The following is a 72,089-nucleotide window of genomic DNA, read 5'->3' on the forward strand; positions in this document are numbered from 1 at the left end:
TGTATAATTGATGCATTGAAAGGATGAACATTGTTGTTATGTGATATATATACATGTCTAGTACTGTAAATGGAGGAATCCATTATTCATGTTTGTCTAAGACGAGATGCTTTGTAATATATGTAATTATCATGGCTATAAGGGGCCTAAAGGCCTTTGTATTAATTTAATACATTTATGAAGCGCAGAGTTGTTCACATGGTCCTGTGTGACTACGGAATGTGGACAACTAAGATGTTACAGCGTATGAATTCCATTGATTGCTAATCTAGTTGACAAAAAGGCCAAGTCGACGTTTGGTCAAGAGTCAACCAAAGGGTATTCAAATTTTATGCTAGGTTGAGGTTGGAGTTGAGCCGATGAGTTGTTCCTTGTGCATAGTTACAAAGGTGTCGAATTTCCACGATGAGCAATTAGTAGCCAGTGTGGGGCCATTACGGGAGGAGCCAAATTGTTGGGCACCTAATTCATCTGAGGGATTACCAACCAATGAGGTAATGGCATGTTTTTACTTATGTGTATAAATTTGTTTGTGTAGGGCAGAGGTCCCTGACTCAACATGGGACATATTCAATGTTTTCAGCCTAAATGAAGTTTTAACTAACTGTCAACATTGAGTTTCCATCAGTCCAAATTAGGGTTTTATATAGTCAAGGTAAGTCGATTGGTTAGGTCATTTTGAATGATCTTGTCTAGTTGAGGTAAGTCAAATGGTTGGGTCATTTTGATTGATCTTTTCTAGTTGAGGTAAGTTGATTGGTTGGGTCATTTTGACTATTTTGTCTAGTCAAGGTAAGTCGACTGGTTGGGTCATTCTGACTGATCTTGTATAGGCTTGCTAAGTTGACTAGTTGGGTCATTTCAATTAATCTTGTATAATCGTGCTAATTCGACTGCTTGTGGTAAGTCAGCTTGTTGTGTTAAGTTGATGGGTTGGATTGTCTCCACCAGTTCTGTCATGTTACCTGATCGAGTTTGGTGAACCAGTTGGATTGTGTCGAAAAGCACTCAACTAATTGAGTAGAGTGGTGTATTCCAAAGTTAATTCCACAAAATTTGAAGTAGAAATTTTGTAACCCCGTTTCCATAATGAGACCATGGAGGTTGGGTTAAATGAAAGTAACACTTTCCACTGAGTTGGTTTAGCCTAAGTGGTGGAAGGCACTGTTACAAGTGTGACCAAGATCATAGTGTGTTAAGAGATGATTATGTCAGAGGTAATAACGGTCAAGGGTTATAGTATGTTTGTATTCATGATGATTATGGATCAAAGTGTTTTAAGAAGATAGTGTGCTAGGGGTGATAATGTTTTTGGGGGTGATGTTATCATCAACCATAACCAACTAGTCAACCATTGTCAATTATAATAAAGTATATTCAACAACAATCAACTATGATCAAATGTGTATTATTATTGTCAATCATAGTTAAACATAGTCAAATGAAGTTAACTATGATCAGCCATGGTTGATCATAGTGAATCATACACAACTATATTCAAACATAGTTAAATATAGTCAACCATGATCAACTATTCAAGTAGAGCTAAATATAGTCAACCATGATCAAGTAATCAAGCGTAATCAACTATCAAAAATTGTGTCCACCAACTCTTGACTAGAAAATGTTCATATCATTGTTCAAACAAAAGTGGATACAATCTTATAGTCTGATTGCAATACCCAATGCTAATTGGTATGTTGCTTTGTATGTCATTATCGACATTGTTTTCAACACAACGATGTTAGTGTTGGATGATAATGTCACAATATCAAGTGATAACAAATGTTAATATAAGTGACTATTGGATGTAAGAGAGAATTTTATGGAACCATGGGGGGAAAGATAAACATTTTTTTGGTAGCAAACTAGTGAGAAACCTATTGCATGACAACAAAGTGGACAGGTGCAATGAAATAGTAGTTAAGTTAGATATAGATGGTGCTCCTAATAGAGCCAAACATGCCTTTGTGGTACAAAATTTGATTTCACAAAGGAATGGATCTATCAAGCAAGGTTTGCATTTATAAAGCTTAAATTGCTTGGGCCATGGTTTATGGCATGCCTTCTTATTTCTTTCCAAAATTAAGAGGAATTAGATAAAAACTCCTCATGTTCCCAATCTATATATATTAAAGAACCCAGGACTTCCTTAGCATCAACTTAATAAGTAGAAGAAATATTTAATCCACACCTAATTTGCATGACATGTTATTCCTTGGATATTCAAATAGAAGTACAAAGACCTTGGAGATTCAACCAAACTATATTAATTCTAAAGGGTTGCAAACTCCTTTATAGTATACATAATGAAATTGAATATATAAAATGGTTTTGGAAATATGTTTGGACAAAATTCTACATTGTAAAGGTTAATGAGGTGAATGTCTTTTACTAGATTTGGCTTATTAGAATGTGCTCCTCGTGACGGAAAACCATAAAAGAAAGGCACCTACGAGCCTTTGTTGTGGGGCTATGAATTAGCAAGTGAATTTTGTGTGCATTGTTTTCTCCATTTTCACATGACCATAAAGAATGGAAGATTTTGTTGGTGGAATCAAGCATATGAGACCTAGTTCGTGCTTTGGAGTGGCCCCCTTCTTCAAAGTTTGGCAATGTACTTACCTAGTTTCTTTGAACTTAAATACCATCATTTTCAAACTTCTGAACTTTCTTTCCATATATGTGTTTCAAGAGTTGCACAATTACAAACCCAACCTCACTCCCCTACATCATAAACATAGTGGTATTTGTCATGTTTTTCTCCATTGTGCCAACTTTTATTCCAAAGAAAACCCCTTTGTGAAAGACCCATAGATGAACACCTATTTACATAGACTTACTTTACTGGTCAATGAAAATCAAGGAGGTCTAAGTAGTTGATGATAATATAAATAAATTTAAAGATAGATCATTAAATAAAAGAACCACTAATGGGAGAACAGATGTTCAAATGATAGCATAATTAAAATGGAATGTAAAAAAGACCAAAAAATGAAAAGAGAAGATCAATTGAACAAGACATTGTCAAGCATTCAAGGGAAGACTCGGTGAAGTGGAATCAAATTGGAAGATCTAGGTGATTGAATGGCTCCATGTCACATCTTAGTGGAATGACTTTATTATGTCAAATATGGTCTTCCATAGTGTACCAACCTTGAGGAGAAAGTCCAAAAGATGCAATAACTTTAGCACTAGGTAGAATGCCTTGATGGGGATGACAAAACTATGGCCTTCCTCCTATGAATGAACAAGACATTGTCAAGCATTCAAGGGAAAATTCGGTGAAGTGGAATCAAATTGGAAGATCTAGGTGATTGAATGGCTCCATGTCACATCTTAGTGGAATGACTTTATTATGTCAAAGATGGTCTTCCATAGTGTACCAACCTTGAGGAGAAAGTCCAAAATATGCAATAACTTTAGCACTAGGTAGAACGCCTTGATGGGATGACAAAACTATGGCCTTCCTCCTATGAAACTTCCAAATAAAAGGGGAATCCTCACCAGTGATGAGGCCTCAAGTTGATAAAATCTCAATTTATGAGAACTATGTCCCTTGTAAATGCTCATTTGATAAGTGTGTTTTTCTTCATTAACAAATTTGTTTTGTTACACTATTGGAAGATAAGATTTAGAATTTAAGTCTAATTTTTGTTTCTTAGATAAATCTTGTAGCTCCATGAACTCCCTTACATAAATGCATACCTTCAACCCCTTACCACCCACGCCTCTTAGAGGGTGAAGGTGCCCATTTGTGTGTTGTGCATTTCCTAGGAGGTGTGGGTGGTAGGTGGTTGAGTATGGGAAATGGAAAATTGCATTGCGCATACAATGCACACAAATGTATTTTATCAATATCTACATCAAGAAAAGCACATTGCTATTATAAGAATGTTGAAAATATATGTTATGCCAAATGGAAAAGATGATGTGTTAATTTGTTGTATATTTGTACTAACCTTGGATGCCAAGGATAGGTGTGCACCTAGTCACTTTTTTATTGCAATTGGTACTTGAGAAATATCAAGTTAAAATGAATTTATGGTATTTGATATAGAACCACATATGTTTTGTTTGAAAAATGAACTTTATTTGTATTATAACTTTCATTTAATCAAAAAACTAATTATAATGTTATTGAACCACAAATTTCTATTTTCCGAGGCATTGCCTCATTCATCACATTGTAGAACCATTGATATTCTAGTGCTCCATCATTGGTAGTATGCATAAGGGATCCCTATTTTATGTATGTGTACATCAACATAATATCATGATTCCATCCATACAAATAATGCCAATTCAAGTGTCATACCACCCTAATAACCCTAATACCATGCTTGCTTAAAAACCCCATTGCTCAAAGCAAAAGTAGACACTATTCAACTATTTCCTTTTGTTTTGGAGGTGTTTAGCATTGAATTACAAACAGCCTCATGAAAAATCATTTTTTTTCTAATTGCATTAGCATGATAAAGCATATATATTTCTTATATTAAGTTGATTTTAATTTTAGTATTTTCCATATAGCCAATAGGATATCTTAACTATTATTGAAATCCATTTAATATTGATCCCATTGGAAAAATAGATAGTGTTTCATTGAAAACTAAAAATGTCAACTTATTGAATGCAAGTAGTTTAGAATATGTCCAAATATGAATAGTTTGAAAAATGTCTATGTTCATTTTTTCAAGTTTGTGCCAAATGATTTTAAATTTGAATCTGTAACATGTTATGTGAGATTCTTTTGAGTTGTTAAACATTTTTTCCAAGTTACAAAACACAAAGAAAACCCCAAGTACTTCCCCTCATTTCAAGAATGGTATCTAGAGTAAACCTTAGATTCCTCAAGATACAAAGGCCAATCAACAACTAGGCTAGAAGCCATTACAATAATATATGTATTATAAGCTCAACATGTCACCTGTGAAATTTAACCTGAGTGGGTAGGATAACAATCACTCCTAACGCCCCGGATGCGGGTGATCGCTAGCCATGTGACACACAAGGCTCGTCCAAAGGGCATGTGTCCGCCCGGACGAGCCAAGCATGACAGAAGGACACGCACACATTCTACCACCCTTCAGCATTTAAGGAGGGGAATTAAGAAGGTTGACAGAGAAGTCCTGTCGACCATCAAGGCGATTCTTGAGAAGCGCATCATGGCGCTTCATAACAGCCTTCTCCCAGACATTCTTACGCCATTTCTCGCTGCAACTGTTTCGTTCTCACCGGAGGTGACGGAGGTTCTGAACTTTGATTGTGAATGTGAGTGTGATGCTGCGGAGGAGTGGGGCAATTGGCAAGCTCACAAGCAAGCCAATTGCGCCTCTGAGAATTTGGTAACGCCTCTCTGTATGCGCCTTTCGTTAGCTCCTGCTCTGGCTTCGTTAGAAGGTGAGGGCACTCGGAGCTTCAGCTCGTATCCGCGTCCATTGTTAAGTCCTGTTCTGGCTTCGTTAGAAAGTGTGGAGGCTCAGAGTCTCAGCCCTCAATCAAACATTAAGAAAGAGGGTCAAGGCTCTGCTGCCACTGCTCTCGGCAATTGGGAAACTCAAACCTGGTCTGGCAGCATTTCTAGGCCGACTCCGCTGTTTCACTGTGGAATTAAGCGCTCTGCTCATAAGACCAGCATGCAGCATACTAGGGGAAGAGGCAGCGGCGGCAGGGGTGGGTATAGTGGCAGAGCCCCCTCGACTTCCTCCTCAATTGAGGAATCCTCTGAATGCAGAAGGCCGAGGGAAGGCCCCCGGGCAGGCAGAATGGGGAACAGCCTGCGCGCATGGATTGTGGGCACACGGAACACCCAATGGTGCGTTACCGCCTCCCCTGCACCTTAGCTAATTCCACTTTCTTTGTGACTGTCTCTGTTGAGCATTGTAGCAATCCATGGGAAGATGAGGATGACATCCCTCGGGCCAACCCTCCGCGTGTTCCTGGGATTGTTCCCATGGTGGATATGGAATTCCCTGCTGTTGAGATGATGCGGCCCTTACATGACCCGGGAGCGAGCCTGAGAGAGCCTGTTGGTGACTCAGGCGCTGGCCCAAGCGACCGTGGAGCGCGCAACCTTGGCAAAGCTATCCTTCAGCCTCCACGCTGCAAGGCAGAAGATGAGCCGCAGACCACTGACGAAGATTGACATGCCCAGCTCGCACTCCAGGTTCTACAGCAAGAATTTTTCTCAGTCAGCTTCCTATGCGGTTATATATGAGTCTGTCACTCTGTCTCTATGTAATGGTGTCGGTTTTATGTTATCTCTGTTCTGTGTCGATGTTCCGCAAGTGTATATGTCCATGTGTCAGCTGCATGAATGTGGCTAAGTCTTTATCCATGTGTCCTCTGTCCATGTGTCCTATGCAATTCTGGCAAGAATTCTCAAGTGTCTACTGTCTGTCCACGGACAAATTTTACAGGGCCGCGGCCCCGTTGTAATTTTCACAATGTAACTCTGCTCTTGCTGTAATATAATAGTTTAGTATTACTTAGAAAAAAAAACAATCACTCCTAACGACCCAAGATAAACCCAATTGACATGAAATTGTTAAATTTAGAAGTGAAGTTGCAAAAATGAAATGCTCTAGAACTGTCATTTGCGGAATCCAATTGATTCACAAATTTAATTGTGGCATTTCGAAATTATCCTCAATCCTCATTTGGGATATTCATGAATGTCCTCCTAGCACCATTTGCAAGATTTACGTACCTACATCATTCATTGGTGAGATCTAAATGAACCACAAGCCCTTAATTGAAGGTCTTAAAAAAATTGTGACCTTTCATTAATGATACTCAAGAGCAACATACAAAACTCCCAACTTTGTGTTATGGTATCACATTTCATGTTTTTTTTTCTTTTATTTGTTTGAAATGAGATCCAAAATTGTATTTTAGTAGATTGTAAAGTAGAATTCATAAAAACAAAAAAACAAAAACAAAAAAACAAAAAATCAATTTTTAATACTCAACAATAACAACAATAAAATTGAACTATAATATTTGTCTCATCCAAACTTTTTGAACCCTAAGCAATACTTTGAAAAGTTTTTAGAAAAATCGCTACAAAGATTAAGAAAGTCCATGCCATGGAGTGCTAAATTTAGCTAAATTTTAAATTGTAACATAGAGAGGGACAGATGCAAGACATCATATAACCCCTTCTTTGTTCACATGACTAAAGTAATTAGAAGTACCAAATATTAAATTATTTGCATATAATATTGTAAAGGATTTGTTTGAAGTTCAAATTTCAAATCAAAATAGGTTTACAAACATCAACACCGAGGGAAGAAAAACAACTAGAGGCATATAAACATCAACATCTAGGGAGAAAAAACTAGAATAAAGATGATGCTTTCAAAGACCAAATATATCAAAAGCCTGCAAATTCTACCTAAATTTCATATACAAAGTAACTATATGCAAATCTTGATATAAAGGTCAAATTTCAAATGAAAAAATATTTAAAAAATCAACATCCAAGGGAAAATAAGCAACTTGAATGAGAAAGATGCTTCAAAAACCAAATACATCCAAAATCTGCAAATTTTACCCAAATTTCATATACAAAATAATTATTTGCAAATTTTCTCAATCAAATCTTTATACTATGAAGGATTTTATTTAAATACATATGAATACGCACATGTAGAATTTTGGGTCAGATAAATGGACCACTAGGTAACTATTTTTGCCCTGGTATTGAGAAAAGCAAAATGCTTTGGCCACCTGGTGATAGAGTATGCCACATGGACAACTCATAAAATAAAATATCATAAAAAGAAATGCTAACATAGAAAACAAATAACACAAGCAACAAAAAAAAATCTATATCTAAATTATTTTTACTTCTCAGCAATAATAAATCCAAAATTGATATATATATATATATATATACCGCCACAAGGAATTAGAGCAGCTTGAAACTGAAGCTTTATATTGGGATTACTTCATTTTTTCAACCATTTTATCCATTTAAAAATTTACTAACATTTATCTTTCCACGTATGTCAGAATCACATGTCAGGATTTCAATGTTTTGGTTTATATCACTAACCAGGACAGCTCCATTGACTTCATTTGGAAACAAGGAAGATGAGTAATCCCACGAAGCTTCTTTATGTCTAGTGGTTTTCAACATAAACATCGTATTCTAAACATTAATGCTTAGTGTAACAATATTGTAAATTAGCTCCATTGTTCAAAATCAAAAATAAAAATCACTAGTAGTAAGTAGTCATAGAGGACATTTGAAAATGGTTTGCACAAATTTCAAGAGCAAAAGGAATTCCGGATCTCGAATAGTCAAGAGTAAAAGTGAGTAGAACCTTTTAACAGTGTATAATATGCTGGAAACTTATTGTAATGGTAATTGAATTTTCTTTCTACTGTTAAAGAAGGTTGAGAGTTAAACATTGTGCTACAGAATGCACCAGCCTAGATCCATCCTTAACATGGACTTAACAAATGCCAAGAGAGACTGAATAACTTGAAATGCAAATGTTTACTCAAATTTTTGTATTCTAAAAAATTATGCACCTCGCAGGATTTAATGCACCTTCGGATTTAATTCCTTTTTAATTGATAAATGTGGAGTTTAAATGGGCATAGGCTTCTTTATTATTTGAATCATGGACTTAACAAATGCCAAGAGAGACTGAATAACTTGAAATGCAAATGTTTACTCAAATTTTTGTACTCTAAAAAAATATGCACCTCGCAGGATTAAATTCCTTTTTAATTGATAAATGTGGAGTTTAAATGGGCATAGGCTTCTTTATTATTTGAATCAGGCAGATAATCTCATTTTTTTATAACTATTATATTTGGGCAATGTATGTTGATGTCAACACTCATTATGTTACACACCCCATACTGGGCTATATAAAGACTCTGAACAAACGAAATTCTATCTCTAACTGAGATATTTCATCCTTGATTGCAGATGCACCCATCTAATTTTCAACCAAAAATCTTTTTTACTCAGGGAATTCAAAAGATAGTTGACCAGTGTATTCATATTGGATTTAATGACACCGACAACTTCCAATCATAGCCTCCAACTAACTAATCTCGCCGTATAGGACTGAAATTCGGATAATGTTGCTGAGCCGTATCGTAAAGAGTAACCGCATATACAAGCCTTTCTCCTGTGCATCAAAACATAGTTAAAACATTTCATATCGTAAAGAGTAACCGCATATACAACCGTTTCTCCTGTGCATCAAAATATAGTCAAAAGATTTGATATAAAAAGTACGAGTATTCAAAACTCCACATAAATGTAAAAACCTCTATTCCAGAATTAGGTGGAATTACCAGATAGGACTGAATCAGCGGGAAATATTCACTTCATTTCATTTCCCTTCACTACTGACATAAATGGACAATTGGCAGTATGCCACTGGTTTACATCGAATTCTGATTTATTTATTCCGACTGCTGGAGCACTACATGAATAAAGAATTCCTGTAGCCTATCGATTGTGAAAATTAACAATGGAAAAAATGACAGGGGAATGCCCCCTCTTCAGGCTTTAGGGAAAACAAATAAAGAACAAATTAACACTATTCTACAGTGGGCCCTGTTGTGTCAGCTGTTATGCTCTTCCCCACAACAACTCTATCTTAAAATAAACGAGCTATCACGGGAAATCAAATATATGGCAACCCCCTTCTTTTGTGAATTTATCTTTTTGTCTCTGCATTCTACTTGAGACTGGAGCACTAAAATTCTTGACCCTACTGAGGGATCCTCTGTAGAAGACTCCTTAGTAGCAGTAGTATATTGAACATGCTGTATACAGCGTATGCAGATAACAAGCTGAATGTCTGCCGGGAGATTTGGGACAGAATAGCAGCTATGGTTCATCAAATCCTTGTATCAGATGCAGGGGTTGATCCATGGCATAAAAAATGTCCTAACCTTTTTTTTGTTAGCTACCCTGAATATTTCATTTTACTGTCAGCTTTACATCAATAACAATTGTCATGCTATGATACAGTTGCCTCCAAAATGTCACCTCCACATTATGTCGACTCAACAGGAAGAGATGGACCTTTGATTTTCAGTCTAACTTTTAGAGAACCTTCTTTTCTTTGATTACTCTGCACATCTGTAACTTTACTCACAGCATTTTGGCCTATGTTACTGCTGCCCCTGGGAGTGCTCCCAAATGTGCTCTCCATTGAATTTTCTAGCTTGTGGCATTCAGTTTCTGGTAACGTTCTGTTTGAATCTCTGTAACCCTGCAAAAACAGTTCTTATTAATTGGTCTAGTCTAACAGGCATGTTAATACCCAAAAAATAAGCATGTGTTGTACATAGAGACACGTGGCATGTCTGTGTAATTGAATTGTATACACGTGCACAATCATTAAGGCAATGCAGAAAAATAATAGTTGAAGTAAGATGCAAGGTAGTTTGAGGATGCTCCTAATACCTGTATACAGTAAAAGAAAAAGGCATCTCAAATTTATGTCTAAATCAAAATGGATATCAGTGGCAATCCAACAGCAAAGTTATAAAATTACATCACACAAACCGTATGTATGTGGTCTGGTTGATAATAACATAGCGGGTCCTTAAATGACACAAAAATTTGAACATTGAATTCCATGTACAAAAAGATATAACTAAGAAAACACTAAAGCTCAGTCAGATCATGTTCTGTTAAAAACAATCTGAGCGCATGGATGAGGTTTTGCTGTATGATTGATTCTAGGGCCACAGCCTATCATCTACCCTCACAGCGATAATTTTCATAATACCCTATCCAAATCATAACCCTAGGCAGTGTTCTGTAGCAGAGGCTCTCGAAGAATGCCAACTCGGGCTATGCAGAGGGCCAACTAGTAACTTCGTATATCAAAAAAAATTCTGGTAAATTGTCAAGTACCATATTAGCTCAAGGGACATTTCTGCTAGACTGTAAGACCAGGAAGGAAGAAACTCCACAATAAGGTGTTAGGGTCAGACAAAGGACACGCATGTTCATGATTATGGTGGTGATATCTGAAAAGATGAATTTCCTTTTTGTTTGTGAAAAAGGAGTCGTACATTATAGAAAACCAATAACGTGCAGAATTGAGTGGCAGAAATTTGCTTCACCTCCCCAACCAGGCCATTGGTAACTCATGTCAAACATTCCAGTAAATGTTGAAGTATGATAGAACCTCAAGGGACGTTTCTGCCAAACTACAACACCAAGAGATGATGTTGACTGGTTTGAGAGGAAGGAAATTCAACAATAAAGTGCTAGTGGCAACTCAAGGAGGGAGAAAGAGATCATAATAACGTAGTGGTATTTAAAGGATCCAATTTTTTATTAAGAAAATTATGCCTACTTCATATAAAACCAATAATATACAAAATTAGGTGAATGGCAAAAATTTGCCAGCCCTCCCCACCTAGGCAAACAGGGCAAGCATCTCTAAGCTCAAGGGACATTTCTGCTAAATTGTAAGACCAGGGGGATGATATCAGCAGGTTGAGGAAGGAAATGCAATGAAGTCTTAGTGTCAGTCTAAGGAGGGAGCCCAAAGTCCATGAATGTGGTGCTATGTCAAGAGACACAATTTTTTGTTAATGAAAATTGAGTCATTTACTATACACGAACAATGAAGTGCAGAATAAGAGACTAGCAGAAATGTGCTTCCCCTCCCCACCAGGGACTTAGTAGCTCATATGTCACAAAGAATTCAGTAAATAGTGAAGAACCAAGAGAGCTCAAGGGATTCTTCTGCCAAACTGCAAGACCAAGACAATAATATTGACCGTTGGAAGAAAAGTTTTGCAATAAAGTGTTAGCAGCCACTCAAACAGGGAGAGTTCCTCGAATAAAGTGATAATATTTCAAGGGGTCCAATCTTCTTATTATGAAAAATGAATCTTGTTACCCACCCAAGTGGTTAACCCCTAGGAGAAAAAATATATCCTATTTGATCAGACTTCCAGCCAGCAGCCCTATGGATGATTCATATATAGCTATGCCTCAAAGCTCTCCACATATTGTCTCAGTCAGTGCTATTCATCCATCTAACATACTTCTCAAAGGAAGCTGGGTCATCTATTATAAGGTAGACTAACCATTTTTCTAATCATGTGCTTTCATTTAATGTTAATAGCATTCTAAACTGAATCATAGGTTGAGCTGGATGATTGACCACTCTTGATTGTATTGTTCCCATGCTTCAGCTAGGAGGTTACCCCTTGCCCCTAGTCCAGTATGACATTCCATGAGGCCTTTCCACTTGGCAGGAGGGGCACAAATAGGAGGCGCTTATTGATATAGCGTGCCCAATGTAATCCAGACTTGTCACTTTCCATCAGTCCCTTGTATCCACCTCCGTTCTTTCAGTTTATGATCATTTATCACCAAAACCTGCACCCTTTATCCTCATCTTTGAGTAGGGGGCCCAGAAACTTTGTCCTCAAAAAGTTGAAGCAGCTGAAAGAAAGATTAAAACATTTATAGCCAAAAATAAAATAAAAGATAAAATGCAAAAGATGGTTGAGACAATTAAAGTGCATGGACAAAAGCCTAGCGTGAGCTCTACCACCCCCCTCCCCCCCCCCCCCCCAACACCATTAGCCATCACCCAGTTCCTATCATGTCATGCTCTATCAGAATAAAAGTAACTTATGAATGAACAATAAACCACTACATCTTTAAGGGGGATTGGAGAGTATCGGGCAAGCTGGTTACCCAAGCTATGCCAGAAAAATAAGAAAATCACTGAATAAAAGGCACACCAGAGGGGTGGCAAAAATAAGCAGAGGAAAAGGGTAACTCAAGCCCCCATGATTGCTACATCTTCATATCATTACACTCAAGATGTTGGACCTCAAACAATTAGTACCAAGGCAATGGCATCTTCCCCATTCCATGTCCACCTTTATCACATGCACCTATGGATTGATGTGTCTTCCTAGGAACTGTCCTTCCCCTTGGGGTTGGAAGCACCTAATAGGGCTATTGAATAGCCATCCCAAAAATAGGTGTGGTAACTTGCTTACAAATCATCAGCTAGAAAGACATTTGAAGGCAAGGCTTGTGTGAAGTATTTTGATGCCCCTAGCATTAAATATGGTCCACTATGATACTTTTATGGTTTCTTTACCTAATGATGTTGATCTCACTTGATCTTGAGGGTATGTCTCAAGCAGTTTCTCCCAGATCCATTGGATATCCCTTGAGGGATGTCTGACATTTCTACAGCGCATTGGAAATGACATCTAACCCAGTCATGAGAGCACTTATTACCTTGCAACCACAACATTGGCCCCCCTCCCCACCCCAACAGAGATGAGCATTGGCCTTTGAGGAGCCCTCACATGGATGTATGACATCTTCTACACCTCCAAATGCTGAAACGCCGAGTACAGAGGCTGAGACATTGCCAGGATTGTTTATGTGCCACAAAGGACCCATGACACCCCCAGGTTGGCCTTGCACCTTCTTGATAGGTGTTGCCTTGTTCCTAAGCTCAAATGAGGATGATGATGATGATGGTTTCTTTACCTAACGATGTTGATCTCACTTGATCTTGAGGGTATGTCTCAAGCAGTTTCTCCCAGATCCATTGGATATCCCTTGAGGGATGTCTGACATTTCTACAGCGCATTGGAAATGACATCTAACCCAGTCATGAGAGCACTTATTACCTTGCAACCACAACATTGGCCCCCCTCCCCACCCCAACAGAGATGAGCATTGGCCTTTGAGGAGCCCTCACATGGATGTATGACATCTTCTACACCTCCAAATGCTGAAACGCCGAGTACAGAGGCTGAGACATTGCCAGGATTGTTTATGTGCCACAAAGGACCCATGACACCCCCAGGTTGGCCTTGCACCTTCTTGATGGGTGTTGCCTTGTTCCTAAGCTCAAATGAGGATGATGATGATGACTTGAGATGCTTTGGGAGAGCTGGTACACCCCTTCTTGGTGATGTCAATGCCCTAGGTTTGCAATGTCACCTTTGCAAACCCTAGAGTGATGACATGTACACTCTTAATGATGACATGCGGCGACATGTGGCGACATGCGGCTTCAGGAGTTGTGGCTTGATGATGCACCTTTTCATGGTGTGATGAGATGACTTGGAGTGAGGGGCACTCTTGGACCATTGTTAGCACCTTGCTTGACAGAGACACTCACTTTGTGAGGATGACGTCATGTTGGAGAGCCTTATTCCCACATGCATTGAGTGAAAAGGGGCAATTTTCTTATCTTTTATCATTTTGAGAGACATCTTATGGGTTGGTATATGACCTTTTTGAACTTCTGAACACTGAAACTCATGATTTAGGGCTTCCCCACCTAGGCAAGGAGGGCAAGATTCTCTATCTAAGCCTCTATATAAGCTAATGCGAAATGTTTTCCAAGAAGATGGAGCTTAACACTATACTACTGTCGAAGTCATCAGTGATCCACAAAATGAATAACATCTATATTATAAAAATCTTACTTAAAAAACACAAAAGGCTTCCCTACAACTCACCGACAATAGGAAAAGTATCTATCTACAACAGAGAACAAATCAAAACTCTGAGCCACCTTTTTACATAACCACAGGTCATCAAAAAGGGCTCCTCCCCAATGAACATATCTAAAAAACATATCAGGTTATATTTATTGAATCTTGTTCCACAAGTATACTGCAAACTTCCACCCTCAGAGATGTTAGGATGTCCTATTTTATCTAGTGAAATTATGTTTGAAGGCCAGTACTTGACAGAAAATCAAGCATACCTTGAGTTTGAAAGGACACAGGCTATTCCAAATTTACTGGATTCTGTGAAGACATCTAGTTTCTGGGTCACTAACTTTCCACCTTATATTCAGCTTTTCCACCACATCAGCTTCAGATCTTATCCACTTACACACAGCAAATGTATCATACAAAATGATAAACAATTAAGCCATGACACTTGTGAATTCCAAAATCAGCTGCATTGCAAACCAGTCTGCAGATGTAACAGGACACCTAATCCCACTTTCTGTGCATAGCTGCTTCAAGAGATGCCAACTACCAATAGGCTTAAGAAAAGAATATAAACATTATTCTATTTGCCAATTGCCAATTTACTAAATTCTGTGAAGACAACAAGTTTCTGGGTCAATTTACTCCCTAAGTCGCAACCTCTCCACAAGCCATAATCATTCCATGAGAGATTTCTAAAACTACCTGCCATGCCTTCCAAATTCACATTGTAAAACCAATGAGCCATGACACCTACAAATTTCAAAATCTGCTGCATTGCAAACCAGTCTACAAATGTAACGGGACCTCTAATCCCACATTTCATGCGTAGCTGTTTCAAGAGATGCCAATTAACAGGCTTAAGGAAAGAATAAAAACATCATTCTAATGCCAATTGCCAATTTACTAGATTCTGTAAGACATTTTGTTTCTGGGTCACTATCATTCCACCTCGTATTCAGTTTTCTTACATCTGCTTCAGGACTAATCCACTTATACACAGCAAATGCATCAGAGGCCATGCTCATTCCAAGAATGACTTCTAAAACTACCTGGTGTGCCTTCCAAATTCATTTTAAAATCAATGAGCCATGACTCCTATGAATTCCAAAATCAGCTGCATCGCAAACCGGTCTGCAAATATAACGGGATTGCTCCCCAGCAAAAGTGGGTAACCCATTGGAGAAAAAATTTCTTCCCATTGGTCAACAAGCCAGCCAGCAGCCCTATGATGATCTACAGATAGCTTTACATCAAGCTCTCCACCTATGCTCCGGTCAGTACTCTCTCCCATCTGGCATGCTTCTCAAAAGAAGATGGGTCATCTATCAGAAGGTACACTAAACATTTCTGTAAAAATGTGCTTTCATTTATTATTTTGGGCAATGTTGCACGACTCATACTCATATAGGACTCGTCTGGCTATTGACTCAACAACCCATTTAAGACTCAAGAATGACCCGTATAAGACTCGGCCTCCATTTTCCCTTTCCCTCCACATGATCTCCAAAAAAAATAAAAAATAAAAAATTGAATTTTGAGGGTCTCTACAGGTCTTATGTGGGTCATATGCGGTTCTTCATAGGTTCAATGCGGGTACCCAAGTTTTAAGTGGGGTTTAGGCGAGTACGGGTAGAAACTGTGGGTTCTATGCGAGTGATCCGTCTCGCTATAAAACCCGTCAAGACCCGCGGGTACTCGCGGGTCTTATAAGAGTCGTGCTACACTAGTTTTGGAGTATATTAATACAGATCACAGACCAAGTTGGATGATTGACCACCCTTGATTGTCCCCTTGTTCCCATGCTTCACCTTGACAATTATCCTTCCCCCTAGTCTAGTGTGACCTCCCCTAAGGTCGTTCCTTCAGAAGGGGCACTAATAGGAGGCACTGGTTGATATAGCATGTGCAAGATAATCCATTCTTGCCACCTTCCATGTATCCCTTATTATCCACCTCAATTATTTAGGTTAATTGTCGTTGGTCATTGGGATTGGCACCCTATATCCTCACCTCTAAAGTCAGGACCTGAAAATTTGCCCTAAGAGGTTGATGCAACTGAAAGAAAGAAAAAGCATATAAAACCACAAATAAAGAAAATGAAAAATGCAAAATATATATGGGTGGGACATAACAAGCAAGTGGGCAAAAGCCAACCTCTACCCCCCTCATTATCCATCACTCAATTCCCCAGCATTTCATGCTCTATCAAAATAGAGGAACTCATGAATGTCCTTGTTGCCCACCAAAAGTAGGCACCCTTAGGAGAGCCTTGCTCCTATTCATCTTCTTCAAGTGGCAGCCAGCGGCCCCTGAGAGCCACCTCGTAGCTGATGTGATGTGTCGTTTTATCTCTACTCCCTGCATCATTTGCATGTTTCCTCACCCATTTGTCGAGAGAATATGATAGAAGGTGGTCAATCCACTCCAAAAGGTATGTTTTTCATCATGCAATTAGGTGCTTATGCCTATTTTTCATTTGGGCATTTTTGGGCATGGATTATTGGGTGACTTGGAAGAAGGAAGGGCTTTGACCATGGTTTTGTTCTCTCACTTTAGATGGGGGGTTAATCTTCAATCCTAGTCCCATGTGATCTCCCCTAAGCCTGTGGCCTTAGGAAGGGTACTACTTGGGAAACCCCAATTTTGGTAGCGCGATCTCGTTTTCCTGTTCCACATTTTTTCACTCCCCTCCACACCTTACAAGCCCTATTTCACCATTTCCCTTCTATGGTTCCACATGACCATTGGGTCCACAAGGCACTAGCACACCGCCTCCCCTTGGCCACACATCTGGATCGGTCCTGTAAACGTTGCCCCAGAGGTCTTATTTTGTGTAGCATGATAAACTGTGAAAGTGATGTCATGTTTCCATCACTTGTCAAGACAGTAGAGTTTGGCCTTATGATTGTAAATCATGTGTTGCAGTGATGATGTGTTTTCCATCACTTGTTGAAGCAACAACGATATTTCGGCCTTGTTGTCGTAGTTGGAGTATTGTGTCCATCTTGATGTAAACTTGACCACCGAGTATGTCTTATAAACTCGTGGCAAGTGTGGGACGCTTAGGTCATTAGTTGGTCATGCAAGTCAAGCATGTAAATTGCAAAACAATGTACTACAGGTTGCAGAGGTGGCAGGTGTCGGCTCATCGCTTAAGGCTCCAAAGAACAAAGGTGACGAAGATGGAAGCGAGGCCTTTCAAGACGCTTGTGATGCAGACAAGGTACAGAAAAGTTGCAGGTTGTTTTTCATGCTTTTGGAAGACCAAAAGCTCCTCAGTGGGGACGATTGATCCAAGTGGCTCCAGAGACACACACAGGACAAAGAGGGCTTATGAAAGCTCGAAAATCAAAGTGATCAGAATGTTTTCGAACCAGGACCAGAACGTAGATCTCGTCGTCCTGATTGTGGCAGTGCGAACAGTTCGTCAATCCGAGCTCGTATGAGGGAGACCGAGCCAGTCAAAGTTTTCGTCAAAGTTGGGCTATGGGCCAGGTTTAAGTATCCTACAATTTGACCGACCCCAAGGCATGAAACCTAGCTCCTGAAATCGGTCGAAATTGTGGCCTCGTTAATTTGCCTTATTTTCTAAAGGTTGGAAAATCTTCCCTGTTTTTATTAAAATCAAAAACATATATATATTGTGGTGGCGGGCCACCACCCCCGCCACCCCCAAAAATATTTCATAACAAAATTTTATTATTTATAAGGCCGACGTGCCATGACCCCTGCTGGCCTAACCACAACACAAAACAAATTATTAAAAGGTTGGGTGGGCGGCCATGACCCCGCCACACCCTTCTCTAATGTTTACCACCATATTAAATGGGGTGTGCACAGGCCACCTCCGGTGGACCCGGCCCACACCCCCAAACTTTAAAAACTATGCCATATATATTAATGACGTGGCCGATGGGAATTGAACCCACAACCGGCGAGTCCACCAGCCCCGCCCACACGGCGGCCCCACAATCAAAGCCACTCCAAATTTAATGGCCCAACCCAAAAAACATTAACACTATAACAGTCACGGTATGCCACCTAAACGCGCCCCCAACGCATAACAAACCATGTAACTGTTGGCACAAAAAATCCACGCATGTTTTATATTTTAAAAACTAACGACCATTTTTGCAAGGCAGGGGGTTTTGAAACCATAAACTCCGCCTGCCTAGTCTCCTCTGTCACCGTTGGGCCACAAAGCTCGACGTTGATATTTCCGCCGGGAAATTTATGAGGAACCAGGAGCGCGCATGGAAAACGACGCAGAGTCATTTTTATTTTTAATTTTTATGCAGGTGGAACCATGACTGAGCAAGATTTCCAGGAGGGTGAAATTTTTTGCAGTGTCCAAATTGGACAAACTTTATGTGGATCTTACACCTCTCAGCGACACGAACCCAATGGCGCGGTTAGTTCCCTGATCTGAGCAGCCGATTTGCAGAGGACCCGGAGGAGGGAATCTTTGAGGAATCTAGGGGAAATCTAAAAGATTCCTTAAGCCCCAGATTTTCACTTTCTCAAAATTCAGAAATTTGACAGTCGATTTTGCACTATTCGACACCACAAATCTGATGGTGTGTTCAGATTTTCCATTTGCTCATTTTATTTTTCGGCCACTTTTCTAAGTGGAGTGCAGGTGTCAGCATTCATGTGCAAGCAGCCATTTCCATGAGATTCGACGTGCGACCAACTTCAGCAACTTGACATCCTTCTTCAGATGGCCCCTGGATGTGAGGTATATGCAATGTGTTCATGTACTTCCTTTGCTATGCATTGTGCTGCACAGATCCTTGTTTGATGCTTGATGTGGGATTTTATTTCTTACTCGTTTTCATGATTTCTGCTTGATGTGATGCAGAATCATCTGCGTGATGTACTTGTTGTCATGATTCGTCATGTTTTGTTCGAGATCCCTTTGTCGTCATGTTTATGGGTACTCATGTTGTCGCCATGTATGTTTGCATTGAGATCCCTTTTATGCCACGTTGGCGGGATGATCATCATGCATGAGTTTTGTGTCATATTGATAGGAGTTTTGACTGAGAGTTCCTGTAGCAGAACATCTCTTGGAGCCACTCCTGCGTGAGGGCACTTTCCTTGTATGATAGCGACATCACCTCTTATGTACATCATCACTATTGACAACACTTAATGCAGCGGCCTACACCATCTTGACACCGGGGCCCGAAGACGTTGTCCCTCCTGGACGAACTCCATTATCAATGGCTTATGTTTTCATGTGTTGATGATTGACATGTTCCTCTTCTTTACCGCATGCAGATGTATTCACTTACATTCTTTTAAAAATGCAATTTAACACGTCACGAAAGTAAAAGGTCTTGGAAGGGTCCTTTGTCACACCCGGACCTAGATCATGCACTTGGACTAGTATGCCCCCAACTGGCTAGCAATATATACGAGTTTTGGCAGTTGATCTAAGGCCAAGATGAAGTTTGTCTCACTATTGAGACTTGGGAGGGCTAGCACCATCCTTCGAGCCCTCAATGTCGGAGCAGATACAGGATATTCTACCACCAGGAGACCCATGAGACTTTGTTCCCCAAACACAAAATCGGAGTCCACTTGATGATTTGCATGAATGTCTAGGGGCCAACCCCTAGTAGGTCATTTATGGAGCCCTCTTGAGTCACTTTGGCACAAGGAGAGCTCAACACATGCCTCAAGAAGGCCCATACAGTGATAATGTTAGCATTTTGGCCCTCTTATGGGTTTATCTTTATGATTTTTCATTGGTTGTGGTTGGCTTGTGACCACAAATAGCTTTGCCCTCCATTTGACAACTAAGAGGGGCTTCTAGGCTAAAATTAGACTTGATAGATCATGTATAAATAGATGAGAGCCCATTTGAGTTTCTCATCATCATCACACTTGGATTGGATCTCTTGAGAAGAACTCGCACTTGTTTCTTTGGTTATTGGAGAATCTTTTGGAATGCATTTTGACATTTGGAGCTAATTCGCATTTCTTCTTTGGAATTATTTCTTGGACCTTGGATGGATATATTGCATGTCATCTTGTAAGTGCTTATTGTTGATGGAATTTTTCTCTTGAATTTGTTTAATGTATGGAATTGTTGCTTCTAGGATGTGTTAATCGTGCCCTAATTATTGAAAAATAATTTTGTAAGGTTTCTAGTTGAGTTTTGCATATGTTATTCAATGTATGGCATGTAATGAATGTTCCTAGTGGAGGAAATTCTTGAACTCTCCATGAAATTCCATTATCTTTGGAGTGGGTAAATGATTAAACATGGTACCTAGGGCATAATTTTAAGCCTCCTTTGAGATGATTTAGCTCATCTTGAACATCCTAAGACTCCATATGCCCAAAGGACAAGACACTAATCCAAGTCCTTGGTGGTCATCTCTACTTTTCATCCAAATTTTTCCTCTTATAATTTTGTCCTTTTAAGGCTAGGACGAAAATCTAGGGCTTGCAACGAAATTTTAGGGAGGAGACTTTTTGGGAATTTGAGAGGGGAGGAGGCTTTTTGGGAATTCGAGAGCCTAAACATCAAGCTTAGGCTCTAAGCTACCTATGCTCCAAGTTTGGTGGGCACTCACTCGAGTTTCATCTATAAAACCTCTTGCCTCATCCATAAAACCTCTTGCCCTAGGTGTTGCTCCAAGAGGGAAACTCTAGTTTCTTCTCCCTCAACTTGGGGACTTCTTTGAAAGTTGTATGAGCTTAGTACTTGTTGAAGTATATCTCAAGAAGCCTTTTCTCTCAGGCCTTGACCTTGTGAATACCTATTACCATCGAAAAACCTCAAAACCCTAGGTCTTGTGCCTTCTTTTCTAGGGCTTTTCTTAGAGAGTGATTTGCTTCTTTGAAGCCTTGTACCTTTATTGAGCCTCTCTTTTGAATGAGCTCTAGCTTGATCACTTCGTGCCCTATACCTAGCATATCTATTCTAAGTGATCTCCTTCCTACCAAGACTCCTCCCATCGGTGAAAGTCCATAAAGAGCAGGGGACCTTGGCTGTGGTGACAGTGGGCCATTGTCCCATTGTTAACACCTAGTCTAGCTCTTTGTCTTATAGGCTTTCCCTCTCTAGGGCCTACTAGATTTTGTGGTAATAGGCCCTGTTGCCCAAAAGTTCAACCTGCTACCCAAAATATGCCCAGAAAGTCACACGTGTGAAATCAAGGAAAGAGAGAGAAATGCTAGAGATGAAATCGTCCTTCTTCTTCTTCGCTAAGATGCCCAGAATATCTCGTCTTGTGAGAGGTCAAATCGTGCTTTGTGGAGGAGGTCGAATGCTCTAATATATAATGTTCTGCCTATCCGAATGGGTCTCTTCACTGGGGCCGACTTGACTAGAAGGAGGATTGACTTGACTTGAAGGAGGGTTGACTTGACAAGTTTGGAGCCAAGAATTCAAATTTCAAAATTTTACTCTTTTGAAACCGACATGTAGAACATGTCTTACATTAATCTTTTCAAGGGCTAATCAATAATAATGACATGAAGAACATGTCTAACATTTTCATTATATATTTTAAGGGCTAGAATATAAATTATGAAGACCGACCATAGCTACGAAATTCAACACTCCCGACAGGTACTCCAACCATTCTTGCAATCACTATGTTGTTGCACAAAGTATCTAGGCACTGCGATAACGCTCGGAGTAAGGGTTGTCACTCTAATCCTTACTCCATTTAGACTCTCTCCTAGACAAGTCAAGGGGGGTAGTCCCTAAGGTGAATGAATGAGAAAAACCTGTGGAACACAGGCTCTAGGAGACTTAAAAATGGACAACTTGACGAATGTAAATGAGTCTTGATTAACTCAGATGAATAGATTAAATGCTAATGTAACCAAGACACGACCACAAGATAGAAATGATTATAGACCAGTGCCTTTATGTTCAATTAACCGTAGATTAAGTAAAAACAAGTTATCCAGAACAATTTTCCAATATGTGACGAATAGTGACAATCATGAATGATCAATGTAAACGCCCAAAACTGCAATATGCAAGAGATTCTAGATTTAAAATAATTTTCATTAATGACCCAGATCTAGAATTAATTTTCTCCTATAGCCAATATAATTTAAAACATTTATCGCACCTTGACCATAGAAAAATCATGAAAATTGCATTTAATCACCAAATAACACAAAGGAACTTTAAATTAGAATTTTAATTATTCCTTAGGCAATTAGTCGAATGAAGAAATCAAAATCTTTTAATGTGAAGGAATCAAAGGGATAAAAATTAAAAAAAAAAAATAATGGGCCATTGGCCACATTAAAATATTAAATGTTAAAAGTGAAAGTGCAAATCCCTTTTTAATTTATTTTATTCCCAATCCCAAAGTCACAAAAAAATTTAAATCTTTTTAGTTTTTTTTCTTTTAATTTTTTTTAGAATTTTTAATTTTTTTAATTTTTTAGATTTTATATATATTTTTTTTTTAATTTTTAAATTTTCGATCAAAAATAAATAAAAAAGGAAAAAATCAAATGTCAAAAGATTATTTATTTTTTTAAGTTTTCGAAAAACATAAAAATAAACTAAAAAGAAAATAAATGAAACCCAAAATAAAATATCGAATGTTAGAAAACCTAAACTAAACTAAATAAAAATAATACCTAATCTAAAGTATACATAAAACATGAAAAAACGTCAAATGCGTTAAAATCTAAACTCTAATGAAACATAAAAAGAAATCAAGTCTAAAAACCTAATGCATATACAAACCTATGAAAAAAAAAAAAAATATATATATATATATATAACGAAGGAAAGTCGTATTTGATTGTTTTGTGTGACTGCAAGTAAGCGACAATGAGCAATTGGACGACGGTAGACAGAGAGGAGGGCGAGCGAGGTTTGCACGACCGATTAGAGGCAGCGATGGAGTCGCGGGGGTGAATGGAGCAGCGAAGAGGGACGGATAGACAACGAGGAGAATGCTAGTCAAAGAGCAGCAGAGATGCAGGTGGTCAATGGACAGTGAGATTTATTGCAAGTCGAGGTGGATGGGACTGCGAGGGGATGGACTGACAACTTTGGAGAGGCCAACGGACAGAAGATCCAATTGATGCGGAAGAAGGGAAAGACGGAGAGGAGGGTTGAAGTTACGACGCAGGGGGTTCAACAGCATTTGAGAATCAGATTTGAGGCAGCGGATTGCAGATGGACGCGGAGCTATAGCAATGGGTTTTGATGGTAAATGCAAGTCCAAACAGAGAAAATGGAGACAAGCATAGGCAGTGAGAGGGTTAAAAAAAAAATCGAATTTTGTAACAAACCCAAAAGCCCAGGGAGAAAATAAAAAAATCGAACAAATGATAGCCAGAAAACCTCAGATATTTTGATTAAAATGTCAAATTCTTTTGCTTCAGATTTATTTGAAACCCTTATAAAATTTTCCAGTTTTAAAACCTTTTGAAAACCTTGGACTGCAAAAATCTTTTTGAATAAAATCCCTGCAAAATGATGTTGATGACCCTCAGAGATCCAGATCTTACCCTCGAGGGCCTAGATCTGGACTCTTCACAGATTTCTTCCTCAGATCTGTCACTGCAAGACAACAAAAAACACAAACGATATATACAATGATAAAACTAAAACCCAGCAAAACCCAAGTCAAAAAACCAAAAATAATTACAAATCTATGCACAGGAATGGAAGATCTATCAGATCTGAGGAGTGCGAGTCCAACTCCGCTCCCAAATCTAATAATCTGAGGCTCTCAACAGCCATATTTATCAATTTCGCACATTAAAAATAATAATAATAATAATAATAATAAATTAAAAATAAAAAAATAAAAAATAAAAAATAAAATGAATTTTAAAGGAGGTGCTTAGCTCGAAACCCTTCATGCATCACTAATAAAAATCTTATGATAAGCCTAAGATCAAATTAAGCTGGTCCAACTAAAAACTTCCCCGAACTCCCAATGATCTAAAAATCAAGATTCTCCTACAAAACTCAATCCAACCATCAAAATAGAGCGAGGAAGTAATAAAATTCAGATAAATAGAGATACCTGCTATTACATTCAAAATTTAAATTATCACTTAAACCTCAGCGACTGAGCAAGATACTGATACTCAAATCACTCTTCAAAAGCTATTATCAATGGCTAAAAAAATAATTAAACATGAAAAACGATACATCTTTCAGTATTTCCATGAAGAGTAACACGAGCAAAGATTTACCCCAAATTCTTTCTTTATTATTCAAAAAAAAGATTACACGAGAGCTTTTCGCTTAGCACACGCCTCAAAGATCGGATATATTGACTGACAAATGACTTCCTATTTAAAGATAAATCCCCTAACAGCTAGTTCGAGTGATCCTCGTCAAAACAATCTCGACCGTTGACGAGGATCAAAATTTCTTTTAATCTCATTCGTCGAAATTTTAAATTCTTGAGGAAATTCGAATTTTTCAATTAAATGCATTTTAATTAATTCAAAAATTAAATTTTTGAATTAATTTTCTCAAAATTTTGACTTTAACTTAACCCCAGGGATCAAATGCTTAAAATTTATCAAAATAATTAATTTACCTTACTCCCTAGACCTCTTAAAATTTAATTTTTAAGAACCGACAAATTTTGCCTTTGGAGAATTTAAATTCACCTAAGACCTAGAATTAATTAAATTTCTGGCTTAGGATTTTAATTCATTTTTGGTCGGGAAATTTAATTAATTAACCTAGGAGGGGATAAATTATTTTTCCAACCATCAAGACACTTTACATTATGATTTTCATATTTTTTACATCATAAGAGGGAAAATCCATTTGTAATAGACCCCCATAGACTACCCATTTTTGCGACACAAATATAATCCAACAGACCAAGCAATTTGTAATAAAATAACCTAACCAAATAATTAGGATTATTCCCAAATCACTTTTACATAGGCTCAATCTAGAACACTAGGACTGGCCTAAGATCCCAGTGACAAAATCCATTCCGGCTTTGGGGTAAGACTGAAAGAAAACTCTACCAACCATCCGAGAATGGGTCGGTGACACAAAAAACCTCCCGGAATGTAGATTGTCACCAGAAAAGTAGGTTTACCTAGGCAATTACATACATGACAGGGATCTGCTAAGATTATTTACATCATATACATGTAGAATGGGTTTACATTATAACATAATGATCAAGTTGATGATGATAGCTGGACGACACGAACACATCGATCAGACGATAGGGTGTATTGCTATGGGTGGTTGACACGTAGTGGTCAACACGTGCTTTCATTTAATGTTATGGGCATATTGATATGGATCACAGGGCAAGTTGAATGATTGACCAATCTCTAGTGTATCCTTGTTTTCACAAATCACTTGGGAGGTCAGTGTTTGACTCTAGTCCAATGGGACTTCCTCTAAAGCCTTAGGGTTTAGGAAGGCCACTACTAGGGAGGCACTGATTGATATAGTGTGTCCAAGGTAATCCATTCTTACCACCTTCCATCTCTACTAATTATCCATCTCCATTATTCATGACTCTACCAATTATCCATCTCCATTATTCGTGTTGGTAATCATTGGTCATTGGGATTGGCACCCTATATCTATTATCCACATCCTTGAGTCAAGGCCCAAAAACTATGGAGGTTGATGCAGCTAAAAGAAATTTAAAAGAATACAAAGCCACAATGCAAAAGATGGTTGGGCTAATGTTTAGCACATGGAAAAAAGCCAAGCATGAACTCTACCCCCCTCATTAACCATCAACCAATTCCTCGAAGAATTTAATGCTTCATCCAAAAGAACAGAATTCTTGAATGTCCCAACCCTGATGAGCCAGAAATTGTTACATTTTAAAGAGGTATTGGAAAAGCATATAGTAAGCTTGGGCTCCTAAGCTATGCACCAAATAAATACAAATCATTAAAGTAATAGGCACACTAGAAGGGTGTAAAAAGCAAGTCAATGAAAGGGGTAACCCATGCAACCATGATTGCTCCCTCCTTGTATCATTACACTCAGGATGTTGGACCACCCCATTCGTTGGTCACATGACAGTGGCACATTCCGTGAAGTTTCTCCCACTCCATGACCACCATATCACACATATTTATAAATTGATGAGCTAACCTGGGACATGTCACTCCCCTTCTAAGTTAGAAACACCTAATAGGGTTTGTTGTCGCACAAAGTGTCTAGGCACCGCGACAATGCTCCGAGTAAGGGTTGTCACTCTAATCCTTACTCCACTCTGTTTAGACTCTCTCCTAGACAAGTCAAGGGGGGTAGTCCCTAAGGTGAATGAATGAAAATAGCTTGTGGAACACAGGCTCTAGGAGACTTAAAGATGGACAACTTAACGTATGTAAATGAGTCTTGATTAACTGAAATGAATAGATTAAACATTAATACAATCAAGACACAACCACAAGATAGAAATGATTATAGACCAGTGCCTTTATATTCAATTAACCAAAGACTAAATAAAAACAAGTTACCCAAAGCAATTTATAATGTGGCAAAGCGACGATCATGAACAATTAAGTGTGAATGCTCAAAACTTTAACACGTAGGATATTCTAGATTTAAAATAATTTTCATTAATAACTCAGACCTAGAATAACTTATCATTCTCCAATAGTCAATGATTTTAAAACATTAATCGCACCTAACAATAGAGAAATCACTGCCACGAAAGAACACCAAGGAACTTTAAATTTGAATTTTAATTATCCCTTATGCGATTAATTTAATGTGGCAATTAAATTTTTTAATGTGACCAAACAAATAAAAAAATCAAAAGTAATTAATTAAATTTAAATTTTTATGGGCCATAGGCCACATAAAAATTAAAAAAAAATAAATGTGAGGGCTTAAGCTATGCTTTTGATTTATTTCATTAGCAATCAAAGTCACCAAAAAAAATTGAAATTTTTTAATTTTTTAGATTTTTAATGTTTTTTAAATATTTTTTGAATGAAATCAAAAATGAAAATAAAAAAATCAAAACACAAAGTCATAAAAATGAACCAAAAAAAAAAAACCAGAACCCAGATATACAAAAATAAATAAAACCCCAGAAACCCAAGTCAGAAAACCAAAAAAAATACAGATCTATGCACAAAAATGGTAGATCTATCAAATCTAAGGAGTATGAGTCCAACTCCACTCCCAGATCTAATAATCTAAGGCTCTCAATAGCCAGATCTATCAATTTTCCACACACAAAAATTAAATTTTTAAATTTTAAGGAAGTGCTAGCTCGAAACCCTTTGTGCATCACCAATAAAAAATCTTATGAGAAGCTCGAGACTAATTTTACTGGACTCCTCAGAAAACACGAATTGGGAGTTAGATGGTCCAACTGAAAACTTCCCCTAACGCCCGAGGATCTAAAATCAAGATTTTCCTGCAAAACTCAATCTAGCCATTAAAAATAGAGTGAGAAAATAATAATAAAACTCAGACAAATAGAGATACCTGCTATTACGTTTAAAATTTAGATTATTATTCAAACCCTAACAACTGAGCAAGATACATGTACTCAAATCACTCTTTAGAAGCTATCATCAATGGCTTTAAAAAAATTATGCATGAAAACAACCCATCTTATAGTATTCCCATGAAGAGTAACACCAGCAAAACTTAACCCCAAAGTCATTTATTATCCAGAAAAAAGATTACACAAGAGCTTCTTATTAAGCACACGACTCAAAGGTCAGATGAATCGACAAACAAATGACTTCCTATTTAAAGATAAATCCTCCAACGGCTAGTTCGAGTGATCCTCGTTAAAGCAATCTCAACCGTTGATGAAGATTAAAATTTATTTTAATCTCATCTATCAAAATATTTAATTTTTGAGGAATTTTGAATTTTTTTAATTAAATGTATTTTAATTAACTCAAAAATTTAATTTCCCCAACATTTTGACTTTGACTTAATGCCAGGGATCAAAGGTTTAAAATTTATCAAAATAATTAATTTGCCTTAGCCCCGGGACCTTTTAAAATTTAATTTTTAAGAACCGACGAATTTTGTCTTTGGAGAATTTAAATTTACCTAGAGCCTAGAATTAAGTAAATTTTTTGCTTAGGATTTTAATTCTTTTTTTGCCAGAAAATTTAATTAATTAACCTATGGGGGGATAAATTACTTTTCCAACCCTCAAGACACTTTACATCATGATTTTCATATTTTTTACATCATAAGGAGGAAAACCCATTTGTAATAGACCCTCACAGACTATCCATTTCTACGACACAAATATAATCCAACAGACCAAACAATTTGTAATAAAATGACCTAACCAAATAGTTAGGATTATTCCCAAAACACTTTTACATAGACTCGATCTAGAACACTAGAACTCGCCTAAGATCCCAGTAACAAAATCCATTCCGACTTTGGATTAAGACTGAAGGAAAACTTTGTCGACCATCCGAGAATGGATCGGTGAGACAAAAAAACTCCTAAATGTAGATCGTCACCAAAAAAGTAGGTTTACCTAGGAAATTACATACATGACACGGATTTGCTGAAATTATTTACATCATATATATGCAAAGTAGGTTTACATTATAACATGGTGATCAGGCTGATGATGATAGCTGAACGGCACGGACACATCGATCAGGCGCTATCCCTTTTGCGAAAAAAAAGGGTGCACTGCTATGAGTCGTTGACAAATAGTGGTCAACAGAGTTCTTGACCTAATCATCCCTAACATAAGTGGGGTAACCTGTTTACAAATCCTGATCTAGTTAGACATTTGAAGGTGAGTTTTGCGTGAAGTATTTATGTGCCTCTAACATTATAACATGGTGATCATGCTGATGATGATAGCTAAACGGCACGGACAAATTGATCAGGGGCTATCCCTTTTGCGAAAAAAGGGGGTGTACTGCTATGGGTCATTGACACATAGTGGTCAACAGGGGCTATCCCTTTTGCGAAAAAAGGGGGTGTACTGCTATGGGTCATTGACACATAGTGGTCAACAGAGTTCTTGACCTAATCATCCCTAACATAAGTGGGGTAACTTGTTTACAAATCCTGATCTAGTTAGACATTTGAAGGTGAGTTTTGTGTGAAGTATTTATGTGCCTCTAACATTAGATATGGTTCAATATGATTCTTTAATGGTTTCATGTCCCTAGGGAAGATGATCTCACTTGATCTTGAGACGTTTTGTTCAGGAATCATCATATATGCAGTAGAAATCCCTCAAGGGGTAGCTTCACTCTTATTTAGCACCTTCCAATGGGTTCTTTGCCCTGTTCTTAGAGAAGACTTGACTTTGTAGCCTCAACATTGCCCCTATGAGCATTGGGTCTTGAGCGGCTTCCACATGATACTACACCTTTTCATGAGCCTCCAGATGTTGAAATGTTGAGCTTGAAAGTTTGGGCATTGCACTATTTGATGATGTGCCCAAATGGACCCAAGACACCGCTCGGCCGGCCTTGACCCTGTTTGATGGACGGTACCATGTTCTGAAACCCAATTAGGATGGTTATCACTGAGATGACTTGGGCGGGCTAGCACATTAGACATCCCTCTTTGACGCCCACGTCACTCCCACATGCATAAAAAGAATGGGATAGGGCCTCTTTTGGATGACATCATGGTGAAGGAGGCACCTTTTGGAGATGTACACGTGCACTTTGGGATTTTCTTGGAGTGAGGAGCAGTGTTGGACCTTGGCCTCAATTCCTTGATGCATTATTACCTACTTTGGAGGATGACATCATGGTGGAGACCATTTTACTCTCATGTGTGGGTCATTTTTGGCATTTTGTTATGTTTTAAAGCTATATCAAGGTCGGCTTGTGACTTTTGGCCTAGTTGAACGCTCAGGTAAACTTATTGTAAAATTAGTGAAATAGGGCTTGGTTACCCTCATATAAATAGAGGGGAGTCTTATTCACTCACTCATCATTCATAATCACACTTCTCTCTCTTTGGAAGTGTTGCATTAGCTTGTTTTCTTTTCTACTTGGCCACGATGTGATTCTATGGTGTGACTTGCTCTTGGATAAGGATTTTGCTTTAGGATGGTTTCTTGGGATTGAAAAAAGAGATTCTTGTGGAATTCTTGTAAGTTTATTTTTTATTCTATATTTTGCATGTTATTTTATGTAAATTATGGTTTTTATTGAGCCATGGTTAAAATCGCTATACCTATCTTAAAATCTTGATTCCTTATGCTATGCAAAATTGTTTTCATTGAATCCTTCAAGAGAACTCTAAATTGTGCATCTCTTGAACTTAAAATCTCCCCCTTAAGGAAGCCACTAAGGTTTGTAAAAAGAGGCTTGAGCCCTCTCACCCTCTTCATTAAGGCCATCTCCATTGAATTTGCCCTAGGTAACTCCATTGCCCATTTAGATCAAGGCACTACTCTAGCTAGTGGTAATCAATCTCTCTTCTATAAACATTTTCTCTCTCTTCTTTCTAAAATTCTAGATATCTAGAGTTAGGGTTTCCTTCAAATATTGCTAAAAAGTAATTCTGCTTGATGTGTTATTGCCCTTTTAGTAGGGATTGCATTAAACCGAAGCTGCAGGAAACATTGGAGAAAGGTCCGTTTCCAGCCGAAAACAAAACGGAAACGAGGAAACTTGTACCGTACAGCCTGAAAATGTGTTTCCGATTGTACTAGCCCGTTTCTTGAGAAGGAAACATGGCCAGTACAACCAAAAACGTGTTTCCAGGTCGTAAGACAGAGTTTCCTCTTCTAAATTGATTTTTTCTTGTATTTTTTTATTTTTTATTTTTTCGCTTCTAATTTTTTATTGGGCGACTAAAATATCTTTTGGATGCCTCATTTTCATCCTTTTACTTAAATTTTTAACATTACCATGAAATGACTCAGGATGTTTGAGAGTGGTTTCGCCCTCATTGGATTTCATATGGAGAAAGTAGAATTTTAGATCTCACTCAAAATCCAGCAGACTTATCTATTTTTAGGATTTCAGGATTGGGGTGATTGCAATGTTTCCATTGGATTTTGTCATGTACTAGGGTATGGAACTTGTATTTAATCAAGAGAACCAAGCCCTCTATGCAGGGGAGACTGCCAATAATGAAGAGCACGTAGGATACTAGGGTATGGAACTTGTATTTAATCAAGAGCACTAAAGTCATTCGACTATGTAGGAGGAGACTCCCAACCAAACACGAGACAAGAAATTAGAAATTTCTCGTGGCTGATTTTGGATATTGCTATTTTCATTATGTGATCATTCATGAGTAAATGTAATGTAAATTTAGAGACTTATAGTTTATGCATTGACAATTTACTCATAATGTAAAAAATTAGAATGTATGATATATGCTTTATGATTGCACATATTTCTTAAATGTCCTAATATATATATATATATATATTGTGTTTCACCGTTTCCAAAATTTGGGGGGGTCATGTTTCGTACCCATGCCCGTTTTGGAAACTCGTACCCGTTTCCCCATTTCATGCAACTTAGCATTAAACAATTGATAAAAAGCAAATCTAGCATGAATTGCATTACAAGACCCTAATTCTAGGGCTGAGGTCATCATTGTATTGCTGTTTTATCCATGTTTCAGCCATTAGAACTCAATTACAGACCATATACCTTGCATATCTAATTAATAGTCTTGATCCTTTACTTTATCATTGCAAAACTATTTCTTCTAACTGTTATATGACATACATGTCATAATGTTGAGAATCTATAAAACCCTAACTTCTAACAGCTATCTAATTGGTCTATGGATAGAGTGCTTGAACTTTAGTAAAGAACATCTTAGCCCTCCTGGCTCCACCAATACCCTATCCCAATCATTAGACCTATCCATCACCTTGAACCCTCCTTATTGAATAATCCCTTATGTGATCTATATGTAGGAAAGTCTCCCTTGTGGTTTACTTACCACTAAATAGTTGGAGACAGGCTGCTGAGGTGTCAGTGGTAGTCAATATCTTGTTGCCATGAGTTTTGGATCTGCCTAGTGAGGCTTTGCACTACGCCTGCTAGATTTTTCCATTTCATACATTGGACATCATGATACTTTAAGGGGTAAAACTTAGTATGCAGGGCTTACATGAACTTACTTCACATCTGAATGAGTTCTTCTTTGTCCTTTGATGTCTGAGGCTTGATTCCCACCGAGTTAATGCGGTCAGCCCAAATATCATCAACTTTTTCCCAACCTTGGATCTTAGAAGGGTTGTCGGTTAACATTGTATTAAGACACATTTTGTCCATAGTAGTTATTCTAGAACCTCTACCTTGGTGTCCTGCTTATCCTCGATCCCCTTTTGTAGAGATTTCCAATGCAAAATACATTTTTCAGATTTTAATGGTAGACAAAAATTTTGCCTCTTAGACTAGAGGTTTCCTGGATCTTGACCCTGTGAATTTTCAGCCTTAAGGCTGTTATGAAATAGAGTATGAAACAGAAATGAAAAGAATATAATATTTCAGTTTCTAACAGCCAACTCTTCCAGGAAATTCAAAGAGAAAAGATAACAAACTATGTTGATAAGTTTCAGCCCTATAGGACAACTTATCCCACATGAACCAGATCTGAGGCACCCTAAACATGGTGTAAACACTTTTGGAGTAACCCGCAAAGCTAACACTTTACCCATTTGACTTATCTTTTTCTCCACTGTATTTTTTGTACAACTTGTTTTACTACATCTCCTGTGTATTTCTTGATACTTCCATGTTTTGAAGATGCATTACGCTCAACCAATGTAAATTTTAATAACTGTACATTTTGCAGCCCCAATGGCCATCCTTAGCCACTAGTGGACACTTAAATTTTAATTAAAATACATTAAAAACTATTAGTCCTGACTCCTGATTTCCAATTGAAGTTATAGAATATTATAAGTTGCTCTCTGAGTCCCTATGGTTTGTATTCTATTTGTTACTTTCCAAAAAGTTAACATTCAAATAGAGATGGGACAAAGAAGTCGTTCCTCACTTGCTAAGAAATTGGAGGTTTATGATTTAAGCCTAGAAGTGCAACTAATTAAGTTGGGGGCCGGGGCTCATGTTTTATTAAAGAAGTTTGGACTTGCTTAAGAAAGGGGAATTCTTAATCTCCAATTAACAGAAAATTTGTACCAAGCAAGAAGATGATGGGCAATAAATCTAAACCATACAAAATTAATATCAAGAGGACAACCCACCATCTCTCATGGGCCAAGCAGAGTATTGAATTTATAAACATTACACATGTTGCCAAAAAATTAATATGGGAGACAGACAAGGTGGCCAATCAAACCATTGTACACAAAGCAAGAACTTTATAATTATCCTAGCTCTACCTCAAGCTACTCATTCTATTCAATTCTCAGTTCCTGGCTGCATCCAAAATGGATTGCTTTGCATATGTATCAAGAGATTTATTCGATTAGGTGGTTAGCAAACTTCACAATTAAGTTCACCAATTCCATTGTCATAATGAATTATGGAAGAAGCAAACAGAAACCCTGAAAGCAGAAGTAGAAAGAATCAAATATGGGCTCCAACTTTGCAACAAGAAGCAAGCAACCTTGAGGATATAGTTGATCAGGTAGAGAAGACATGACCATAATTTGACAAATGTCATAACCCATGTGGCAACAAGATACAAAACCATAGTCCTCCTTCACTAAGGTCTATGCTATCAGCATTGACACTGTATGAGAACATGGATGACAACAACGAAGATTGAGGCAGTGGCCCTCTTTGGAAATCCAGAACTATAGGATTGTGATTTACTGCCACTCTACTTACCACTTCTTTCATTCAAGCCTTTGTTTTAATAAGAAAAATGTATTTTCAAACCCTTTTGAGTTATTTACAAGTTACAACAGTTAAATTTACTATATTTTGGCATGTATAAGAAAGCTGATGAGAATATAATGCTTCTCCCATCCTTTGGATATATCACTACCTACAGGTGTAGCTGGGACAGCATGTATTGTTTTGTTGCTTAACATAATTACTTGTTCAGTTTAAAATAAATCCATAAGTTTGCAAGTGCATTTATTATCAATAAAAAGAAGAAAATATATGCTTATTTTGGTTTACAAAATCCAGCAAATTGCAAAATTCTTGCTTTAAGCATACACCAAACTCTGTGATCTGTTCTGTTTCAGTTTTCTATATTTTTTCCCCGGCAACCCTTTCGACCCACTTTTGAACGTAGATCATAACATCCTGGAGTCTACCAAATATGAGCAACTTCTATGAACAGTATTATCATATTATGGGGATTCAAAAATAAATACTGCCCGTAAACAGTCACATGTTTTGTAGATACTGATTGCAGTTTTCTTGATGATGACGCAAAGGGGCCTTTTGATGCAAAGAGGTGGCTAATGTTTGGAAAACAAATGCATGCATGTGTCTATAATTAATTCAGTTATGATAACTCAAAGAGTCAAATTTGTGGTTGCATTGCCTCTACATCTTCATTTGGACGTGTAAGCCAAGGAATCATGTTATGCCCCAAGAAAGCAAAATAAGAAAAGCTTATAATTGTAGTGAAATTGGAAAACACGTGAACCATAGAATTTGAATATATAGAGAATCACCCTTCTTACCATGTCTTCATCTGCAATTATTTTCTCAGAAAAGGTTCTGCACTGTCGCTTGACCATAAATGGTTCACAATCAGAGTTCTCATCAGCTTTCTCCTCATTGCTACTATATAAGATATAACTCTTCTGCAATTAGAAGTGAAAACATGTGCGTTATCAAACCTGTTAAAAACATAGGATACAAATTTGTGCCTAATGCTTGGAAAACAAATGCATGCACATGTCTATAATTAATTCAGTTATGAAAAGTCACTTAAAGAGTCAAAATTGTGGTTGCATTGCCTCTGTACATCTTCATTTGGACGTGTAAGCCAAGCAATCATGTTATGCCCCAAGAAAGCAAGATAAGAAAAGCTTACAATTGTAGTGAAATTGGAAAACACGTGAATCATAGAATAGGAATATATAGAGAATCACCCTTCTTACCATGTCTTCATCTGCAATTATTTTCTCAGAAAAAGTTTTGCACTGTCGCTTGACCATAAATGGTTCACAATCAGAGCTCTCATTGCTACTATATAAGATATAACTCTTCTGCAATTAGAAGTGAAAACATGTACGTTATCAAACCTGTTAAAAACATAGGATTTAATGCAAGCGAAGGTTATTGCAATGCAAATTTCTATGCTACAAACCTCATTATGAGCTTTCTTTTCAGAAGCATGAATTTGGTTTTCATACGAGGAAGTCAAAATGTGTTTTTGACATTTCTTCGAAATAAAAGCTGAGTATGGAACGTAATCATTGTATTCCTCAAGCAAAACAGGTAGCTCTTTTAAACATTCATCCAGAACTCCTAGCTCCTGTTCAAATGTCCGAGCTACTGCTTCCATCTCAGAAATATCTTCTCTTACATAGATAGTTGGCATGCCACCACATTCGCACTGCATTGCTACAAGTCAGAAAATATAAAGTCAAAACAAGAAACATAATAAGGAGAAATTGCTAAATAGCAGAGGTCCTGACACTTTGTCACCAACTTTAATCCATCTTTGGCATTAAAGGCTATATATTGTATGCACATGATGACCCCATGTGCAACAGGCTTGTAACAGCTAGTTGGCAAGTTCTGCCTGCTTTCCATTAAACCAAATCCACTTGTTTCAAGTCATCAAAAAATGGGGCTGACTTCACCACCATGAATTTTATCATTTTCTGCATACTCTGAAACAATGTAGGAAAGATCAAAAGACATAAAGTGAAGTCAAGTCATACCATGATTCAGACACACAAAATGCATACTGGATTGGCATATACCAAATGCCATATAGCACCAATGATTGCAGACACCACATAGAACATTGCTATTGTGACCCGAGGAGTAAAATATATCTGCTTCTTGCTTCTTCAGAAACCAACAATAATAATGTTGGAGTCTTATAAGGCGAACAAAAGTAACCATCAGACACCATTCGGTTCTGTTTCCAGAACTCGATCTGTTATTAGCGAGAAGCATTGCCTCTTTGCACAGTAGCTGTTCATGAGGCAAAATCTGCTGTCTGTTTAGATTCTCATATCGTTTACAAGCGGCTGCCCCAAATGGAAACCAATCAGCCAACGCAAAGTTTACTGCCTCGCCACAATTAAAACCTATAAAAAAAAACTTTAGATTTCTTAGTAGATGTTTGAGAAAACGGTCTATTGCAGTGAACATGGCCTCATTATTCTTGACCATGGCAATGAAAATGTTGACAGGAAAACCAGATACAGCTAAAGATAAAACAAAGAATGGCAATATATACATAAATGTCAATATCTTTACCATGGCTAAAGCCTGCATGGTATGCTTGAGGAAATGTAATAACGAATTCCCCAGGCTCTTGCACAGCTTTATAAACAGGAACTTCATGTTCAGATAATATCTCTGGGGGGAACATTGTTGTTTTTCCTATTAGCAAATTAAATGTTGCGTCCACTCCTTCATGCATAAGTATTTCCCCATCATACACATATTTCCGGACTACATTTTCGAAATCATAAGCAGCATGGCCAGGAACACCATACCATGTCTTAGATGCACCACAGTGGTGATAGTTAATGCTGCCATGGTAAGTTAAATTCACAATTAGCTTCTCTGAACTAATATATCAATGTTTCTCAAATATAGTATAAAAAGAGTTTCTACCTGTACAAAAAATGATCTTCAACATGCCATGCAAACATGCTGAAAAGCATTCCAATGTAAAGCATTGGATCACTTACACCCTGCAACCAGTATAAAAATTCTGTGAGATACTGATAGCAATATGATTAGGAGATAACTGCTGCAGAAAGACAATGCAATTCCCACAAGACTAAAGAAGAATCAAGAAGCCAAGGTCCATTACGGGAATTGAAGTTTCAAGAAGTCGCAATACTGACTTATTAAGCCTTGAAACATCCTGCACCAATATTTGGAAATCAAGGGGTGAGTATCAAAATGAGTTCATGCTATCATATCCTAAACTTGCAGAGAACACCTAAGGAACTTGAACTCCATTTTAAATCTACTCAAAAATAACCTTTAAGTTCCACTTGCTATTTCCAAGTGGATCATTCGCTGATCTTGAAAAGGCACTCCCCTCAACATCACAGGCATATTCAACAAACTCAGTTTTCCCAGAAGTTATCTCATGCCAAAATTCCTGTTCTACGAATTTAGCAGGCAAGTTTGCAGAAGTAGAAAATTTGTGAGCAAATAGCCTGTTTGCTATTTTCTCATATTCGCGAAAGGAATATTTCCTGAAACACAGTTCCAACAAATCAGACGGCATGAATTAAAAATCTAATTAATTTTGTTTATCGAATATGTTGTCTAGATATTATCTTGCCTTCCACTCATATAGTATTTGGTTAGATCATCAGAATCCCATTTTGCCACTTTTAGGGGCTGCACTCTAGTAGTAAACTTGAATCCAGACTTCTCCTTCATTAGAACCACCCCAGCAGGCACTGATGTGGAAATTGGAGAGACAATCTTGCAAATCCCTGTGTCATGGTAAAGCAAAATTAGACTATACAAAATGTTCGCTGTATTTTCATATATTGTGAATTATTAAAATCAAAAGTAAGAAAACTCAAGAGACACTCAGCAACTCATTCGCATGATGCAGATTAACTTGGAAATGTTTTTTATATATTTGGCTGGGCAACTACAACAAAAAATAAAAAACAAGAGATGGTGTAGCAGACGTAATTAATTCAAGCTTATAACCAATGACAGGGAGTCACAATTTACAAACGACCACAGCCCTTTTTCTATATATCTCTATATACGTGAAGCTAATTTCTAAGCATTTTAACCTGAAACCAAGGCAATCTCAAAATGTCCTGAGAAAAAGCAAATTCCTAGAATGTCCAAGACCATAGAGAAGCTTACCAAATTTTGATGCCGCGGGAGCAATTTTTTCAAGATATGACAAAGGATCTTCAAACTCTTCCATTGTTGGATAAAAGGTTGGGCAGATGGGTATCTCATTTATCCAACTCATTCCATCGGAACCCACCATATTGGCCTTGCATTTTATTTCTTTGAAATTATTTCTATCATCTTTTCCATGTAAAAAATCATCCTCACTTCTCACCATGCTGACCATAGTCTGATTTGTCGAGGCAATCACCAGAAGCTCTATCGTTATTCTTGTTATGACAACATTTCCTTCTGCTCCACTACTTGAATAAGAATGAAGGACATTGCACACTTTTTGCTGACACGCTTTATCTTTTAAATAAAACACGTAACAAAAAAGGGTGGCTTACGAAATAGAACCAAAGAATGCACATATAGCTACTCAAATCTTATCTGCCATGCGAAAAATGGAACCTGCAAAAGCCTACAGACAACTGCTTGTCTATCTACTTCATAGGAAAGAGCTATTTTGACAACTCAAACTCCGATGTATCAAACCTTAGTGCAAAGGGATGAATGTCATAATCTTCATGCAGCTAAGCTCTCCAAAGAACTTCCAGTATCTATTATGTTCTGAGTCCTGACTGCAGCATTGGGTTGCTTCAATCCAAATCAGAATACATTATGCTTAATCACATATACACTCCTCTGAATCCAGCCAAACCAGCACAACAAAATCTGTAAGCAACATAAGTGGAGTTAAGTGCCAATATAGTATGCAAGCTACACGAATGCTAAGGAAGAACTTGTGAATTAACCATGGAAAAAGTCAAGAAAAAACAATAGTAGTCTCCTACATTCTTCAATATCAGGAATCAAAAGAACAACACTCTTCAATATGAGGAATCAAAAGAAAAAAATAAATGAAGTTGTGTAGACTAAGAGGCTAGTTAATATCAAATTGAACGCTGAAAGATATCAGTTAACAGCATCATTACTTGATAGGAAATGAAAGATAAATGCTGAAGAATTACAGCATATTAAACCGTAATGATATTTTTTGGGGAATCTCACATGGAAGATACAACCAACCAGCTGATGTCAAAACATAAAAGGGTCACTGCGCCAAACCCACGTCATCTTTCCCTCTGAAAATAATTTTCCTTTATTGTTTTACCCCCTATCTTTGACATGTTCTGACATATCAGCAAATGAAATTCTTTGGGTCATTAAACATAACCAAAATTATGCAAAATAAATAAGCGCTCCAAGACATCCATTGGTGACGAAAGCCGTAACTTTGTTATGAACTAGCATATTTCAGAATACAGTCATATGCAGGCTAGCTGAATACAGCAGCCATTTTTTTCCCTCCAAGAAAAACCTCACAAGTAAGCCCGACGGATGCTTTCCCACATTAATGGATAGCATTCTAGTAAACTAGTAAACTTGTCAGTGTAAACTAGTGTCCCTCACCCAGGAGATTCGAACCAAAAATTTTCTGGACTGATATAACCCCTTGGGCTTCTTTACCAACCATGTAAGACAGATCATTGAGATAAGAAGGTTAATGTCAATAAGGTTACTCAAAAAGAATTATGCGGTCCTAACAAATCAACAGCTGAAAGTTAGAAGAAATTTAAAATGGAAGAATATTGATTCAGGGCTTTAGTTTACAAATACGCAAAAGCCTGAAGGATTCTTCGAGGAAACAGGCTAAAAAATTATTGAAATTTGAAAATTTAAGTAATATGAAAAATGGCAGGAAAAAGCTAAGAGCATGTGTTTTCTCCTAAAAAGTTCTTAAGAAGTTAGAGGTTCAAAATCAGAGCTGAGTGGTTCAAAACCAGAGCTGAACGATAGCAGTCAAATCCAGTCAAATCCAAATAGCTGAGCAGAGGTGGGTCTCTTGTCCCACAAACAAGGGGTCTCATACCCATACACCAATTTGGTATGCCCTGGCATTAAAATCGGATAATAATAATAATAACTAGTTCCAAGGGATATAGATATGCAAAGCCCGAAGGATTCATGGAGGAGACCGGCCAAAAAAATTTCTTGTAAATGCAAATCTAACTGGTTCAGAAAAATGAACAACAATACAAAAAAGGCACCCATCAAAGGTTCTGAAAATTATTTCCAAGGTGTACAGATACGGAAAAGCTTGATGGAATCCTTGTAGAAACACGTGAAAAAAAATTGTTGCAAGTGTGTTAAAAAAAAAACCAGAGTGTATGAAAAATGATAAACAACAACAAAAACAGACCGGCTATCAAAGAGTTTGAAAATGAATTCCAAGGTGTACAGATACGCAAAAGGCCTAAGGATTCGTATACGAGACAGGAGAAAAAAATATCTTAAAAAGTGCAAATTTAAGTGGTCGAAACCACCGACGGTAAGAAAAATATGAAAAACAGGAGAAAAATATCAGCCATCAAAAGATCTGAAAATGATTTCCAACGTGTAAGCCCGAGAGTTGAGAGAAAGAGAGCTTACTCAGTTGCTGTGATTTACATTTCTTTAGAAAGCATGTGAGAGTAAGGACTGAAAAAACGCCAAATAATGGCTTGAATATGATAAATTGAATTTTCATTTTGATTTTGAATCAGCGAACAGACAGCGTGAATGTAGTATCTCCATACCTCCTAGGCATCAACGTTTTCAGAACGGTTTGGAAGGTTACACCGGTCACTTGCGAATTATTTTCGATTATTATGCTTCATAGGCTTATAATTTCACTCATAGTAATTCTGGTGACCCTAGAAAACCAAAAGGTACGGCCTACAATTTTTTAATCATCATACCTGCTTACAATTTCGCCCATAGCAATCCCGGTGACCCTAGAGGACCAAAGAAGCCCTGATCTCCGTGACGAGGGAACCAATGACCTCTGTAACATCATTGAATAAATCATAATACCCGGATACATGCCACATTACCCCATAACCCCCTCATACAAACCCAACAACACGCTGAGAAACCCTAGATACCTCATTTCACGATGCAGAAATCGCTCAAACGCCAGAGCACCAAAATTACCATCGCAATAGTTCGAAACTGCACAGTAACATGGAACAAACTGCCTCGACATGATAAAAAAACGTTCGAAACGCTGCAGGATTTCACGGAACGTTTCTCTTGCAGACCGCAAGTTAGCCAAAGGTAAATGACGGAGCAAAATTTGTCGGGGCAGGGCACCGTGCCAGGAGCTCCAAGGAAAAATTCCTGCCCTTGACGCCATTAAAATCAACACACATTGCTTATAAAGCCAACAGATTGAACGATATTTACAATGTAAAGTATTCCAGACAGAATTACAGAGACATTCCACGCCCGAAAAATTATCTTACTGGTTAAAAAAAAATAAGGAAAAACACTGGTGAGAAAAAATTAAAGGAAAAATGGGATTACAGCAATTAACCTGTTCATTGGCGCCATGAATTTCGCGTTCCGACGCCCCTGTAGCTGCTGCTGTGCGGTAGACTAGAAAATTTAATTAAAAATTTTCGAAAATACAAAAATAGGCGTAAAAGTGCAAAACCAAACGGGGGGCCGGGCTGAAAACGGGTAGAAGGCAGCTGTTGGTTTTATTTTGGGAAGGGAGACGGGGAGTTGAAAACGACATTAATGCAGTTGAGTGCAGTTGACCGTCTGTCCCTGCCAATCACGTCGACGTTCGATAATGACGCCCGCCGTCTTTTCACGTCGGAATTTTGACGATGACACGTGTCATACGTTTGGCGGGATTAATACGGTTACACTAATCATTATCGTTAATTATCGCTATCACAGATATAATGACTATAATTTGTATTATGAAAGTGATTTTATTATATAGTGAACCCTATCCATTTAGCTACATAGTAGTTAATATTGTTATTAATATTCTTATTAAATTTGTAATATTTATATAATTAAATTTATATGAAATTGTTTTTAATGTGATTTTTTGATTTTTGTGGAGTTGGAATTGGGCGGAAAATTGCTATAGTGCGAGTCATAAGATATTTAAAAAAAATTGAGCAAATGAAAGAGGGAAGATGGCCTAAGGTTGTTTTTAATGATAGATTGTTCAAGAGCAAAAAACTTGGATGTAGCGAAATAACAAATGGTTTAGTAAATGGGGTATTTGTTTGAACGGGTGTCCCATAAATCGTAAAGAGATAAAAGCTTTTGTTATTGAAAAGTTCCACAAGCCTACTTGGGATAATGAGCTAGGAAGAAATAAAAAATACTATATTGATGTGTTTAATCCCACTCATAGTCATCAACCAAAAGTATACATAGAGGTCAATATCTCTTCGAGAGCCAAACTGTAAAGAGATAAAAGCTTTTGTTATTGAAAAGTTCCACAAGCCTACTTGGGATAATGAGCTAGGAAGAAAGAAAAAATACGATATTGAAGTGTTTAATCCCACTCATAGTCATCAACCAAAAGTATACATAGAGGTCAATATCTCTTGGAGAGCCAAAATTCTTATTGCTCAGTTAAGGACTAATTCTCACCAACTCCGTTGTGAAACAAGGCTCTGGAAAAGACCAAAGGAAGTGTGGGAAGAAAGAATGTGCATTCTTTGTTCTTCCATAAAAGTGGGAACAGAAAAACATTTCATTTTAGAATGTGAGGCTTTCAAAGACAACAGGGAAAAAACATTTCATTTTAGAATGTGAGGCTTTCAAAGACAACATGGAAAGTTATACAGATATGCTCGTAGTTAGCTCTTGGGATAATCTATTTAGCGAGGGGTTTGTCTAGAAGCTGGGAGCATTTATTTTGAAGCTTCACAGAAAAAGGGTCGAATACATCAAGCAGATGAAGAAACAATATGTCCCATAGGCTATCTTTAGCCTTGTAGACGTCAAAACTCTTTCTTTCTTTCTTTTTTCTATATGGATTTAACACGTTGAAAAACCCTTTGTGCACAAGTTACCCATCAAACTTGTGATTTCATTTTTGACTATACATATGGATTCAACCCGCTCAAAAACCCTTTATGTATGAGTTATCCATCAAACTTGTGATTTCAATAAATTCATGCCAGATTTTAGAAAAATTAAATCATAAAAACCACTAAAAAAACTTCCAAAATTTTTCCAAAAATAACTCAACTTGTCCTGATGATGAACCACACTGGTTGGTTCGAAACGCGTCGACAAATGATTTTCCATGTGATTTTCGCCGAAGATTCTCTCTCTAAATTGTTATGGATCACAGAAGCCTGAACTCTATCAACTCAAATTTAAATAAACCTATATTTTATAATTTATAAATCATCTCAATATTTTCAAATATATAATATTCATATAATTAAATAAAACGAAAAACAAAGTTATTTTTTATCTTTAATACAACCTAATTTATAATAATATATTTTTGACATTAAAAAAGCTACGATGATTATTGATGATATCATATAAATAATATATGCAATTTGTATAATTAAATACTATATACATAATAATAAATATAAATTATATAATCGTAAATTAGTTAATTATATTAAAAAAAAAAAATATTAAAAATTATTTATATTTTTGTTATTATTATAAAAAATAAATAAATAAATAATGAAGTTATTAAATGGCATGAAAGTGAGGTTATTATATTTTAAGAAAATGATTCCATAGATATTACATGGATAACAACTATAAATTATGTTATTACAAGACTAACATTTTTAGTTTGTTTATCAATTTTTATGGTAATTAAAAATATACATATATAATTTAATAGCGTAAATTGTATGAAATTTCTATGGAGAATAAAGTGTATGAAATTTCTATGGTCACTATGAAAGTGAGGTAATTAAATTATATGAAAAATACTTTTATCATTAATTATAAATATCAGATAGATAAAAACAAATTGTATAAAATGTAGGTTACTAACTGACATGAAAATTTATTTATTTATTTTTAGAGCAATGTAATTTGTCTAATTAATAATATAACAATATAATTTGTCAAATTAATAATAATATTAAAGGTAGATTATTAAATGATCTAGAAATAAGCTATTTTTATTGTTTTTTTTCAAAAAAATGTAATTTCTTAAATTAATAAAGTTAGAGTAATCATTGATGTTGATATTCGAGGGTATGAAAGTTATGTTATTAAATTGTAAGAAAATGTTAGAGTAAATTCAATTTGTATGAAAATTGGGTTATTAAATTATACGAAAATAGTTATTTTTATGTCTTTATTTTATTTTTTTTAAGACAAAGTAATTTGTTGAATTGCAATATTAATAATATTAATAAAGTTAAAGTAATTATTGATGTTCATATTCAAATATGTAAATAACTTATAAAGGATGATATTAGATAAATAATAATAATTGTAATTAGAATAAATAACTTATAATTGATGATATTAGATAAATAATAATAATCGTAACTTGTATGAGTTTAAGGGTTTTTTTTAACATGTAGATTTTTAACAATAGATGTTTTATCACAAAGTGACTTAATAAGTGGATACCTCATATATATTTGTTTGTTAATAATATGTGCTTAATGTTGAAACAATTAATGTTATATAGGTTGAATTTATATATTATCTAATTTTAATTATTTTAAATTAAATGGAATATAATTTAGCTTATATATTACTAATTGTATTGATATAGAGTATATATTATTTTCTAAATTAAGTAAAGTTTCATTTTCAATTTATTTGATTTTTCAAATTATGATGATTTTGATTTTCAAATAAGTCAAAACGCCCATGAACAAAGTTTTAGTGTAGTCTAAACGTTTTGCAAATTAGAATATTTTCAACCCCAAAATAATTGAAAGGGAAGCTACTATTTTTGCTCTACAATATAGTAAAAATATTTTTTGATCAATGCAATTGCAACTATCACATAAATTTTACACAATTACAATAGGGGGATTCAAGGGTGTTAAATCCATTTAGTATCAATAATTTCATCAATCCAACATTGTAATTTTGGAAAAGATTCCTTTATTCTATGATAATAATGGAAAAATAAAAAAATATATATAAAAAAATAAAAAAGTTTTTAACTTTTTAATAAAGTTCCACAATCATATAAATCTGCATCAATCTAATGGAAATATGACCAAATTTATATGGAATTTGGAAAAAAAAAAAAACAACAAAAACATAATTAAGTTTGTTCATTTATTAACTTACTTCATTAATTAATGTAAAAAAAATAACCACACACATCATCTATCAATATTTTTTAAGTACATACATTACTCCATATCTCACATAAAACATGTTGAATGAATTAGATTCTTAGCATGTTACTTTAGTAATAATAACTTGTAACATGTCATATAAATAACAAACACAAATTAACCATAGCCATCAATACATAACATAAATATGGACAAAATACATGACATAGATATGACATTAGTTTTATAATGAGGAACAATCTTATCATATCACATTCAAATACTTGTCCCAAAAAGACAAGACAAATTTATGAGTCATAAATAATAACCACAACGATGAAGAGACCATGAAGAGACCATTAAGAACATGACAAGGGAGGTTGATATTGGAGCAAGATGTAAGCTAAATTTGTAATAAATTAATTATCTTTCTAATCGCAACTGTAATAAAAATACAACATAAATTAGGGAGAGAAGAGTTTTATCATGATTCTAGATTATGTTTAGTGAAATTTAATAAAGATTTTGACCAATTCTAAATGAATCCGTATTACCAAAAAATTGATTAATGAAAATTCTCTTTTTTCCTATTATCAAATTTCAACAAATAAAAAGAAATTTGTTACAAAATTAGACAACATTTTAAAGTGAAAGTAGATGCTATTTTGTACAGAAAAAACATATGCTTTAAGTCTAACATTTGATTAAGAATATTGAATAATATTTTACAAGTTACTATTTCTAAGTTGGGAAATATTTCACAAATGATGTTATTTAGATTTAACTTGGTCATTGAAAAAAATGTTGATATCCTAATATTGGTATCTTCCTCACCTAAATTCAATTCTTTGCATGTAACATGTTTAAGCTCATAATAAATATGTCCTTAAAATAACTTGAATTTTGTTGTTTCAAAATCCCTCAAAAATCAAAACATATATATTTATTATATAAAATATATAAAATATTCTTTAAAAGAGAAAATATATTTAATTATAACATATATATTTATTATAAAAAATATTTTTAAAAGGAAAAAATATATTTATTTAGTAATTATTGTCAAATATATTTATATAGCCATTATTGTCTTCTTTATATAAAATAGAAAATATATTTTTTTAAAAACAATATTTATTTTTGCTCTACTTACTTTAAAACACAATTTAATATATATGTGATACATTTATAATTCACAAAATATTATTTATTTAAATGTCTTTAAAAATTAAAATCCTATTGATAATGACCATGACAGAAACAATGACTATAAACGCAATTTAATATATATGTGATACATTTATAATTGACAAAATATTATTTATTTAAATGTCTTTAAAAATTAAAATCCTAATTGATAATGACCATAAAAGAAACAATGACTATAAACAAAATTTCACCATCTTTATTCTCTTTTTCATAATATTATTCTAATATGGTGAGGCATAGCCTAACATGGTGAGGAAAACCATATGGTAGGTTAGAAAGTATGAGTGGGTTTGTTTGCCAAATCATTTAGAGTGTTGTGAAAGCATGGGATAAATGGCAAGGTCAGTTTTAGAATCATAAACAAAGAAATGACAATGACTTTCCATGGAGATCTTATTCTTTGGTTAAGGAATAAGCAAAGTTGAAAAAGTAAGGAATGTGATTCAGTTATTTGGAATAAGAAATTTGTCTAGGGTAAGAGAAGCAAGCTATTGTTTAACTATCTCAACTAATATATATTTTTAAAATTATATATATAATTTTAAAAATGAAACATAGGACAAAATTATAACCACCCATCCAACATATAAATAACTAAATGAAGACATATAATAAAGTTGGTTTTGAAATCACCTTGTGGAAAATGACCTCCCATGAGGAGATATTGTAAATGTAGTTGACTCGTTAGAATTGTTAGATTTGGAAAATTAGTTATGGTTGGAGAAGCACAATATTGGTAAACAACCTCGGGCGATTAAAATTGTTAAGCGATATATTTAAATAAATTGTTTAAGTGTTTAATTATGTAATTATGTAATTTAAGTTGTTTATTATATAATGTTTAAATAAGTGATTTTGGATTATGTCGTATTAAATATGTTGTTATATTAATAATTAAAAATAGTGTTATTTGTATTTTTTATTTTAATTTTTTAATTAAAAATTTGTATTTTGTTGGTAATATTTATTTATTTTATACTGGAAAAAAATGTTTAGGAAAAGAAAAAGTTTGGGGTTAAGTAGTTTAAAAAGGAGAAATACAGGGACATTTAATATTGTAAGTAAAAATCCACATGGGGTAGCTCAAGTGGCAATGGTCGTGGAAATGAAGTCTCATTGAATCGGAGATCTTCGATTTGATTCTTGTGCTACTCTCCGCGGAAATGGGGTGAATAACGGACATGTAAAAACTCAAAAATGAGAAGGTCCTACCAAGCTTACAAAAAAAACATTGTAAGTAAAAAAAAAATGAAATTGGAGGGTCAATCTTTATCTTTCATATTCACAAGCTTTTTAGTTTAGCAATTAAGTATGGCTTTCTTAAACCTTGGACTTAAAGCCTTGTTGTATCTATTATTAAAAGTGAAGATAAAACCAATTACTTTAATTACACGACTCTTATTACTAGCCCCTTTTTAGCTAAGTGATATGGAATTGAGGGTTTTGGATTGCGCTTAGGGTTTTGGAGCTCCGGCGATGGTGGTCTGGTTATGGGACTTAACCGCACACTTACACCTCATTGTCCAAGGACCTATCCCTCCCGCACTCCGGCCACCCTCCTCTGTTCATGCCACCCGACCCATTTACAGCGAGCTACATTGTTTACCTGTTTGACCCGACATCTTTCATCTGAGGGTTTTCCACATGGCGATTATTGTTAGTTGTCGGTCAGCATGGACGGGGATATCATTGATTATTCTGAGGACCCTTTTGCATTGGACCCCAACTGGTCGGTCTTCCCTCCGCATTTGTCGGCCTCCTCCACGAGCATTTCATTGGCCATTCCTACAACCCTCATTGGTGCTCCTGGGGTTTACACGGTGTCGAACTTCCCAGTTTTTACGCTTTCGACTATGCAGCCTCACTTATTGACTGGTCCATCCACTTCTTTGTTGTTGTTCCCTAGCATATTTGCGACGGTTTTTTACCCGCTGTCCCTGATTTACCCTGATCTCTCTGGTTTCTCTACAGTTTATTTCCTCCTGTCTTAACCCTCCTGCTCCCCTGCTTCGACTGCATCCCCCATCATCTTATTTCCCGGGGACTTCTTACACCCTCCATCCACAGACGTTGTTCGTTCTTCCGCCCCATCTGCTTCCATTCCCTCTTCTCTAATACTTGACCCTTCCACCTCCAACTGCTTTGCGGATTCATCCCCTCCCCACCCGGGTTTGTCTGGGGCTCCCCATTTGGCCGCTGACTCAGTTCCTCCCCCCATCCCTCCGAGCAAACCCCTTCCTAGCCGACTGGGTCGACCGCCCAAGAGATTCAAAGGGGTGAATGTTGGTACAAAGAAGATCTCACTCACATTTGGTGACGACATTCATATGGGGGATGTGATGGAGACCTTTGATCGTGTCTTGGTGGGTCAGGTCAGAGGTAGGGCTTACTCAACTATGCGACTAAGACAATGGGTCTTGGAGATTTGGGGGCAGGTCCTCACTGAATTACCATCAGTTGTTACACTTTCTCGAGGATGGTTTGCTCTCTAATTCCATCGGCCTGATTTTATCCCATGGGTCCTTACAAAGCACTGGCACATCGAGATGGCGTTGGTACTGCTCAAATGATGGAGCCCTCTTTTCGATCCCGAGAGAGAACACCTTGGGGCTGGGCCTATTTGGGTTCGCTTTCCTAGATTACCCCTGCACTTTTGGTCGGAAGACGTTTTCAAACGGATTGGGAATGCCCTTGGACGGTACATGGATTATGATAAATCATATATGCTATCTGGAAATATGTCTATGGCATGTATATTGGTTCATCTTGACACCAGGGAAGGTTTGGAGGAAAATATGCAGTTGCATTGGTGGGACACCTACAGGATACAGATATTGGACTACGAGGGGGTACCTTACTACTACCGGAGATGTCATAAGATTGGACACCTATATAAAGATTGCCCACTCCTCGCATCCAACTCTGCATCGGTTGCCCGATCTGATCATGTTGCAGGTAATTCTATTGCTGACCAGCATGGTAAGGCACCCGCTCGACACGAGGTGGATCCAGAGTTGGACTCACAGACGGTCCATGGTGCTTGCATGGAGAATGTTCGCCCCCCATCCCCACTTATCCCCAGATATCATGCGACGGCTGCCTCTATTGCGGGTACTTTCTCTTTTCCTCCATCTCTCCCTTATTTATCATCTGTTTGTATTCCTTGTTCTATGAATGGTGTTGTTGTACTTGTTATTTGTACCCCTTTTGTTCTTTGCACTTTGGCCTCATTTGCCCCCACTTTTCCCCCCTCCCCCCTACCATTATTGGATTCTTGGATCCCCTCTCCCCTACGGAGCCATCCTCTGATTCAAGTAGGGGTCACAATTACAACCTTCGGTCTCTGACCCGCTTTACCCCAGGAGACGGTAGTGGCATTGGTATCACCCCCTCGGCCCCGCATTCCAAAACCTCTCGGGGCAGACACTCTTTCATGTCAAAAGCCATATTCTAGGCTGGACTGGATGTGGCACAAGGTCAGCAACAACCCATAGACAAGGTCCTTAGAGCATTGACCTCCCTTTCCACTAGTCTCCCATGAAGTGGATCTCCTTCAATTGTCGAGGTTTGGCTAGCCCAGCAAAGAAACTAGCTTTCCAACAGATGTTGGAATCAGAATTGGTGGACATTATTTTTCTACAAGAGACTCTTGCAGTTGCACTCAAATTATTCCCATTCTTGAGGCCTTTTCCCCTGGTTGGCATTTTCTTGCACTGGATGCCTGTGGGCAGTCTGGTGGATTGGTATTGGGTCACAATCCTAGGTCCATTAGATTACTGAATTCCTGGGGTGGGGAAGGATTCATTGGTGCTGATATTTACTCAACAGATGTTGGAAGGGAGATGAGGCTTATAAATATATATGGGCCCTGTATCAACAGGGTGCCATTTTGGTAGCAGCTACTAAATTATGACTATATGCAAGCCGAGAACATCATAATAGGGGGGGACCTCAATTTCTCTCTTGGACATGCAGAATCTTGGGGAACGAATGCTCAATGTGACACATTATCGGATGAGATCCAATCTCTACTGGAGGATCACCATCTGATTGATATCCCCATGACCCGACTCCGACCCACTTGGCGAAATTGGAGGATCGGTGAAGCTGCACTTGCCAGGAGATTGGATCGTTTTCTGGTTAAGGAATCCTTATTGGAACAATTACCTTTATATCGTCAATGGGTGGGATTTGGGGGATTGTCGGATCACATGCCCATCTATATTGAAATTGCAGGCGGAGATCGTAAACCCAAGGCACCCTTTAAATTTAATTCTACTTGGCTCAAAGACGATAGTTATATCCAGATGGTCACAAAGCATTGGAAGACCTATACTCCTCATCTGGGACAATCAGCCTCTATTGAATTTGCATATAAAATGTTAACCCTGAAACAGAAGTCTATTGATTGGGTAAAGGACAAGAGGATCAAGGATGAGCAGATCCCGAGGGACACGGAACTAGAGCTCAAACACTTGGGGGACGAGAAAATTCGAGGGTTTGATACCCCTGAGGCAAAAGAAAGACTCGTCAAATTAGAGCTGGAGTGGAATAGGATCTTGAAAGACCAAGAGGAAACATGGAGACTCTGTAGCAGGGCTATCTGGTTATTGGAGGGTGATGAAAATACTAAGTTTTACCATCATGTTGCTAATGGGCGACGGGCTATCAACACCATTTGGCACCTGGCGGATGATGATGGCACACAAGCTAAGACTTTCCATCATTTGGCCAACCTTGGTATCTCCCATTTTGGTAGATTATTATGAGCCCCCCCGGAGGCTAACCTAGCTGAGATCATCAAGGTTGTAGGACACTTCCCCAGATTTGTGGACCAAGATATAGGAGATGGATTACTCGCACTGGTAACCATGGGGGAATTAGAGGCCACTATCAAGTGGTTCAAGAGGGACAAGAGCCCAGGACCAGATGGCTAGTCGATTGAATTTTATATAGAATTTTTTGACATACTTGGGCATGAGCTTCTCCAAATCATTGAAGAGTGCCACACTAGTGGGCGGATGTATGATGCATTTAACTCTACCTTTATTGCTCTTATTCCCAAGACTGGTGATCCACAAACCTTTGATGGTTACAGGCCTATTTCCCTCTGCAATTGTATTGCCAAGATTATTTTTAATCACATCAAACCCATATTATCTGATCACATATCTTTGGAGCAATTTGCATTCCTTGACCATTGCCACATTCATGAAGCTGTGGGAACTGCACAAGAGGCCCTCCACTCCATTAAATCCAAGAAACTCAAAGGGATGATCCTCAAGATTGATTTGGCTAAAGCCTTTGACCGAACCAACTGGCTCTATATTCAAATGCTATTGACACATCTGGGCTTCCCTCTATCATTTATTCAGTGGATTATGTGCTGCATATCCAATGTTTCTTATAGTGTGTTTATCAATGGATCGACATCCTCTTTCTTCCATGCTAAAAGGGGCCTTAGACAAGGATGCCCCCTCTCTCCTCTCCTCTTTCTATTGATCATGGAAGGTCTGAGCAGACTCATTATTGTGGATCGATGGTAGGGCAGACAGGCTGGTATCAAGATTATCCACAATTGCACCCTCACTCACCTGCTATTTGTGGATGATATTCTCATATTTTTGAATGGTACACTGGGGGACTCCACTGCATTTGTTGTTGCACTACGATTATTCTGTTTCGCTACTGGAATGCAGTGCAACAATAAAAAATCTACTCTAACAACCATGGGTTTCACTCCTCATGAGATTGGCATGGCAATGCATCTCTTCCCCTTCACCAATTTACAGTTTGAGGAGGGCCTTAAATATCTGGGCTTCCGGTTAAAACCCACTAATTACCGGATTGCAAACTGGGTCTGACTAGTGGCCAAAATTGAAAGAAGACTAAATATTTGGCATCACAGATGGTTGTCCAGGGTGGGGAGACTGATACTCATAAAATCGGTCCTGGAGGCCACCCCAGTATATTGGATGTCTCTGGCTTGGATTCCGAAGGGAATCATTCGTAGGATTCAACAACTGTGTTGTAGATTCCTCTAGAGGGGAAAACAAGAAGGGCACATATTTTCCTGGACTAGCTGGGAAAAGATCGCACTTCCTAAAAAATGGGGGGATGGGGACTGAAAAGACTAGAAACATTTGCATGCGCTCTGGCAGCAAAGATGGGATGGAATGTGCTCTCTTCAAGAAACCTTTGGGTTGATGTTATTTATCAGAAATACATCTCTCCCCTCCATCTTCTTGACTGGCTCAGACTCCCTACTTGGGACAAGACTAATATATCAACTGTCTAGAGGGCGATTCTCAATACAATGGCATATGTTAGGGATGGACTGACTTGGAAGATTGGCAATGGCAGATTAGTACGTATTGGAATGGACCCATGGATCAGATGTGGGAATGCTCATCTACTACCACAAGAGCTGATACATCACCTCTCAGATGCTAGCTACACCTATTTGGCACATATTGCAGATCATGAGCATACTGATTTACTCAGGTAGGCATGGAAAGATATTGACACTCTGGGCATCCCCCCACACTGGCAGGATAATTGGCATACCTATATTAATGCATTGAAGGAATCACATGTTCGGGTATCTGATGGGGATGATGAACTAAACTGGTCTTTCTCACCAAATGGGAAATACTCCCCAAAATTTGGATACCTCCATATCTTTGCAGATCACAGACCTTTCGTTATGGACTGGTGGTGGATTGTACTATGGAAGCTGAAGGCAGCTCCTCGGGCAAAACTTTTTATGTGGTGTATCCTTCGGAACAAGGTCCCTACAACAGACAATCTACAAAAATGTACCTTTCATGGACCATCTTGGTGCGTACTGTGCAAACAGGAAATGGAAACCATTGATCACCTATTCCTACACTACCCTAACACCACCTCCATCTGGTTGGAGGTTACTACTCAGCTACAGATTCAGAACTTTTGGCAGGGTCCGGAGATTTGGATGGCATGGCATCGTTGGTGGTCAAATGCTCATACTCACAGGAGTCAGAACCTACCTGTAATGATCTGTTGGTGCATCTAGCTATAGAGGAATAAGATTATATTCACTGATACTGCTCCTCGATGGGCACATTCCATCACTCACCTCATCTCAACATATCACAGCTTACCGGAGGAAGACTGTGAACCACCTGCACGCAACATCTCTACTGAAATCATAGACTATGATACCCCATGGGCTTATTTTGATGGCTTGGCGCAACAACATGGCTGTGGAGGAGGCATACTCCTCCATATCACACACACCCATTTCTTCAAGATTCAGATGGGTTTGGGGAGGGGGGGTGGGGGTGGGGTGGGTGGGGGGGGACGAATAATTTTGCAGAACTTATATCCCTTCATCATTTATTATACTTTGCTCTTGTTAAAGGATGTAGTTGATTGCAAATATTTGGTGACTCACAGATCATTATTAAATGGTTTAATCAACAATCAATCTGTCACACACACACTCCATCATATGTTGGATGATGCTTTGAGATTGCGATCACACTTTGACACTATATCTTGTCATCACTTATACAAGGAGTGCAACAAAGTTTCCAACCTGCTTTCCAAAAAAGCCTCGCACCAGCCAAGGGGGGTCTGGTTGATCAGAGAACAGCGAGACCTGGACACTTATAGTTACTACCACAGACCATTCATGGATGAGATATATTGGCAGGGCTTTGGGCCCTGATTTCTGAGATTTTTTGGAACAATTTTGATGTACTTATTAGAATTATAGCATATATTATGTTTATGTATTATAGAACTTTTCATATGTAATTATTCACAACAGTCTCCCTTAGATGGGATTGATACATTTTTGATACAGAGACAGTACAGATAGTGGCTTAGACCACTGATACATCATATGCTATCAACATCTTCAACGTGTAATTTTCTATAACTTAATGAAAATTATGATTTGTCCATGGGAAAAAAAAAAGTGATATGGGATTAAATTGGAAAAGAAGAACAACATATTGATAAAAAATAACAACATAAACCATAACATATTCACCCACATAGAAAGTCTCTTGATCGCTGGGGCCTGGACCTGCGCACGCTCTGTGCAGCCGCCCATCTGCCCGATCTCAGCCTCCCTGCGCCTTGCTTGCAATGGCTGGCTCTCATCGGCCTGTCTCCTGCTCACCTTGGAGAGCCCCTACGCGCACCTTGTGTTGCCGATCGGACCTGCGTCCTGAACCCTACGCCTCTGCATGCAGTGGTTGGCCGATCCATGGATTCTGCCAGGTTCTGACCCTCCAGCTCCCAGGATTCGATTCAATGGAAGGGTTGGGCTCCCCTCAGTCGCTTTCCCCGCCTCCCCCTCCGAGATCGCCAGCTGAGGCCTTCTCCCAGCTCCTGGCTGGCCTCCCAAAGAAGAGAACATCTGATGCATCAAAGTTTGTCAAAAAATTAGATGAAATCCCGGTGATCTCTCTTCCTCCAGAAACCCCGATTCAAGTCGCGTCGTTGTTAGCTGAGCGGGATCTCATTGGCCAGTTTACAGGACTATGGCCATCTCCAAAATCCACCGAGAGCTGGGTCAATAGAAACTGGGCACCGCTAATCAAAGAAAATGTCACCTCATATTTTCTGGGGAGAGGTTTTTTCCTTTTCGAATTCACATCCAAAGAAGACAAGGAGCTGATCTTCCAAAACGGCCCCTACTTCATGGGTCCTCAGGGATTGTATCTAAACAACTGGACCCCGGACTTTGATCCGACAGTTGACGTGCCCAAAGCAGTCCCGGTATGGGTCAGGCTCCCAAATCTCCCGGTTCACTGTTGGAACTGGGACTCACTGAGACATATTGGAAACGCCCTGGGGAAATTCATAGACCGAGCCAACAATAAAGACCAATATGACTGCGCCAGGATCTGCATAGAGGTAAATCTGGAGGAGGGATTACTGGAGGCCATTACTTTAAAGGTCAGAAGTTGGACGCACCTCCAGAAACTGGATTATGAACAGCTGCCCTTCAAATGCCGGAAATGTCATGTCTATGGACACTTCGCCAGAGACTGTCCTTCCAACAATGAAACGGTGCAAGGGAAGGAGGACGGATGGAACCAAGTCAAGAGATCCAAAGTTCACCCCAAGAATCAGAAACCGGGAGGCCCTTCCGGCAAAGGGACTCACCAGGCTACTGCTCACCAGATACCTACCAAGACTGCGTCTGAAAACAAATTTGACCCACTAAGTTCGCAAACAGAGGGCACCCAGGAGATCGAGATCCAAAAAGAGACAAAAATGGTTCAGGAGACCGAAGTCCACAAATCAACTCCTCCAGAAAAAGCTACCCCCTCAGCCTCCCCCAAAGGAGCCAAAACTGTAGATTCCAACGTCAAGAACCTAGTAGAGGAGGAAGCAGAACATGAATCTGAAGAATCAGAAGAGGAAGGGGAAATAGGTGAGTCCCAATCCTCAGTAAGAAGATCTACAAGAGGACGGAAAACAAACAAAGAAAAAAGGGAGCAGGAGACCTACAGAGAAAAACTTCAGGGCAGCCAACCAACCTTGGAAAAGCTGCTGGCACCAAAGTCAAAGATGTTGAAAAGCCAGATCCAAGGCTCCAAGGGAGCCCATCAGAAACATAAATAATGAAGATCATCTCCTGGAACTGTAGAGGGATGGGGAGCAAAGCTAAGGAAGAAGCTATCAGAAATTTAATAAGAACAGAAACCCCAGACATCCTTCTTGTCCAGGAGACAAAGCTGGAAGACACTGTCTTCATCCATTCAAGTAAGAAAATCTGGTATAAAAGTGAAGCAAGAGCAATCTCTGCCCGGGGAGCCTCGGGAGGAATTGGCACTGTATGGAACATGAGTAAATTTGCTGTACTATTTGAGGCTAGAAATACCCACTGGCTACTACTGAAAATGCAGAATTTAGCCACCAAGGAAATTTTTTGTCTTTTTAATGTCTACTCTCCAATTATTGCGGGGGAAAAAAAGAACTGTTGGGATTCCATAAGACACCAAGCAGATTTGGCAAACATGGAGAATATCATAATAGCCGGAGATCTCAATCTCACTCTTCATTCTTCCGAAAAAAGGGGAGGCAGCATAGTACGAGATCCAGCAAGGGAATGGGCGGAGGATATCTTGTAGGAATGGGACATGCTGGATATCAAACCCTCTTCCGGTAAGTACTCTTGGTCTAATAAAAGATTAGGCTTGGGCCACATCGCTGCCAGGCTAGATAGATTCTTTATTCAAAGCTCCTTCTTGCTGCTAGGCCTAGAACCAAGAATGCACATTCTTCCTAACAGCATCTCGGATCATAAGCCCATTAAACTTGAGCTTCTTGCTCATCTAGATCTGGGCCCTATTCCTTTCTGCTTCAGCCCGCTTTGGATTAAAGAGCCAGGCTTCATGCAAATTGTCAAGGATAGTTGGAACCAGGCGGTCAAAGGCTCGCCTTTCTATATATGGGAAGAAAAGCTCAGAAGGGTAAAAGGAGCTCTCAAAAGATGGGAAAAAACTCTGTCTAATCCGGCTACAGACAGAAAATCCTTGAAAATTTTGCTGGATTCCCATCAAAAGAGCATGGAGAATGTCACTATTACTAAGGAGGTGATTGATCATGAATCTCATTTGCAGCAGCGCTACCACAAGGCTTGCCTAGCGGAAGAAGAATACTGGAGATTGAAATCCCGCAATCTCTGGCTCAAAGCTGGGGATAGGAACACTGCCTTTTTTCATAAACAAACCCAGGTAAGGAAATGCTTTAATTCTATTTCAGAGATCAAAGTAGAGAATGTCATTCATAAAGACTTTGATTATATAAAGAAAACAACCTTTTTGCACTTCCAAAGCCTGTACAGTGAGGACAAGGAACCGAATCAAAATTCAGATCTGCTAGATGTGGTGCCCGCTGTAATAACTCAACAAACAAAGGAGTCTCTAGAGGCCAAAATCACCAAAGAAGAAGTAGAAAAAGCCCTTTTTGATATGGATCTGGATAAGGCCCCGGGGCCGGATGGCTTCTCAGCTAGATTCCTCCAAGTCTGCTGGCCGATTATAGAAAAGGACCTGCTCAAAATGGTGCAAAAATCTCAGAATACCCAGAAGATAGGAGGCAGCACAAATTCTTCCTTCTTAGCCCTTATCCCCAAGGAAAAAGGTGCCAACACCTTCAGCAGATTTCGCCCGATTTCCCTTTGTAACATTGGTTACAAATTAATTACCAGAATAATTGCAAACAGATTGAAGCCCATTCTTCCCAGAATAATCCCTGAGAACCAAGGAGGCTTCATCCAAGGAAGGCAGATTGTGGACAACTACTTACTCGTCCAAGAGGCAATTCATTCAAGTCTTCTCTGAAAAGAGCAAGGTATGGCAATCAAACTCGATTTAGCCAATGCATTTGATAGAGTAAATCATAGCTTCCTGTTAAAAGTTATGAGCAAATTTGGGTTTGGAGATAAGTTCATTAAATGGATCCGGGCATGCATCTCGGAGCCTTGGATCGCCCCATTAGTGAATGGAAGAGCCACTGACTTCTTCAAACCTTCGAGAGGACTTAGGCAGGGGTGTCCCCTATCCCCCCTGCTATTTGTCATTCAAGCTTTTGTCCTCAGTTTCCTGTTAAACAAAAGAATGCAAGATCAAGACATTAACGGATTGTGCATTGCAAGAGGGGCAAAAAAAATAAATCATGCACTGTTTGCGGACGACACGCTGCTTCTGGGACCTGCCACTCTCTCCTCTGCATCAAAATTCAAAGTGGTTTTGGATGACCTCAGTAAGGCTACAGGCAGTGCTGTAAATAAGAGCAAATGCCATATATACAGCTGGAACATTACCCCAAGGGCGTTGTCTGATATTTCAAGATGCTTGGGCTTCGCAGCCTCTTCCTCCTGGTCTTCGTTTAAATACTTGGGATTACCTGTTCACCACAAAAAACTAACGAGCAAAGACTGGCTACCACAGTTGGAAAAATTCAAATAAAAAATTCAAGCCTGGGGCTACACTTGGTTAAACACTGCTGGAAAGTCAGTTTTGATTAAATCAGTGCTACACAGTCTACCATTATTCCAATTCACTGGCCTTCTTGCTCCGGCAATCATCATTAAAAAAATGGAAGAACACATCAGGAGATTCTTCTGGAAGGGAGGAAAAAACAATGAAAATAAAATTCCTCTCATTAGCTGGGAAATCATAACCAAGCCGCTGTGGGAGGGGGGTTTAAAGTTCAAAAAACTCTGCCAACAGAACGTGGCAATGGCAGCAAAGATTCTTTGGAAAATCACTTCACCCAATCCGGGATGGGCTCAAGATGTTATCTGGAAGAAATACTTCAGGGGTCCCTGCATCAGGTGTTTGGAAAACGCCAACCATATGCCCAATTCGACTTTCCTGAAGCTTCATGCTAAAGCGGCCCAGTTAATAACCGCACATTCTTTCTGGACTCTGGGCAACGACAAACAAGTTAAAATTTGGAGCGATCGAATCATGAATAATGAGCCAATCGAATGCAGAGTCACCCTCAACTCGCTGCGTAGTTGGATGGACCTCAACTCGATGCGCACGTTGTGGGACATCTCACAGTGGCAGAATGATTCCTGGGCAGGTTGGAAACGCTTCGACGGGCCGGAGCATCTGGTAAAGGACTGGGACACGCTTCTGGACTGTTTACATGGTATGGCGCCCATTAACAGGAGAATAAGAGACCAGAAGGGATGGGGCACGAGTGTCACAGGTTATACAGTCGCTCGGGGGTATAACAAACTTAATGAGCTTCCATACGCCCCTCCCGATCCAGCTCCATGGCGAGGCGTATGGCGCATTCCCTCTCTGCCTAAGATTGACTTCTTTGCCTGGCAGCTCTGCCACACCAAAATTCTCACCTTCGACATTCTTCAGAAAAAAGGATTTTATGGGCCCTCCATCTGCCCACTGTGCAGAGAAAACGCGGAGTCAGCTATTCATTTGTTCCTTGAGTGTATCTTCTCCAAGCAGGTTTGGTCCTCTCTCATTCCAAATCCAAATCTCAAGCTCCCAGGCACCATGGCAGGCCTCTTTTCTACCTGGGCACTCAATTACCCGGCCCATCCCCTAAAAATCAGGTCATCAGAACAGCGTGGGCAATTCTCCCTAAGATCATAAGTTGGCAGATATGGCTTGAGCGCAACAGAAGAACCTTCAGGGATACAAAGCACAACCACAGGATTTTAGAAAATAAAATCAAATGTCAAATTAAGGAGTGCTTGGCGGATACTAAAGATGACACTAATCTGAGTCAGCAGGACATCGCTTGGGCATCGACTCTTGGCCTTCAATTCCAGCCAACAATAAAAAACACCCCAATTATCAAAGACTGGCAGATAAGGAAGTCTGAAAATGATATGCAAAGCTGGATCAAAATGCAAGAAAGACACTCCCTCTTTTTCGACGGGGCAGCAAAGAATAATCCGGGCAAAGCGGGAGCAGGAGGAATCGTTCTAAATCCATTAGGAGAAAAAGTTCATTCCTTTGCCTGGGGTCTCGGGTATGCTTCCAGCATTCAAGCGGAGGCCTTAGCCCTCCTTCAAGGTCTCCAGAGCCTTAAAGAATTAAACATAAAAGAAGCCAACGTTATAGGAGACTCCCAGATCATCATCAACGCAATGGCTACCAATTCCCCAGCTTTTGATCTCAAGCTAGCAAGAATGATAACCAGAATCAAAGGCTTGGAGAGTTATTTTCAGAACTTAAGATATTATCATGTGCTGAGAATTCATAATAAAGAGGCAGACAGTGAAGCCAATAAAGCTGTCCTCCTCCCTGCCGGAACTAAGATGAAGGACGGAAAAGAAACTTGGGAACCCATTCCATAATCTGATCGCTGCCATGTTCTATTGCTGGTTATTAAATAAATTTGTCTGCATCTTCAAGTGGGGGAAAATCACTGATATGGATTTCATGGTCTCTTTAGCAATTAGGAACTCTGCAAGTTTCAGCTGCATTCTTAGTCACTGCAGAGAGCAGCATCAGGGCAATGAGTTTCCCAATGTAACAATCCTATTGGCATTCAGGCCAAGATGAATTCAATCAACCCATATCCGTTACTGTTAAAAAAAAAAAATAACAACATAAAAATAGCAAAAGGCCGAGTCAGTTTTAGGAGCTATCATTCAACTATGGACCACCTTGTTACGCTTAGGATCATTATGGATAAGTCTCACAATGATGAAACCAATCTCCTATATTGTTTCAATGACTTTAGAAAAGCTGCTTTTGATACAATGCTCAAGACTAACCTTTGGAATATATTAGAAGAACTAAAAGTTCCTTCGAGTTGAGAGATGTTATGATAAGATTGCATGAGATTGTTATTTCCAATTTTAGTAACATTGAGGCCTTCTCATGAGAAATTAATTGTAATATAGGAGTCCAGCAAGGTTGTACCATGTACCCTACACTTTTTCGCATACACATTAACAAGTTGGAGGGTTGTTTGGATGGAGGAGGTTGTATCACCCCAATTCTAATTGGTATAATCAGGATATTTCTTCTCTACACTGATAATATTGTTCACATGGCAAGGAGTCCTTATGATCTCAACAAGTAATTAAAAATTCTCAGGGATTTATAATCTAGTCTGTGTATAATTGTTAATACTAACGAAACAAAGGTTATGATAATTAAATTTGGAAAGATCACTTGCACTAATTTCATGTATGAAAACAAACTTCGAGGAAGTGACTTCATAAAAATATCTTAGAATCGATCTTCACCATAATCTTAACTGGAACTATGACATCGAGAAAAGGATAAACGAGGGTGAAAAACTTATTATGGACTTGAAAACAATTGTAAGTCAATGGAACTTTGATTGTGGGATAAGAAAAAACCCTTATTGAGGCACTCGTCACTTATGTTATTTATATGGTTATAAAGTTTAGGACTACAACATATCTAGGGAATCTTGGAGAAATGTAGAGAAACACCAGCAATGTTTTATAACTTATAAACCCGAAATTAAAGGAAATACTCTATATTATCCTCCTCATAAACATCCAATCTTTCCCCCATTAAGAGTATAACTATGACTAGGTATCTAATGTGCAAGAACAAGATAGGAAACATGGAATACAAGAGGCTTCATAACATTGATTCAAACTTTAGTTAAAACAACCTTTTTCTTAAGCGGGGTTGGCATAAAGATTTCAAATTTTGGTTGAATCACCGGTCACTTTGCAAAATAATGATAATATTACAAATATTATTATATCTAAATTTAAAGAGAAATTATGGCATGATAAATAATTATAGGATAACAGGAAATTAAGATATTATGAGGAGGTGATCAACCCTAATCTAGAAAATTGAAAGCATCTCTCTATTTTGACTAGCATAAAAAATAAAGTTTACATTACTAAATAAGAACAAACCCTCATGACATTTAGATCTTCAAAGAGATGATATTTTTCAGAAAGGAAAATTTTATAGCAATATTTTTGTTGCTCTTTTAGCTCATCCAAGTGGATAATTTGATGACTCATGCGAGGGGAGACATATGTATATTTCTTTTTCATAAATATTTTGATGTGAAAAAAATGCAAACCCTCACAAGCTCCATGGTGAAATAGAGCATCAGGAAATTCCTAAAATGGTGTGGGTCAAAAGAATCTATTAGCTTTATGAAACTAAGATGAAAATCACTCTCTTAGAATGTTCTATGTACACTCACATTAAATGACAATTTCAAATTTCTTGTTATGATATAAACTTTTCCAACCTTTTAACTCATCAAAACTTGAATGATCTAAGAATGCCTTTCCTAAAGATTTTTTAGCACGTAAATAAAATTTTAGATTAAGCTAATTAATTCCTTACCTTTTTAAAATCTCACAATCCAAATTTAGTTCCAGTGGTTATTAACCACCAACACAACTATCATCATATAATTAATTACGGGTAATGTTATCATAGTTTATTTTTAGGGGTAATGTCTGAGAGCAGTTGTATGAAGTTTTTCACAAAAAAATTGGAGCACTGAAAAAATATTTTGTCAGTGTTGGTTCAAAGATTTTAAGTGAAATCGCTGATAGATTATTTGGCAGCACTCTATTTAACATTATTTTTTCTTGTAAAAGGCAGTAACTTCTGGTGCGGTTTTCAAACAACTAGAATTTTTTTTTTGAAAACTAAGAGAGGTTTTTGTCAGGAACATACCAATTAACAAAACCCCCCCTCAATTTTTAAACAATTATCATGTTTTCAGAGAGGCAAATGTATATTTGGGGCCTATTTTTCTAGAATTTTCGAAATTATGTGTCCTATAAAAATGGCAAGTGCTTAAGGTTTTCTCTCTTGGTAAAACATTCGAGATGGATGACACCTCGGTGAATAGTTTTTTTCATAGTTTTTCTATTTTGTGTTTCCAAAGGCAGCGTATATGAACACTTGGGTTAAAACTCACTCAAATACACACAGATTTCCAACATGCTGTTAGGTAACTGCCAAATGGAAATTTTCTTTCAAAAGGTGAATGAAGGAGGGTTTCAATTGTTCCTTGAATCCTACACGTTAACATGCAAGGTATATGGTAATCAAATAGAGAGATATCAGGACCTAAGATAAAAGCATAGAGAACACTGTAAATTCCAAATGGAGACAAGTGAATATCCATACAATTCATATGGTTGGGAGCTAACATGCAAATCCATAATTTTCATTTGTGAATGGTATGAATTGTTTAGTTGGTCCTCTCCATGGCTATTAGTTTTGTTGAAGAGCTTGTGATTTCTTTCGAAATTGGTGGATAGATTACCCTCTGCCTATGAACATTGATAATCAAAGGCTTAATAGTCGTCTGACTCTCTTTGGTGAGATAGAGAAAATCAAAAGTTTTCCATTCAAGGCACAACATCTCTTGCAAATAGTTTGAAGTTGTAAAATCAATTCCAAAATGTTACAGGTATCCAAATAGATAACACCCAACAAGGATCGATTTGGTGAAGGCGCAATTCTTTGGGTTGCAGTTCTTTAGGTTGGCTTATCTATATATGGGATTTTCTATGATTTGCATGTATTCCAATGGACAAACATGGGTCATTGGCCTTCATCTTTCCAAGGTTACACATAAACAAATTATAAAATCGGGACATGAAAATACAAATGGAAACATTCATACTACAGAATGAGCAATTTTTGGGTTCTATATTCACAATATAGATAATGTTAAAATTTTCATGGGCAAGGGAGTTTGCATTAAGAGATATGGAAAGGTAATAAGACACGTGGCAATCAAAAGAAGTTGAGCATATCTTGGTATTCGAATCAACAAGAAAATTTGTAAAAGATGTAGGTTGTCAAAGAAGATTGGTTTCAAAATTGGCTGCCACTACTCAGGTAGGACTTGGTACATTTGATGACATGTTAGCCACCAAAATTTGAGCACTAAAAAATATTTAAGATGTTGAAAATGTAGCACAAAAATCTTAGTTTGACTTTGCCTTGGTCAAACTAGAGAAAATTCAAATTTCTATTTCAGCATAAATCTTAGAGGTAGTTAACTTAAGGTGGCATGGCACTTGTCACTCAGTTAACTCAGTTAATTCGAGTTGGGAAAACTTGAGTTCAGTTCAATATGATTGATTGCTAATTTGTAGCAATCTATTTCAGTTAAATTGAGTTATGGTCAGTTAAACTAGTTATAATTGTTAGAGGAACTAATGGAGGTCGAGTTGTGGAAGTAGAACTTTAACCATACTTAGTCATCAACCAGTTAACTAATTATCTACCTAAAATAACTAATGTACACAGAGAATTCGAGTTACCCAATTGAGATGGAGATTCCAAGGCAATGTACTATCAGTTGTAGACTATTCTGAGGTGTACATGTGGTGCACACAGTCATAGATTGAGCCTAGAGGAATTGTGCAATCTAATTGAGGAATTTCCATAAAAAATAGGGGCTAATTCCTTAAGGAACAATGCACGGAAATATGACATTGGAGGGCTTGAAAATTGGCTAAGTGTTGGCTAGAGTCATTCGGTCAGGAAGAGAGATAGACTACAAAGTTGCAGGTTGTGCTCAAGCTTGAGCAAACATATGTGTTCATCTCTATTCTTTGATTAATGCAATACAGATAAGAAAGGGTTTTGAGCAGTTGCTTTCCCTTATATAAATTTATGTGCACGTGTTATGTTTCCTTTTGCATGTCTATGATTTGTGTTCTATATTGTGAATGGATTTCCGATGAGCAGTAGAGTAGCTTCAAGTCTTGTGATTTAGTAAATTTCATGAGAAGTTTCGATTCTACACAATAATTTCTACACAAGAATCAAAATTTAACACCTAGCAGCAGATCAAGGATTACTTTCATGATTTCAGGACATCAAAATCAGTAAGAGAATATTTCCAGGCATAGTTTAGCATTCAAAGAACACATCTAGAAGAACATCATCATTCAAAGTTGTTTCCATATTTTTAAGGCATAAAATCAACAACAAATGTAAATCCTAGATTCAAAGGAACAATCTAAGTTTTTCAGGAGTGATATCAACAAGTTAAAGTATAATTCCAAGTTCCAAGGAGAAAGATTAGGCAATCAATCAATAAACAATTGGAATTTGATTCTAGCAACTCAACAATCCGAGAGACATCGCAACGCTATTCAGATTTAGTCTATGTTTAGTTTTTGTTTTCCAAAAAAATAGAGATAATTTGTTTTTTTAAAGTATATAAAGACTATTAGTTGGAAAAGTTGGGGGATTTGAAAGATTTGAAAGGGACAAAACTTTGTGTGTGGTTTCAGACATTGATATATTGCTTCCATTTTTCTGTATGGTGTTTAGTTTCTCTTTATGTTGCATATCTTAATCATCAAGTCTTCAATATTTTGGATAAAAGGATACGAATTTGAATTCCTTATTAATGCTCAAATTCAAGTTATTTGAATATTTTCCATGTTTTCTACTTAAGTGTTTACAATAGAAATCTCCTTGCTTTGTTTAGATATTTATTCTCTGTATTCTGTCTCCACATCTTGATGGTAATTTTGTCTAAGAAGTCATATTCTTTCTTGCCTCTGTTAGGGTTGTTTATGTATACTGTGGTTAGCATTCTCTTCACTAGACTCCATGCCCAATGGTCCTTATCCTTTCGTTGTAAATCCATTTCACTTGTTACCAATTAAAACTGGTCAACGAGCTTAATGACCTATTGCTAAAGTGTCTGTGAGTGGTAAAGTTAAAGGAGAGATCCCTCTCCAGATTGAAGGGCCAACTTCAATCTGAAAACTGTTTGAAAAGGTTACCTTGAGAGTTTTCCTTCACAACCAAAGGGAAATTTTGAGTGTTAACATGAAATAACAATATTAATATTATTTGTAATGTATATAATATAATATAGTATAATATAGTATAATATTTAATTTAATATTAATATAATACAAAATAAATGATGTTAATTATAATTATTATAATATTAGTAATAAATAATGTTAATTACATTAGTGATAGTGTACTGTTGGATATCTATGCATAACAAAAATCATGTTAAGTCAATGGTAGTGTCAATAATTTGTAAATGAAAACACTCTTATAAATACTTTATTATTAGAGTTTAAACAATCACCTAATCGTGTTTGTTACTTTTCTTTTTTAAGAGTAGGAAAAATTTTGTATTAAAAGTTTGTGCTTGGAGGCATGACATTACATAAAGAGTAAATAATTTGGAAATACCATCCTATTGCTATCTACATGTTCATCCATCTTGATATCCATAAAAAATCTAGGAAAAATTTGTCTAAGGTGTACGTGTTAAACTTATAAATGCTACAAAACAAGCCCAGTATCCAACAAAATTGATACACCATGACAACTAGTTTTGATGAATGAGATCATGCTCCCCAAACTGAGGTCATGACTACATGAAGGGAGGTACATTGTTTAAATGTGAAATTAAAACTTGAACATGACTAACTTATTTACCAAATAAAAGGGAGGTTTGGCTATCCTAATCTTTTCTTAATTGAAGCTCCATGATTTATCATCTAAGGCATCCAATTTCATCTTAAGCTCGTCGGAGTAGATTCCTCTGGTCCACTCAAATATTCATTGTTGTAATCAGACTAGGAACCAATTGATTATATCAAAGTTGAAGCTATAACATCTCCTCCTATAGACTGAGAATTTCTTAGTCAATTATGTTCTCATGATCTCTTCTAAGCATTGCCAAAAAAATCCTCAGAATCATGGAATGACCATGTTCATAGTTGATTTGAGCATAGCATAGACCATTACTTGCAACAAAGGTGAGAAAATAGAACAAGGAGTTAGAGCCAACCCCTATACACCATATCTAGATACCTTTCTTGCACTTGCTCTGGTTGCAACTTATAACCACTAAAATTGCAACCAAATAGAAAAGAAAACCAATCGAGTTCCCAAATAGTAACTTTCATGCCCATGAGTTGGGTTTACCTTGTTCATCAACCAGAATTTCAACCCTCCATCTCCCGCCAACCTAAATGACATTCATAATCTCATGCATTAACAATGCCATATTTCACTTCCACTCCCACAACCTAAGTCTTCTCACACCAATAATTCCCATAGCCTTAACAAATTCCACACCCCTTGCAACCATTATCATATGTTCTGACTTGTCAAGTCCCATGAATATCATGAAGTTTGCATGTTGCAATCCTCCACAGTTGGAAGAAACATAAGATAGTACCTCCCACACCTCAAAAGGAAAAGGACAAAATGCTCCCTATTGTCATAATCCTAGAGAAATGGAGGCATAGGTGATGGTGCACTCCATCTCCATCCTCGCCATTGGATAATGAAACCACTAAGTCCACTTGGAATCATACTAAACCAAACTATACTTGCCCTCCCATGGCCAAACCAACCACCCTCCAAAAGCACATGAAAACATTACTCCCTCGAGCTATAATAAGACCCAAGCTCATGCATGCTTCCACATGGTCCCTTAAATTTGTAACCACATGTTTGATCCTCCATAGCTTTAATGATAAGTGCATTTGTAATTAAGGAATTGGATGACAATCCACCCTCTCATTTATAAGAAGGTGTCTAAGTTCTAAGATAATGCCCCTAGCCAAAATATTTGTTTCCTTGTCGTTATGGTGAATAGCACGAATCATAGACTACGTGGAAAACCTTTTAACATAGAATAAATCCTTTTGAAAATGTCTCTTGAAGTTATATCAATTAGGAAGGAACCCAAATGGAGATGATAGATTATCATTCGATAGTCCCACACTACAATTAGTTTGTTGAGATTGGGGACAGTGGCTCGAAACAACTCGTGATAAAGAGTGTATGCTCTACATGACTGTTAGTGGCTTATCCTAGGCTCCAAGAGAAAGATTGTTCAATTTGTTCACCGAAGTGAATAATCACAACCCCCAACTTCTACTACCCCAAACTATGTTTGTTATTTCGTTCATGCATATTGTTAGAGTTTAAATAATGACCTAATTGTGTTTGTTATTTCATTTATGCATATCAACATTTAAATAAAAAAACTTACTTAAACGGGTAAAAACAAAGAAAACAATAATAAAAATAAAGTAATGTAATTAAATCCAAAGGCTTATCTATCTTCTTAGTCCATGTTAAAGGCCAAGACTATAGCAAATTTATTTTACTTTACTTTATTTTATTTGTTTATAATTTAGTCACTTTGTATTGCCATTTTGAATTCCAAAAATTACATAGTAAAAAAAATTATATGTTTGGCGTGCCGAGTACGAAACCAAACCAGAGGTTGAGCAACAAAGTCTTGAGGTTGTGAATACCTCTCCTAATAATATCGTTAGTTAAACAAAATTTCCAAAACATAAATTGACTTCACAAAAACTAGCTAGACATGGATTGGCTAAACATAGACTTGGAGAATCCATTATAAGAATTGTAAACAAAATATGAACTTGCATGGTAGTTATTGTTCGGAATTGTCCTACTTGGGGGTCTGCTAAAGAACAACTGCACTTCTAGGGAATGGGTTGTTGCTACACTTACTAAGGACAAAGTTGAGGTTGTGATCCATCCCCTCCAACTTTTCTTCTAATTCAACAAGCATGTGAGCATTTTCTTGTTGCGCAGTTTGTAAGGATGCACCCAAGAAGTATTTCTATCATGGAAAAATTTAGGGGCGAATGTTCGCCCTTTGGTGAAATTAAGGGCTTTTAAATTTTTAGTGGGCGAATATTTTGTATCATAGTACATTTTTATAAATCGCCGGGTAAAAAAAGTAAATTTAGCCCTCAAAATTAGGAGTTACAACCTTCCATTTGCCCTAATTTTCAAGAATAGGTTTTATTTAAGTGAATCCTATGGGCCAAATACCATATTTATAAAAGAGGTATGGTAAATAAATAAAAATATAAATAAATGAGAGGTATGGTAAATAAATAAAACATTTTTTATTTTTACCCCATAAATATAAATAAAATGGAGGTATGGTAAATAAATAAAACCTCTTTTTATACTTACTCAAAAGGTATGGTAAATAAATAAAAATATAAATAAACTAGACGTATGGGAAATAAATAAAACTTCTTTTTATATTTAGTCCATAATCCTCTTTCTATTTATGAAGGCTCAAAAAAGATGTTTTATTTAAGTGAATCCTATGGGCCAAATACCATATTTGTAAAAGAGGTATGGTAAATTAATAAAAATATAAATAAACGAGAAGTCACCTTATATTTACGAACACTCAAAAAAGGCGTTATATTTAGGTGAAACCTATGGGCAAAATACTATGGGCCAAATACCATGAGCTAGATTATTATTAATACCATGCAAAAAAACATTATTAACCCTAATATTAGTATTAATAAAAATAAAAATGGCACATGGTATTGACCCATGGTGTTCACGTGGAATGTAGCCTATTTAAATGGGGGAATTAAACCAACATAGATTCATCTTTACTCTGGATCTACTAAGCCCCGAGAGGTATCAAATATCGTGATATGCAAACTAGAATAGACTGAAAAAATATTTGATCCCTCTCTTGTGTTTTGGTGGATCAAGAGTAAAAATGGATATTGTAATTTAATGTATGTTAAACATTTTAACTTGGTTAAAAATAATAATAATAATAATAATAATAATAATAAAATCAATTATTAATTTTTATAAATTACTAATAGTAATTTTTAAGCCCCAGGTTTATGATAACCCATGGTATTGACCCATGGTAATACCATGGTATTCATGTGAGCATAGACTATTCAAAGGGGAAATTCTATCATCTTAGATCCATCTTAATTCTGGGTTTACCAAGTGCTTAGAGGGATAAATAAATTTCATTCCCTTAAGAGTGGTAGATGTGGAGTTAATATGGATATACGTTGGTTTTTATGATAATGAAGATATTAAATAGACTTAGGGAATTATATTGTAAAAACATCTTAAGGTGAATGGTTAAAGCTACATTTAGTCAAAAATACCAATATCTCCATTAATATTGGTTTTTAATTTTTTCTGATTTAACAAAAAAATTCAAAACAATGAAACCTTATCACTCTTTGCGCATCACCCTGGTAGAAGATTTCTCACCATTTTTCAAACATTCTCAATATGATATCTTCATGAAAAAGTTTAGGTACTGATGTTGGATTAGTTGTTTGAAAAATAAGTTGGTTTGTACAACCTTTCATCTTCTGTGCTATTCTTAGTTTGTCCTAATGATCTGTAGGGGTTGGAGCCACTGCACCATATTTTCCTAAAAGGTGGAGATTGTTCACCAAAAAGGAAATTAATCTACATGTTACAACGCTGTTAAAAAATGCGAGACCTATGAGGGTAGTGAATTATGCTAATAAGCAATTTAGATTGGGAGAGACGTAATTAAATTTTATTATTTAATTGAAGATTTCCAATTAAAATAATAATAAATCTACATTTATATATTCATATATTGATTGGAAGGATTCTCACAATGGTCACTTCTTTCAATTAGATCCCCTTCAAGCCCTTGGGATACCTAATACTTTATTATATAATATAGTTGGGGCTTGCTACTTGTTGGCGTGTTGGGGTAAACAAACTTGATGTTTTTTTTTTTTTTTTTATCTCGCAGTTGGAGTCTATGGAATAAGAAAGAAATTTGATAACATGAAAAAAGTGGTAGCTTGACAAAAGTTGTAGAGAAAAGATTAATCTCTCTTACTTTGACAAAACACGTTGTCAATATCAACACCTACAAGAACTTTGTTGTGGAGTATTATGAAAACTAATAGAAGGATATGAAAGAGTGTATTGTAAGAATCTTGACAAACATGGCCACTAAAACTTGGAACGTTGTTTGTAGGAAGAGAAAATTATGTTTCTTTTTCCAAACATGTATGTTAGTATATTACAGTTTAATGAATATGTTTTCTTATTATCATATATGGTTTCATACTTTAACAAAACATTCGCCAAGACTTCACAATGTTTTATTATTCAGTAAAAGATTTGCCAAAATCTTACAAGATTTTATAATTCAGTGAAAGATTCTCCATCAGTGTACAAGATAATTAATCTGGTGAGAGATTCGCCAAAAAAATTATATATACATATTATATTATTGATAAAACCGCCTCCCATGTTTCCTATGTATCATGGGGATTAGCCCATTTATTATACATATAAATTTAGGGTGGTTTTTAAAATTTTCCCTGATTTCTATGTGCTACTAGACATTAACGGTCTGCATGTAACCTACATATATGGAGCGTGTAGAGGTGCCTAAGTTGGGGACACAATCCTGAGTCTCGACATGGACGTGATGGCTCGGTGTGTAACAACACTCTTGTTGAACAATGGCCTCAAATCGTTCAATTTCTTAGAAGACTAGCTCAGGGATAAACTATTCATAGTGAGCTAGGGAATCTCTTTCTTGGATCCAGGCTTTCAGTTGAGAGGTTGAACTCAATTTACTAGATGTTGGAGTCGTGACAAAGGAGTGACATCTCGCCTTCCCTGGCGAGGAGCAGCCTATTGTCCGCGAGTCATGGTGCCGTAAAATGGTTGGTTGGGGCAAGTAAAGGGGTTGAGACATGTGAGAGGATACGGATTTTCCAGTTGAATTAATAGAAGTTGAGGAGTAGAGAAGAGGTGGTTAGAGTAGGAGATGATTTTGTCGTAACAATTGGAAGAAAGCAAGAGGGTTGTGGCAATTGGGATTTGATGCTTGGGTAGAGGCTTGAGGGAGATCATACATGAGCATAGGGGAAGGTAATAAAAAGGTTGAGTAGAGGGGAAAAAGGGGAAGTTATGAAAGGCATAGAATGGCTAGAAGGTTGATTCAAATTGAAATGTTGGTCAGAGATATGTCATTCCACATACCAAGAAAACCAAAGAAAGG

The 72,089-nt window shown here is 37.3% G+C and overlaps 1 protein-coding gene across 9 annotated transcripts; it reads right to left on the bottom strand.

The window, feature by feature from the left end:
* Positions 1-8,973: 8,973 nt before the first annotated feature.
* LOC149240789 (lysine-specific demethylase JMJ13-like) lies at positions 8,974-41,952 on the bottom strand. 9 transcript variants are annotated; one of them, XR_016246546.1, is made up of 14 exons: positions 41,804-41,952; positions 41,187-41,607; positions 38,413-39,120; positions 37,865-38,021; positions 37,556-37,775; positions 37,382-37,435; positions 37,180-37,259; positions 36,817-37,094; positions 36,270-36,644; positions 35,690-35,946; positions 35,481-35,588; positions 35,058-35,180; positions 9,325-10,253; positions 8,974-9,155 (listed from the first exon to the last, which is right to left on the bottom strand). XR_016246546.1 is itself a non-coding variant. In XM_089373822.1 (14 exons), the coding sequence occupies exons 4-14, from the start codon at positions 38,627-38,629 to the stop codon at positions 10,035-10,037; spliced, it is 2,088 nt and encodes a 695-aa protein (XP_089229948.1). In that variant the 5' UTR covers positions 38,630-39,120; positions 41,187-41,272; positions 41,373-41,607; positions 41,804-41,952; the 3' UTR covers positions 9,489-10,034. The 9 variants fall into 9 exon arrangements, 8 of the variants coding, with proteins under 8 accessions (XP_089229954.1, XP_089229948.1, XP_089229952.1 ...); XM_089373822.1 differs by lacking the exon at positions 8,974-9,155 and having other exon boundaries at positions 9,489-10,253; positions 41,187-41,272; positions 41,373-41,607; XM_089373826.1 differs by lacking the exon at positions 8,974-9,155 and having other exon boundaries at positions 9,489-10,253; positions 38,413-38,632; positions 38,941-39,120.
* Between the last annotated feature and the right edge of the window lie 30,137 nt (positions 41,953-72,089).

The sequence above is a fragment of the Pinus tabuliformis genome, chromosome 8, assembly GCF_031772625.1.
Source record: "Pinus tabuliformis cultivar Carrire ecotype Pingquan chromosome 8, CPIR1, whole genome shotgun sequence".
Taxonomy (NCBI): domain Eukaryota; kingdom Viridiplantae; phylum Streptophyta; class Pinopsida; order Pinales; family Pinaceae; genus Pinus; species Pinus tabuliformis.

What these genes read in the sequence shown, in the direction of transcription:
- LOC149240789 (XM_089373825.1), bottom strand. Translation starts at nt 38,629, where the DNA reads ATGGTCAGCATGGTGAGAAGTGAGGATGATTTTTTACATGGAAAAGAT. An exon ending in TTCTTGAAACTTCAATTCCC is followed by an intron (nt 37,260 to 37,381) that starts GTAATGGACCTT and finishes TACTGGTTGCAG; the next exon opens with GGTGTAAGTGATCCAATGCT. An exon ending in TAATTGCAGATGAAGACATG is followed by an intron (nt 35,181 to 35,480) that starts GTAAGAAGGGTG and finishes TTCTAATTGCAG; the next exon opens with AAGAGTTATATCTTATATAG.